A 72,089-nucleotide genomic window follows, 5' to 3' on the forward strand; every position below is an offset into this window, starting at 1 on the left:
CGACCCCAATGCGAGGCCAACACCCCCTCGAGGCCCGGACGAGCCCAGCGCCGCCACCGCCACCACCACCCTCCTCGAGGCTACCAAAGCCCCCAGCATCGGCATGGAGCGCTCGTCACCGAGCCCGAGCCCCCAGCACCGGCACGGAGTGCCCGTCACCAGCACCGACCCCCGGGCACGGCCGCCATCGCGGGCCCCTCACGGGCACTTCCGGCCGCGGGGCTGCCGGGGGCACTCCCCATTGGCTCCTCACACCCACCACGGGCGCGCGCCCGCCCCCCCCCCGCGCTCCCCATTGGCTCACCCCGCCCCCCCGGCGCTCCCCATTGGCTCACCCCGCCCGGCGCGCGCCCGCCCCGCCGCCTCTGATTGGCCGGCCGCTCGGGCTCCTTCGCCGCGAAAGCGTCGCGTTCCGAAGGCTTTTGGTGAGGGGAGGGGGGGCGGGGCCGCTTGTCTCCACGGCGACAGCGCCGAGAGAGAGAGAGAGACTGGTAGGAACGGGCGGGGCGGGCGCCCAATCGCGTCGCAGCCGGCGGCGTCACGTGACGCCGCGCCGCCCGCCGGTTGGCTGTCCGGCGGGGGGGGGGCGGGAACGCAGGAAGGAGGAAGCGGGGAGGGGGAGGGAGGGGGGTGAAAAACGCGGGTCGGCGCCACGTGACGAGGCGCCGCCCGCCCTCCCCGCTCTTTCTTCCTCCCCGGCGGCCCCGGTTGGCTGTTGCCGTGGCGACCGGGGGGGGAGGCGGGGCCGGAGCCGGCGCCGGCGCCCCACCCCGGCAGCGGCGCCGCCGCAGCCCGTGAGCGCGGCCCCGCGCCGCGGCCGGCAGCATCCGCCGGGCGGGAGCGCGGCGCGGCGGGGGCGGTGGCGGCCCATGGCGGGGGCGGGGGCGCCGCGGGCAGGTGCGGGGCGCTAGGGCGGGCGGGTCCGCGCTGGCGGCGGCGGGAGGATGCGCGAGTACAAGGTGGTGGTGCTGGGCTCGGGCGGGGTGGGGAAGTCGGCGCTCACGGTGCAGTTCGTGACCGGCACCTTCATTGAGAAGTACGACCCCACCATCGAGGACTTCTACCGCAAAGAGATCGAGGTGGACGCCTCCCCGTCCGTCCTGGAGATCCTGGACACGGCGGGCACCGAGCAGTTCGCCTCCATGCGGGACCTCTACATCAAGAACGGGCAGGGCTTCATCCTCGTCTACAGCCTGGTCAACCAGCAGAGCTTCCAGGACATCCGACCCATGCGGGACCAGATCATCCGCGTCAAGAGGTGACCTGCCCGCCGGGCCGCTCCTCCGGCGGCCGCGCCCGACGCCCACCTGCGGGCCGCCCGCTCGCCCCTGCGTCCCCTCCTCCTGCTCCTTCCTTCCTTCGGCCCCTCCCGCGCCCTCCTCCGACCGTCCGATCGCTCCCGTCCCACCCGTTCCCTTCTCCTCACTCCATCCCCTCCTCCTCCTCCCCCTTTCGCCCCGTTCTCCTGCCCCCCTCCTCTGTCCCATCGCTCCCATCCCCCGCCGTTCCCTTCTCTCTCCTCCATTCCCTCCTCCTCTCCCATTCGCCCCGTCCTCCTGCCCCCTTCCTTCTGCCCCTTCCGCCCCTTCCTCTGACTCATCAACCCCCCTCTCTCCCATCACTCCCACCCCCCCCCGGTTCTCCTCTACTCCCTCCATCCCCTCTTCCTGCTCCTTTTCTCCTGCCCCTTCCTATGCCCCATAACCCCCCTCTCTGTCCCATCCCTCCCATTTCCCCCGCTCCGTTCCCTTCTGCCCCTCTCTCTATCCCGTCACCACCCCTTCTCTTCTGCCCCTTCCGCACTCTCCTCTGTCCCATCAGCCCCCGTCCTATCACTCACAGCCCCCTGTTCCCTTCTTTCCCCTTCCGCCCCCTCCTCTTGCCCCCTTCCTTCTGCCCCTTTCACCCCACTCTGTCCCATTACCCCACTCTCTGTCCCGTCGCTCCCCTTCCCTCTGTCCCCTTCTCCCTCCTCCGTCCCATCACCCCCCACCCCGTTCCCTCAGTCCCCTCTCCGTCCCATCGCCCCCTCTTCCTCTCTGCCTTCTGTCCCCTGATTCCCCTCCTTCTGCCCCCCTCCCCCCCCCACTTTATCCCTCCGGTCCTCTCCTGACCCCTCCGGTCTCTCCCCAGGTCCCCTTCTCCTCCTCCATCCCTGCCCTTCTCCCCGGCTGTGCCCGGATCGCTGGCCCCGGGGGCTGCCCACGCCCTGCCCTCTTAGATCCCTTCTCCTTCCCCTTTCCCTTCCCTTTCCCGCCGTGGATGGCGGGGCCCAGGGCTCCAGCAATTCCCCCTGCTCTCCTTCACACCCCCACGCCCTGTTTGCTTTTGTGGGGCGATAAATTTGGGGTGGTGGCACTCTTCACCATGGCTGTTACCGGGGGTGGAAAAGCAGTTCCCAAATGTTGCATGGGGGTCAGTCCTCGAGTGCAGTTTCCCAATGGAGATGCCGTAAGCTGGTTTGGAAGGGAAGTGCCTCTGTTTTTGTGCAGCCCGCACGTCTTCAGAGGCAGATAGAGATCTGCCTTTTCAGGTACCTGTGTAGGCATTTCTGCCAACTTCCCACCTTTCTTAAAACTGTAGAAGGCAAAGCCTCTTTCTTGGTGAAGAGGTTATGGCTGTGAGTGTTAGGCCTTATGTTTGCTAGCATTTCTATTGAATTTCCCACGGTCGCGTTGCCAGCCCTTCTATGACAAGTGGATCCACAGTGGTGAAACACCGGTGTATAATGCCAGTTTGTTTTTATAACCACTAGGTTGTTTACATCTGCATCAATCAGTTAGATGTCAGCAGCTGAAATGCAGTCAGTCGTGCTGAAATTAAGGGTAGATGCACCATCTGAAATCATAACGACCGTTTTTGAACCATAGCATGGATGAGAAAAAGCCGCTGGCCAGATCATCGCAGGCAGAGATCTGTTATAGCCTGTGGAGAGAGGTGGTAATTATGTCGCAGAACTGGTTGTAGCTTTGTCTTGGACATCTGAAAGGGAAGCCCTAGTAAAATAACTTAGTTGGACCACAGTGGCTGGATTTGCATCTTAATGTAGAGTGGAGCATAAAAGGTGATAATGGCTAATCATAAGGTTGGGTATAGTCTGTTCACAGATCCTGCCATTCGAGACCAAGGCCCAGGGAAGATGTGTCTTGAAACTGGGGGAGGAGGGTGAACCCAGGGGGAAAGGAGGAGACAAAGCCCTGATATTTTTGGAAACTTGTGACTTTCTCATAGTAGGTGTTTCTTATATCCTCGTGATCTTTATCATTCAAGACTACCTTATGGAAGAACACTTTTTTCCTAGGTAGTTAAGGGTAGACTTTATTCATTAATAAATGCTTTTGGTTTTCCTGTATTTAGTCAGTGAGATAAATTCATTTAGTCTCTGAATGCCTAGCTGTGATTTTGCAGCTTGCATTGTGCCTTGCAGTGGAGTATCTGCATTCAGACCCCAGCTAACAATCTGTGGATAGGTGAAGCAGAACAGGAAGCAACTTCTACTTCCACAGTTACGTTGACTCAGCATTGCTCAAAGTGGGTCTAAATGCTGCTCTTATTTTTCTTCTGCCATCTCTTTTACTACAAGTCTTGGACATTTAGTGTTTCGTTAGGTACTTTGTGAAAGATGTCTTTCACGTTTTAATCCTGAATTTTGCTTCTACAAAATCTAAAAGCAGATGAAATCCTGAAAACTTAGCAAGTCCTGAAAATGTGAGTTGAGTTGTAGTTGAAAGGGATGTGCTATTGACTTGTAATATTAAAGATGTAGTTTCAGCAAGTGTACCAGATCCTCATCAACTTTTCTCATCTTACATTTGTGGATTTTAATGTTGCTATGTTTTGGAACTTAAGTTCTCAAGCTGTGTAAGAGCTAATGTGCCATTGACTTAAGCCTGCATCCTTTTTGCCAGTTAAACTAGAAGAATGCGTATTTACAGATATAATAATTTAGAAGTCTTGTACAGATACATATAATTTACAGTTGCACAAAAACATTTATTGTTGAGAGTCAAATAATCATAGTCCTGTTTACTTAACGATCTAAAAATCTCTGAACTTCCATTGTACCTGGAAAACCAATCAACCAGGTCTCTAACTGGTAGGTATCTCTGCATTTTATGTGTTGTCCTTGCTATTCTTTTCTGGATAAAAGAATCCCTGTGTTATTACATAATTGGAGAGTAATTTTAATTACTCTCCCAAGAAATAGAAAAGCCAGGTGAAATTCCCTCCTGAATTGAGATGCACGCTCGAGTCTTCTGATTCCCTGGCCTAACTGCCATGTACCAGGCTAAATTAAGCAAAGGGAGTCCTTCACCTGATGAAGCTGAGTTACTTAAGAGGCATCAAGGACATGTTCATGAATGAAAGAAAGGAAGCCTTTTTTTAACTCTGAAGATAGTGGTTAGAAGAGGTTGAGATGGCTCTTGCCAGTATAGTTTCTGCTCTCATTTAATGGCTGTTTAATATTAAAAATGCATAAATAAGCTTAGAAACAAGGCTGAAATCCAGGTCTCCCAGTTTGCAGAGAAGCCTTCTAATGGCAATATTATAAAGTCAAGCTTCCTTGTGTACTGTGAATCGTAGGAGCCTTGCATCCCTCTCGGGCAAGGTGCGCACCTTTAACCAGAGTAGAGGATGCCTCTATAGTTTTTAAAGAGGTAGTTAATGTTCTTTCCTGGGAAATGCTTTAAATGTAAAACTAATTATTTGTTTCGAAGTAAATAAAACATTTTTGTCTAGATCTTTGAGTCAAGGTGCTTTACCTTCAATAAGGGAGCCCTGTCAGTTCTGAGTAGGTGGATGCACCCCCAGCTATTTTGACTAGACGTAGGTTGAGGAGAAGAAGGTTTAAGAAGTGCTTTCTGTACTCTGGGCCAGCGTTTCCCATTGCACAGGCTGCTGCCAGCATTGGATAAAGGATCTAGGAAGTACAAAATCACAGCTAGCTGCCATTCTTACTCCTCCAGGTGCTGTGTCTTACAATAGTTTCTACCCACAGAGTGGCTTTGGCTATAGCTTTTGTTGTTCAAAGTAATCACTTCTGCAATCAGCTCTTCTTGCAGTGCTTGCAACAAGCCCTGCTTATCTGGAACGTGTGTTAATACAGGTAGGGGGGCAAGGAAACTGATGAAAAGGGGATGTGTTGTAGATGAGTGAAGCTGTGGACGCCTTGTTTTGCTGGATAAGGAGGTTAATCAGAAGGTAGGGGGTCAAGGGATTGTGTCCTAAGGTAGGGCAGGGGATTGTAAAGAAACAGGTCAAAGGTATAGGGTTGGTCTCTGGGTTTAGGAACTTATGAGTGCCTCCATACTTGTTTCAAGCTGTTATCACTGATAATAATAGCTAAGTAAACAGTTTAGAAGCTCCTAGTCACTGCTTGCCTGAAACACATTGTTCCAATCCCACAATCTTTCAGGCATCTAGTACCCATTCTTGAAGCCCTCTTGTGCCAAATATGTACATTAAGCCTAATTTGTTCTGATTCTGGCAAATCCTGAGGATTTGAACAGTTAGGAAGGCAGACTGTACGTAAGCGTAGCATTTTTTTATATCGTAGCTTTGAAGGTTACTCCTTACTTTGTGTATACAAAGAGGTATAAAGGGTTCCAAGTGCTGCTTTACTGCCTCCTGCTGAGATATTACACAAAACGTGCTATCTGTGCATTTGTAGGCACTGCAGCTCTGGAACCTTCTTTCTCTCCAAAATGGATTTGCAGGCTTGGCAGCAAAGAACTGTCTGTTACTTACACTGCAGACAGAACTAGTTTCAGAATGAACTGTTTTCTGGAGAAACCTTTTATTTGTTAAGAGCAAAGCTAAACTGGATGAGTGGGCCCATGCCATTGAAGGTCTGCAGTGAAGTAAGAACAGAAGTCATCAAATGAAATGGATTGGAGCGGTGCACCCTAGTTAGATTATTGAAGTTTAGAAAGAAGTAGTGAGTATGCAGATTAAGAAATTTAACTTGGTTTGTGGAAAAATCGGTTAGGTAATTTCTAACATTGTTGTGTTTATCTTGTGTGATTAGAAAGCTCTTTGAGAAGAATCTGCTGATATTTACAGTACACTGAGTTTTAATTTTGAATATGACTTTGACAGTATCTTTCTCCCATGGAAGTATGTTTAAACCTGATTGGGTATGTATCCTAGCTGCTTTTGTAGCCTTCAGTAAAATAATTTCTCAATCTGTTCCTCAGGCTAGAACATATATGTGTATTTATTAGAGCCTTATGACTTAGAAAAGTATTATTTCCATTCAAGCAGAAAATTAATGCACAGAAATAAATAACTCTTATAGTTAATTCACAATTCTTTGATATAGTTTCTCTAGATATCTGACCAGTACTTTAAAGACAGGACTCTTCTGTTGATGGTTTGGAGAATGTAACAGATCTACTTAAAGCAATTTTTTTAGAAATGTTTTATCTCAAGTAGTGAATAAAATATAAAGTTTTTATCATTATTCTGTTGCTTTTCTCTAGGAAATGAAGGCTAGAAAAAGTATTAATTTAGATCTTTAAGAATGCACACTAAATGATATAGGTATATTGCTGTGAAATATCATAGAAATGTGCCTGAGTTGCATGTGTTCTTGGTGGTGGTAGTTATCGTGAGAATGAAAGTCTGCCTCCTAGTCTAGGGATCATTTGTGGTGATATGAAACATACAGGAGAGGTAACTATTGGCGTTTATTAGTTATGAAATCAGCATCTTGAGTCAATGTTAATTGACATATTTAGTGACTTAATGGTGAGTAAGTCTGAAAAACTATACTTGAAATTACAAATTGCTTAAATGCCTAGTTTGAAAATGTTGCTTTCCAAGTACTATGAAAACTAAGTATGGTTTTCATTCAAAGATCATCTAGCACGTTGGCTCCAGATCCTGATTAAAATGAGATAATATGATCATACAAATGACTTTCAGTACATATTTTTGAAGAGTTGAATTAGTTTAGTTCTTCATCTCTTCTCTGTAATAAGTACCCTTTAAGCAAGTTTGACTTTAACAGTTTTCTGAAATTCCATGTATTTTTTTATTTTAAAGAAATATTTTTCTAATTTTGAGGACTATTTATAGAATTCATCATACATGGTGCTATGACACATTCAACCACAAACATGGCTTCAGCCTTCCAGGAAAAAATATCTAAGAGTTTGGAAGTGAAATTTGGAAAATACTATTCTTTCTGAAGTACTGTATACAAAAGGTTGACAAATGTCTAGGGACCTTCATAGGTGCTAGGTCTGTAGAGATGTTAGAAATAAGAACAGACTGAAGTCCTGATGTCTTTTTTTAGCAGATGTGTTTGGGGTTTTGTTTGTTTGTTTGTTTTTTTCCTTGTAATAATCTCAACTAATGTACTCATCTTTCAGTAAAAAAGGCAGGCAGGTAACAACTATGCCCTCCTTCTCTGCAGGATGCTTTGCTGAGCTGCCAGCCACTCCTGTGCACCCATCACATGAAACTTAGCACTTTATTGCAAGAGCAGATTAATAGATTTTAAATCCTGTCAAACACTTGTACGTGTTTCTGAGAAAACGTGGGAAGTAGAATGAGATTCTGACACAGTGCAGACATCGACTGTTGTGTTAAAATAGTTAAGTACAACAGAACAGCTATACTGGCCTCACTTGGTTTTTTTGGGGTGGTGGTGGATTTTTTACTGGGTTTTTTGTTTGTTTGTTTGTTTTTTAAGGTACGCCTATGGGTAGCTGTTTCTTGGATGAAAACCTTATCAGTTTACTAGAAGAAAATGCCAATGTTTTAAGCATCTGTAGAGCTCTGCAGAAGTGGTAAACACAAGTAGGCGTTCATATCAAATTGATGCTGTATATAACATCAGAGCCTTGAGCTGTATGGCCATCTCCTTTGTCTTGTTGCAGAACCAATACATAGACCATCCCCTAGAAAATGACTGTAACAGAATGAGTACAAGTCTGCAGGATACAGGACATTAAAGTAAAATTTATTAGGTTTTAATCTCAGAATTTTAGTTTCTCTTCATGCTTTTGTGCTTTTAAAATAAATTAACAGTGCTTCTTTCTGGCTTTATATACTTTAGATTTTAATTTGAGATTAATGAATTAATTCATTATTCTATCTTTGTTTTAATTTGAAATTAATAAATTAATGTCAGACAAAATTACAGGCTTCTTGGTTTAACTGGGGAACGTGTACTTAGTCCTCTAAAAAGTGTCTCTGATGATGTGCAATTTTAAGCTGTAGATTATATTCAAGTTGCTTTGCTTAGTATTAAACTTGCATGTTGAAGGTGCTCATGCATCTTCGGAACTTATTGCCTTTAATGTTTTCCTGTAGAAGCTTTTGAATTAAATTCCATACTTGCAGAGCTCTCTGGACTCTCCCCCCCCCCGCCATTACCCTCACTTTCTTAAGTAGCCTAAATATCTCAGATTAAGTTACTTGTGTGGAAATCATGAAAATTTGAGACAGTGCTTGTAACCAGAGTCTTCTAATAGATTTTTTCTTTTTTCTTCTTTTGGCTGCTGTCCTCACACCCCACCCCCAACTAATTCTATAGATGTTCCTTTCTAAGACTTATTTATTTTTCTTTGTAAGACAAAGTGACATGGTAGCTTCCGTATGTGGGCACTGAAAATAAATCTTTTTATCCCCTCCTGCTTTTTAGGTGTTCTTTGGACTTTTATTGAAAAAGCCAGGTAGGCAAGCTCCTTTCGTATGCGTGTTTAGTTTAGATTGTGCTAGTTTAGAGTATAGCATCTCTTTTTTTTATGATGCCTGTATCACTTAGCATCATTCTCTCTTTTCAGGTCTTAATTGCTGTGGTAGTTGATGTTGTTGTAGAGGTGTGTGAGTAAATATGGGTAGCTACAAATGTCAAATATTAGAATAGTATGTGGCAAGACTTCTTAAATTTGTTTCTGTTGTGCAGTGTTGCTTGATCGTGTCTGTATTGTAAAAATACTATTTAATGTATAAAAGATCAAGTGCTAGTGACTTTAATGGCTTCCGTAGTTTAGTGCAATAATACAGCATTAATGCTTGGGCTGAGTGTTTCCTATCTTGCTATTCATTGAGCTGCTTTGATACAGATTTTTGCAATGAATGTTTGGAAAAATGTGTCCAAAAAAATCATTTCTTATTAGAATTTCTTTTGCCTTTGAATTTGTTTTGCCTAGAGGACAACAATTCTTTAAATACTGTATTTTATAGCCAACACAGTTGGCAGTAACTTGCATCTTTTCTTTCAAAATAACCACGATTCTCTACGCTTTACTTGGATAGTGTGCATATAGAAACAAATTTTGTTGTTTGGTCATACATAAAACATTATGGGTAACATAATGTTTAGTTAAACCTCTTATGTTAGCAAGCAGACATACTTTTTGGACTGAAATTCCGAAAAAATACATTTTTTTGGCGATTGGAAGTTTTTGAATGAATAAAATTTGAAATGTCTGAGTGGAAAGTTCTCAAAAATCATTAAACCCATTCCTTTTTTTAGTTTTCCCCTTTAATTCAACATCAGATTTTTTTTTTTTTTGCACCTAAGAAGAAATCTGGGTTTACTGGTTATTTAATATCTCAAATATTACAAGTTTTTCTCAAATATCTCCCCTCCCCCTTTCTTTTTCTCCTTGTAAATTGTGTAGGTGGTACGTGATGATAACGTTTTGAGAGAGAATAGGGAAGCAATTGGGGAATGCAGTTCTAAATTATCCTGGCACGTAGAGACTTGCACAAAGATTTATGTGATTCTTAAGGTAACAAGAACTATAGCTATCTGCTTCTTCGTGTTCTCTTGTTCATTAGCTTCCTGCTGGTCTGTTTTTTGTTTATTTAGTTTTTCCCAGAGGTTTCCAATACAGGGCTAGTATTTAGTTTTTGCTGCACTAAGGCAAACGATATAGTGTAGGCACAGTTTACAATGATGAGTGCAACTCAAATGTTTTCTTTGTCAATGGTTTGCATTTTAGCAGCTGTGTTGTCTTAAATCCTAGTCTAGACAAGAGAATTAAAGGTGTGCTACGAGCACGTTATCCTTTCTCAACATTAATGTCATGGGGCTAGCTCAATTATTTGATGCTGTACTCTTTTAAAAACAAAAAAGGCAGTTGTGACAATATTTTAATTCTTGTCTTGATTGAACCTAAACCAAGTGAAAGATCAGGTGAAGGACAAAAAAAGGAGCAAATGTTTTTGGAGTTGATTAGCCTGTTTTGAAACATCACTTGCATCATGTAGATTGAGATTTAATGTCTTTTAAAATACTATCTTCTGCAATAAGTCAGGGTAATGAGGCAGACGTTAAAGCATTTTAAAATCCTAGAACGTAATAGCTTAGGGTGGTGGTCTGGGGTAAAATAAAATGTAAGTGTTTCTTTATAGAGTAGTTTGACTTTCTATTATTGCTCTAGTTAAGAGGTGGTCACCTTAACTAAAAGATTAATAGTGTTTGAGATTCCCATGTGAGGATCAACTCAACTGCAGTCTAATTGGAACTGGAAATGAATTGGATAAGGGTGCTGAACTTGAAGGGCTCCAAACCTTGTGAAGAAGAGCTTCAGTCCTGGCTTTCTGATTAATTGCAAGAAAAGAGGCTTTCAAGAAATAGCCACATAGATCGCCTCTGGGCTTTATGTGCGCTTGCTGTGATGAGCAAGTTTTAGTAGGAGAATGTTTGTGCTGTTTGCCCTCTTACTCCTAATATATTTTACTGAAAGAGCATAAGCCACGAGTGATCAACCTACTTTATCTGATTAGATCTGGTTGTAGTTTCCCACATTGCTGTAACATCATTTTAACTCCTGTATGAAGTCTCAGTTGAAACATTCTGTAAATAATTGGAATGCTTTTCTTTTTGAAAAGAGGTGAACTTTAGAAGACCTATCCAGAAATGTATAAATTAAATCTTTCATCAAAAAATTAGTTTCCTTACCATGATTTCAATTTAATTATTAAATTTTAGAAACTTGTCTGTTTTGTCCAAACAGAACAATTGACTAAGATGTTTACGTTTTATACCATTTTTTTCCAGAAGTTATAAATGAGTGGGGGAAAATATGGCCTTTTTTTTACCCACATCTGTATTTAATTGTATTTGGCCATGATGCAGAATCCCAAATGTGAATTTTTTTAACTAGGTGATAACAGTCCTTATTTCTGTATTGCTATTTGTACACCTCTTAAAGGTATTTTTTTCAATTTGTGGCTTACTTCCTACTGCCAGAAGGATTTAATGTTGTGTAAAGAGTTTTCCTAAGAGTAAGCGTCTATCTCCAGGTTCAAAATTTATCCCTCTTTTGCTGTAATAATTCTGCTGAAAACCAGTCAAATGGTGGGTTGAGTTTTTGTGGTTTAGTTTTTGGGGTTTTAATTTAGGAATTCATTTTCTTTTTGAAAATAATTTGAAGGGCTGAAGATGATCACCTTGAAATATTTCTTCTGGAGCATTTTGAGATGGGTTTCATAACCAGCCCTAACCCCTCCCCAGAACAAGCAAACTAATCTGAGTGCTTCTCATTCTCCAATCAAATCCAGGCTCTTTAAAGAAGGCATCTGCTCTGCTAGGCTCAGAAGCAGTTAGATTCTTGGTAGCTGACATGCAGGTTACTCCCTACAATGCCTGGAAGAGAGAAGCCTGAGTCACCTTCTTCTGTGTTAATGCTGCAGTCCACAAACAAAATCCAAATGGTAATTTGGATTGCTTTTACCAGTTTGGGTGTGGTGTTAGGTTTTGATGGGGAGGGATGGTGAGGGGATTCAGTGTAGTATTGCTTAAACCTGTTTGATCTGCTTGGGTTCTTTAGCAGATAACCTCCTCTGTATACAGTGGGAGTTTTGAGGGTAGGAGGGATTTGTTTCATTTTATACCAAGTGTCTATGGGATGTTGCCCAAAGCAGAATGGATGCGGGGAATACTAGCATTGATCTGACCATGCAGTGCACTGAGGAAATGCTTTTTCGTTTCTTTCTCCAGTGTCAACCTTCTCTTTTCTTATATTTCAATGAGAAATAAATGAGAAACAGGTCTTGCAAAGTAATGTAGTGTTTCTTTTCTGTGTCAGTCCTTTAGGAATGTGCTTTGCTCTGAGGTGTGTAGTCCTGTTGCAGCAAACCACCTAAATCATCTCCTTATGTTTGTAGTATCTCTCCTTTTCAGAGGCAGGCACTCTCACTGGTCAAAGCACTTAAATTCTGAAAAGGATTGGAGAAGAATGGAAGCCAGTATGTCATGATGAAGCAGCAACTGACCTTTCTTGAAATATTGCAGTCACCTGGACTAGGGGAGTCTTCTGGTGATCATTCACTGTATGAGATATTGACCTCGCAGTTTTGCAGTCACTTATTAATCTATAGTGAATAGGAGCCCTGAGAAATCCCTGGGTTTGAATATCTAGTATCTCTCTTCAGCTTCTACATCTGATCTTTTTCTGCTGTTGCCTCAGGATTTGTTTAGACCACATATTAGGAATATTCCTTCATGGAGAGGGTTGTCAAGCATTGGAACAGGCTGCCCAGGGAAGTAGTGGAATCGCCATCCCTGGAGGGATTTAAAAGCTGTGTGAATGTGGTGCTTGGGGAGACATGGTATAGAAGTGGGCAGTGTGAGGTTTATGGTTAGACTCAATGATCTTTAGCCTTTTCCAACCTAAATGATTCTTTCATTCAGTGAATTTGCCTTCATGTATTTGTCATGCCTTCATGGTGGTGCATCTTCAGCTGGAAGATTGAAGAGTATTTTCTCAACCTCACTTGTAGCTTAGTGGTTAGAGCGGTCTTCTGGGGAAAGCAGATCTGAAACTGCTGTGACTTAAGGAGGTCAATGGTGCACATCTTTCACCTCCTTGATCAGTGATGCAATCTCAAGAAAGCTTCAGTGTGTGACCATGTTGTGTTTCCAACGTATGGCTCAGCTGGACTTGTACAGATCTAGGCCTTCAGGCAGCTACTTTGTTTTGACCAAAACATCAGATGGATGTGGCCTGTCGAGAAATTAAGTGCATAGGCAGAAATTCTGTGGAATGGTCTCCTGGACACAGTTCTTTAAATTCTTCTGGAGTCCCAGTGTATTCATTTACCTCAGTTTTGTATTCAGGCCCAGAAATACTTGCCATTAGAATGTTTTCCTCTCTATACCTCCAGCTTTGTTCACATCAGTGTCATTCCGTATGTTTTAAACAGTGGATTCCTGAATGCCTCCATATGGATCTTGTTAGTATAGAATATTAGATAGAGCACATGCTTGATGATCATTTCATCCACAGCATGGGCTTGACACTTCTTGTACTTCAGATGCCTTCCTTCTCTAAAAAAGGAGCTGTATGCACAGGTTATGTTATATAGCTGATTGTCACATTGAATTTGGAGCAGAATCTGCTTAGGTGGCTATCCTCGTACGAATGATATCATCTGGGGCATGATAGACTCTTTCCTAGGAAGAAAATGGAAAAGGAAGCAGGAAGAAAAAGGTGATAGCCTGTCGAGCCCACAGAGTTCTAATATTAAATATCAAATGTGAGAAACTTGATTAATTAGTCTTTTCAGAACTCTCTTCTGTGTTTACAGTAGTTTGGATCTGCAACCTCACTTAACTTGCTGAGCATCCACAGCTTTCAGTGTTGCCTTCATGTAATCTGCTTCTCCAGTAGGTTTACGTTGGCAGTGTGAGAATAGATGGCCTTCTGCTCCTTGATCCTCAGTTTTGCATAAAATTTAGGCCTGACAGCATGTTCTGGAATTTCACTCAATCCAAATATTCCCATATCTCATTCAAGTTGTGGAGAAACTGCCTGTTGATCTGGTGAATGAGCATTTATGTTATGATGGGATTAGGTTTGAAGAACCCGCTGCTGCCTTTAAGGGTTAACGCTATGGATCAGATGATAATTTTGCCTGAACTGTGTGAATAGATATTCAATGGCCTTGCCTCTAGCCTGGCACTATATACGTTAAAGTTGTTCTGTCGGGGATTAGGTAGCCTCTTTTGCTTAACAAAGTATCGTTGTTTTATAGTGTAGTTGCTGCAATATCTGATGAGTCTGCTTACCATCTAGCAGCGTTTAGTCAAACCTCTTGTAACCTTTCATTTCTAGTGTTCTCTGTAACCAGATTTCATAGCAACCGAAGTCAGATGCTTGCTATCCATCAGATGATCAGTCTGTCAGCAACTGTTGGCAAGGAATGATGTTCTTATTACCACTCCAAGTACCAGTTTTCACTCAAAGGTCTGGTGTTATAGTGGAAATTGTCCTGCTGCCACCAGGCCCTGTGCCTCAGGTTCTGCACTGACCATGTAATTTGAGGATTGCTGGACTTGATCTGCATCTGTGCAAGGGTGGTTTTCAGGAACTACAGTGAGTAAATGCAGTCCTTGGACAGCCTCCTGATGGAGCAGAGCTACTGTTCTTTAAATCTTGTTGATTTATGCTGTCGTTTACATTTGTAATTGCCCAGAATTCAACTACTGGACAGCTGTAATGGTTTATAGATAGGACATATAACGTGAATGTTTAACTAAATGCAGGGGCCTTTCTCAAGGGGAGGAAATGACTGGCACTGTCATACTGCAGGCAGTATGAACCCTCAGTCACACTACAAATATATAGTGGGTATGTTCAAAATGCCATTATCTGTCTAAAAATTGTATCACGAGAAGCTCAAGATAAATGTCATGGTAGACTGATCTGATGATGGAAGGGTGGTTTCTCCTGACTGCTTCCTCTTACTACTCTTAGATTAAACAAATCCACATAATTCAGGTTTTACCTCCCAGAGTTTGATATAACTGTGTTTTGAAAAGGAAAATAAAGTATATGGATAGCTTGGGTCAGAGTACTTGAATGTAAAGGGTCCAGATTTCTCTACAACATAAAGAAAAGAGAAGGAGGTGACACGCATACCATGTATTGCAGGGTTAGCTGATGTATCTATAGGCCCGATAGGGAGGCAATGGGTGGGGGGGAAATGGTTACAACGTTTTAGCTGCTGAGAAGAATTGCTACCTTGTTGACTCATTGTAGGAAAGAAAGTAACTTGCCCTTAGTAAGTTTGGGGATGACACTAAGCTGGGAGGAAACGTGGATCTGCTTGAGGGTTGGAAGGCTCTGCAGAGGGATTGGAGGAGGGCGAGGCCAACAGGATGAGGTTTAATAATGCCAAGTGCTGAATCCTGCACTTGGGATGCAACAACCCCAGAAGAGTGGCTAGAAAGCTGCCTGACAGAGAAGGACCTGGGGATGTTGGTTGACAGCTCACTGAATAAGAGCCAGCAGTGTGCCCACGTGGCCAAGACGGCCAATGGCATCTTGACCTGATAACAGAAACGGTGTGGCCAGCAGGACCAGGGAAGTGATTCTGCCCCTGTACTTGGCATTGGTGAGGCTGCACCTCAAATACTATGTTCAGTTTTGGGCCCCTCGCTACAAGGCAGACATTGAGGTCCTGGAGTGTGTCCAGAGAAGAGTAATGAGGCTGGTGAAGGGTCTGGAGCACAAGTCTTATGAGGAGCGACTGAGGGAACTAGGGTTCTTTTAGTCTGGAGAAAAGGAGGCTGAGGGGAGGCCTTATTGTCCAAAACTGCCTGAAAGGAGGTTGTTGTGAGCTGGGTGTTGGTCTCTTCTACTAAGTAAGAAGTGGCAGGATGAAAGGAAATGGCCTCAAGTTGTACCAGGCAAGGTTCAGATTAGATATCGGGGGAAAAAAAATTCATTGAAAGTGTTATTAGGCACTGGCATAGGCAGCCCAGGGAGGTGGTTGAGTCACCATCCCTGGAGGTTATTTAAAAGACAGGTAGATGCGGCGCTCAGAGATGCGGTTTACTAGTGGATAGATGTGGCTGAACTCTGTCTCAAAGGTCTTTTCCAACCAAACGATTGTATGATTCTGTGAAAGTAGGATTTTGAAAATGAACAAAGTTCACCCTGTGTTCTTTCCACGGATTCTCAAGAACTTGGACATTAAGTGTGATTTGTTGTTTATTTGCAGGATATTGCTTTTTATTTTTTCTTTATCTTATTCTAGCCTTCAAACTGTATTCGGCTTAAATATACAAAAAAGCATCCTCTTTTAAGTTGAGATGAGTGTATTCAAGAAAGTAAAGGTATGAAATCACTGAACTTTGCATATGTTGAATTCTTCTCCAGATGGTTTTATTCAGAAATAGTGACTAGTGTCATGGTAGCCTCATCTGCCAGAGAGGGACAATGGAAAACTCAGTCTTGGATGACAGCTGAGAAGGCACGGCTTGAAAGTTCCTTATTACTCTAAAATTAAGAAATTGTATTGCCTTCCTAGCTGGGATAATTGGAGTGGTAATTGAAGTCTGCATTCTTCTCCCAGAGACGATCAAAACACCTTCCTTTGAAAGACTTTCTGTCTGTCAGCAAGAAATGTGGTTAGATTAAAAGGACTGGGAACAGTCTAGGCTTCGCACCCCTGAACAAACTTTCCTGTTAATTGAGGTGGCCTTTCTGCATTGGACAACTTAATGTAGAAAAAATAATTAGTGGACTATTTTCAGGAAATGCTGGTTACTAATTAGTGATTCAGTGGAAGTGTAATGGACACTGAGGTGTGTGGTACCTCTAAACATAGGCTGTTTCTTAAAAGAAATCCAACTTTCTCAAATATTTTCTTACCGTTATTACTGTCGCTTTTGAGGGTTAAATATAAAAATTATCATCCTTTCTGTACCTAGAATGTGACAAACATTTAAATATCGAGGTAGTATTTTGTTTCTCAAAATAAAACAAAGTGTGTTATACCTTAGCATCTTTTACAAACTGTTACCCACCTAAATGCTGCTACTTCAAAAATAAGTTTACTTGGAAAGAGACAGCTAGAATGTGCCTGTAGGGGTGTTTTGTTCTTCCAGCCTGTAGGGTCAGGAGCCAGGACAAAAAAACACCTGGTAGATTTCACCAGGTTCTGTGATTGTTTTCTGCTCAAAATGGTTTAAAGTAGGCTTTGTCCACATATGAGGATTTTGTCACTATATTACTATACTGAAAAGTTTGGTTAAACCAGTATAAAGCCACAATATTGAAATGGGTGTCCATATGGGAATTTACATCTTAAAGAAGTTTTGGTTGGTGTGGCTTGGGGAGGAAAAAAAAGTCAGTAAGAGTCAGACTCTTGTTATGAAGCTTTTATACCTTTTTATTTCTCCCTGCCTCTCTGACATGCATCTACGTGTTGCTTTTTGTGCTAGCTAGCAAAGGCCATCCTTTACGTCAGTTCAGTTGAATAAGTCTTTGGCTGACACAGGTCATCAACCAGCGTACAGGCACCGAGAAAGTGCCAGCACAGAGGTGCTCTAGTGCCCTAAGGATGCTGAGAGCAGAGAGCCCTGGGCTCTGACCCCGGGACGCTTGCTCCACTGCTGATGCAGCTTTGGCATTGGCTGAAGCAGCCAGGTGCCTAAAGCCCCAGAGGTGCAGAGGCTAACCTTGCTTGTGCAGACATGGCCTAATAGCTGATAGGGCTTAACATGTGCAAGATAAAAAGGTCTTCAAGGTGACCGCGTGCCACGACGTATCTTCATAGACAATAAAAAGGCTGTCAGACAGGTTAGTAAAACTCTGCTGGGAGAAGGGAGCTTTTTTTCTTAAGCCAGAAATTAATACTGATACAGTACTTAAAATACAAATGGCTCAACATCTGAGATGAGTGTCTGAGCTCCTCATTCCACCTGGCTTAATTTTAATAGCTACTCAAATATTAGATTTGAGATCTACATACACATGGAAGGAAGAATAAAATGTTTAGACCTTAGTGTTTAATGCACTAGATACCCTGTATCTGATGTCATTTTATAAACAAGTTCTTATTAGGAAAGTTCTAGGTACCGGAATGTACAAGCTTTAGTTTCAAATCTTCCAATGTATTTAGGATGCTGATTTGGTATGAAGTAGTCTGTTGGACTTTTTTTTTTTTCTGTAATTGGTACCTGTCTTATTGTAAAAAGAACAAAAAATGTCCCTAAGAAAATTATCTCTGAAGCTTTGCTCAGCATAGAAGAGAGATTATCAGTAAACCCTATTCTATATTCGCCTTATAGAAAGTATGCTGGAAGACAGTATTTTATACTTATTCATGTTTAGATGTGGAAACAGTTTCACTTAGCTAGCTGATATGCTCTGTTTGGATCAAATTTCTAGAGTTGGAAAACTGAATTGTTAAAGATGAAGGTCACTTTTGAAAACTGTGGAGAAAGCATTCTTGGTGCTCTGTTCATTCAAACATTCCGATTATCTAAACCAGGCTTATGGTAATTAGATAAATTACTTGGTAAGATAAGCACCACCAACTTTCTGAAGTCATGGCAGCATGTTTTTCATTCCCAAGTTGAGAGTCAAGTGCTCTGATAGAAACTCAGCAGGAACGGGCAGGCTTTCAGAGCATCTACTAATGAAACTAGTCAAGGCTTTCAGATTCATATCTGTTTTTTTTCTTTGGTGGTAACAAGTTGTAGTTTGACTATAGTCAAAAGAATATGAAGTCATAATTCTGCTGCTGAGGTAAAAGAAGAAAATTGTAGAACTTGCACTGTTTTTTCCTAAATTGTTTCTGTGTAGCAGGATGGCCACTGGCCTAGAGCTTGTGTAAAATAGTCTATCTTCTGAAAAATGCTCAGAGTTGTAACCTCATTGTACTGTTGTGAGGAAAATCTGTCTCAACAGAGCATTTTTCTGCAAAGTTGTCTTATAAGCATTGTAAGGTATTTTTATTAGCTTGAAGGACATCAAGCTGTATTCTTCTTTGGTTACTAGGGCAACAGAGAAGTCTCTGCTTCATACCAGACGCAAATTCTCTTCAGGTTGTGCAATATCCTATAAACTCTGGTATCTATCTGCCTTAGCTTCCGCACAGGGACCGATGATTGAGCAGAAATTTATGCCAGTTTGTTTGTTTCTTAATTCCATTAGGTTTATTTTACTTAAGTTTTATGTGAAGTGAAGGTGTGCTCAGTGCAAAAGGTCAAATTCTTTTAGAAGTAAATAAATAAAAGCTGCCATGGAAATGTGGTTCATATCCATATGCATACAATAATTCCACAGACCAGACAGTGGCAATTAAATTGTCAGAGGTGAATTCTGTGATCTAGGCTTTCATATTTTCAGAGGCTAAATCTGGATAATGCTGCAAGTCAGCAGATCTGGCTTCTTGAAGTTAGAAGGCTCTTGCCTTAACATAGAGAAGCTGTTACTTTTTATGTAGTTCTGACTGGACGGCATGACACGATCATTCCTGGACTCTAATCCTATGGAAGCAGGTGATGCTGCTAAGAAGATTTTGAATTAATTGTTAGACCTGTTCTTGAAGACTGTAAAAGTATAATTTTAATCAGCTGGAGAAAATCCTATTAGAATAGTTTAAGTTTGCTGTGGGATTTTTATCAGTGATTATGTATTGGTTAAAGGAATATAAGACAGCGTACACTTTGAAGAGTGAAATAATACCTTAGAGGGCTATAGACCTCTTAAAATGCATGTGTGTTTGACTGTTTTTGCTAGCCGAACTTTTTACTTTAGTACACAAAGTTTTGCTTTCTATAGTTTAAATAAACAAGGATAAAGAGATTGAAGTTGTCATTTACTTATGCTTGAGCTTTAGCTAATTCTGTGAAATCTGGTTAGTTCAGTTTGCTTTCATAATGCTAGGATATACGTCTGTCTTGAGACCTGTTAGTATAATTGTCAATTCCTTTACATAAACAAATACCTGTAAATTTGTATAGCTTTGACATTTGTTTCTCAGCCCATTTTCTGTCAAAACAAACCATTTACAACTCAGCTGTCTGCTTATCTCCTTTTCCTCCGTTACCTGTAAGTAATTTTTGAATTCTGTGGCAAAGTTAAACTAAATTATGTGGTGCGATAAGTTCCCAAAGAGGTTGTGGAAGATCTGTCCTTTGGGGTTTTCAAGGCTGAACTGTACATGGCCCTGAGCAATCTGGTTGAGAACTCCTGGCTGACCTTGCTCTGAGCAGGGTGTTAGACTACAGACCTCCCCCGTGGTTTTGTGGCTCAAAGTCTGGAATGAGTTAGAAATCTAAATAACAATTAAGTTCTATCTGAATTCGTGTTCAGAAAGAGACCCTGCCAGTGCTGTAGTTGTAGAAAACACTGTGGCATGTGCTCAGCCGTTATTATGGACTGGAGAATGGTGAGGGCAAGAGCTATAGTCAAAACTAGCATGTTAGATATCAGTACTGACCAAAACTGTAAGAAACTAGACCTGCCGTTGTCCTCTTAAATTACTTTCCAGGCTCTGTGCTTTATAGAAGGTCTGGATGCTGCTTCAGTTTTTCCAAACGGAATATTAACAATGTATTTGTCTCAAAGATTTTTCTTTAACGCAGCTACAGGCATAAACTTTACATCTGAATTGGTACTAGTCTGTTTGGTCACTTCCCTTCTCCTCCATCTTTGTTAATGCTTCCTTGTGCAGTAGGCTTGCAGGGTGTTTTAAAATATTAAAGTAAATCATCTAAAGGCTTGCGTGTCAAGAGGGATCCTTCTGAGCAAGTTTTCTTGTGACAAAGCATGTATTGATAAATAGTAATGCGTGTTAGAGTCAGCGTTAAGTTCCTTGAACACAGAAATGTAATAAATGAAAAATACAAAACAATTAGAATCTGTAGATTTGCTGAATTATGTGCAAGAGAGTTATATTGCATTTAATAGGCATCTGCATTTTTCATTGCCTTTGCAAAGGGACCTGTCCAATTCCACACTGTCAGACAAAGCAGGCAGCTTGACCTTGTAGAAGTTTTATGTGGAGAAGAAAGGAGTAGGAGAAATCTCTTAGTGTCAGCAAATGTTTTAAGACATTATGAGTCCTTGCAGTTTCTGCTCAAGCTGGTGGAGTTGAAGTGAGGTAACAACCTTGGGTTTGTCCCCCATGCTGGTGTTCTTGCTTCTGGTCTGAGGCACACCTAATCTAAAAGCTTTGTTGTTTCTGCTGGCAAACTTGATGTTGGTGTAGAATCTGGCCTAACATATCTTTTCTCAATACTTACAAAAAAAATCTGAAGGTCTGTGGTGTTACGTAGCCTACTGCTGAGAATAACGGGAATGCATGATGATCTTCTCTTGAAAAGTGAGCAGAACTGCTCATGTGTCTTTCAAGGTGTCCAGGTTGCCTCTGCCTCCATAACTAAGAATCGTAGAATCACTAGGTTGGAAAGAAAACTGAGATCATCAGGCCCAGCCCTACCTGTCCACTACCTTGTCGTAGATGGAGATCAGGTTAGTTTGACAGGACCTGCCTTTCACAAAACCTGTGTCGACTGGGCCTGATCATCTGGTTTTGTTGCATGTGCTGTGTGATAGCACTTAAAATTACCTGCTCCGTGACCTTCCCTGGCCCTGAGGTTAGACTGACAGGCCTGAAGTTCCCTGGATCCTCCCTCCGGCCCTTCTTGTAAAAGGTCATAACATTTGCCAACCTCCAGTTAAGTGGAAGTTCCCCAGTCAGCCAGGACCGCTGGTAGTATGGAAAGGGGTTTGGCAAGCACCTCTGCCAGCTCCCTTAATACCCTTGGGTAGAACCCATCCGTCCTGTAGTCTCATGGGTGTCTAATTGGCCAAGCAGGTCTCTAACCATTTCCTCTTGGATCATGGGAGCTTTGTTCTGCTCCCCCTCCCTGTCTTCTGGCTCAGGACACTAAATGCCCCGAGAACATCTTACCTTACTGAGATCTTATGGAAGATTTTGGAAGATCTCAGAAGTGTTTACATGCCATAGGCATTCAGAGGTTAAATCTAATGACTCATTTTCTTCATATGGAAAACAGAGGTACAGAATTCAAGGGACTGGCTAGAAATCATGCAGGAGGTCTGTAGCAGGGTATGGAACTGAACCCACATCTCTCTAATTATTTGTTAGACCTCCTCTCACTTTGTTTAATGTGTTTTCTGCAAGGTATTGGATGATAAAATTTAATTAAGTGGTTAAATCTGGGGGGGAAGATCATTTTAATGACTTTTTTTTTATGACTTCAAAATACAAATAAAAGATAGATGGTAGTCTCTAATATTAGTTTCTTCCATACGCTGTACATACAGTAGGTAATGCAAACCTTGACGTGGTGCAGTCATGCTCATTATATTGGAGTAGACATTAATATATTAGTATGGCATATGGCTTAAAAATATTTAAGATAGAAAAACTATTTTTTGAGAATAATTTTCAGTTATAGACACTTACAGGTAAGTACTTAAATATGAGGCCTAGTTTTCAGTACACTGAGCCATTCCTACAGCTAGTAGCAGCAATAGATACTCCACTTCAGTGTCTGGAAATCCTGAAGAATTTTATATTTAAGCAACCATACTGTGCCTTGTAATATGTTCATAATTTTGTAGATAGGTAGAGTTTTTTCAATGCAAACTGAGTATAGAGACAGCAACTAAATGAAATCAGTGTACTTTTGAGGATCTCAGATTTGTAGGACATTCTGATTTTCCTGTTGCTTTTAGGAACAAGAGAACAGGTCAGAATAGAAACTGTAAGGTATAACGCCTTGCATTTTATGTAGAATTGGAACTTTTAGTTATTGACTATTAACTGTAGCAAGGAATAGAAAGTTCTGATTTGTAAATTCCAGTGTTCCAAAATTGCTAAATGTGGCCACTGCTGCAGGATTTCAGCAGGATGATGTTGATGCTTGATTATATAAGATGAGAATTTTGATTGATGTAGAGAGGGAACTCAAGGATTAAAATATTGTTTGGATAGCCTAACAGCAAACCTGCTGCTAAGCAGAAAGATGCTATGGATCGCCTAGTCTTTTCAATCTTGATAGGCTTCAGTGCTAGATATGAATAGCAGTGATAGAAACTAGGGAGAGGTGTCCTGTTTAAGGTGAAAGCTAACCTCTTGTTTGTGAAGGCTTTCAAGCATCTGAAATGGCTGTGTTGAGAGCCGTTGCTACTCCTGTCATAGGCTCCTTGTTGTCATCCCCTGTGCTCAAAATGCCATTTGCCTCTCATTTCCTATGCCAGAGCCTTAGTGGGAAGGTAACCAGAAATGTCATTGGACATCGCTTAAGCATTTATGGAGTTCTGAAAACATGCTGAGAAAAGGCCTGCCCAAGATCTTGATGATCGTGGATTTTTCTTTAGGACTTCCCAATAGTGAACTCCTCTCCCGTAAGGCATGTTGGCAGGCTGTTGAATTTTCAGGTACACTTGCTGTTTTACCATTTAACCAGGTGACAGAGCTAAAGATAGGCTTTTTATCCACAGTGACTTGCAGAACCAGGCTGAACATTTGGAAGGCGTTTAGTTATTCTGTTATTCTATTTAGTTGCCCTGTGAGGTCATAGATGCGGAAAATCCTCTAAAGATGAGAATTTCTCTGAAGTGATTGGAAATAGCCTGGAAACTTCTTTTATGTCCTTCATGCAGAAATGACACGCATCATCCTTTTCCCTCTGTTGCAGCAAAGGAATGTGAGTTTACCAGATAGCCTTTGAGTATGTTACAGATAGTACCATCCACCATTCTTGTCCCTTGGATGTTCTCAGCAGTAAGCTGCCTAGAAATAATACGTTAAAGTGCTGTGGCTGGAAAGTGCTTATAGAAACAATAGGGAAGCAAATATACAGAGAGCTTCATTACATTGGTGTTTGTTGTTGTTGCTCCTTGGGCTTTTGCTTGGAAGAAAACCATTTCCTCTAATTACTTACAATCACAGTACCAAGGGTGAGTCTGCCAAACTGGCACTGGTTAAGACTTTTCCTAGACCTTGAAACCAAACTGGGAAGTATAAGCTGACTATAACCGCAGAACTGAATTGGTTTAGAAGTATTTTATTTAAGTTGAGCTGATTATTTCCAGAAAATTTTGTGTACAAGAACAAAGATAGTTTCTGAAACCTGTGTGGTGGTTATTTATTATTCTAATATTATTCTTCATGTTGTTTTATAGTTATTATTTAATTTGCTGTCTGATGACTAAGTACAATTATCTTGACTTTGTATGCCTCAGCCCTACCCATCTGAAAAGTTTTTTTCCCAAGGGCTATATAAGGAGTTTATGTCCAAGCGTAGAATAAAATGTTAGATCCCCAGCCTTGCAATTAGGGCATACACCGTTCTCTATGGCAAAATAATTCATGACTCAGCTACCTAATTGCAATTGGTTTTACAGCTGTTCTGTATAGATTTACCTGAGAAGCTGTAATAACTTTCATAGGAGAGCAAAGTGCTCAAACTTTTGAGAAACCTACTTCTCATTAGATCTACTTATCTAACTCCTGACACATTTTATTCATGAATACAGCTATAGGCACATCTTCACTGGTGTATATTTGCAGTACTTCTCTGCCTGAATGCCTTAAGACAAGGTAGTAATTGCTTTAGAAGTACATATGTATCTTTTCTGTTGCTTTAGTTCAAGAATGGGAAGCTTTCAAGACAGGGTTAAGATTGTTTGTTTTCCCTTGACAATTCTGTGCTCTTGCTTCCTCTCATCCTGGTGTTTGAGAGGCTAGGAGTCAGACTGGGGAACATTGGATGTCTTGTCTTATCCTCTGAAGCTGGTATAAGTTTTGACAATTAAAGATTCTGCACTGAATATTCAAGGAGTTGTGTGAAAGGGATAAGAAAAGGTCTTGACGGTTTTATTTGGAATATACTCTTTCTCTAAGTGGGGAAATTTGAAGTTATAACAGATTTTACTGCAGGCAATCAAAGTTTGAAAGTTATATTATGAAATAATGTTTAGTAATATTTATGTGTGAATTGGTGAACAAGCTAATAGATTTGACTGTTATTTAATTGTACTTTATATCATATCACCCAGAATTCTTCTGCTGTGTATTTTGGCAGGATTCTTACCACAAATATTTTGTAAGTCTATTTTTACTGACCTTATGATCTTATTTACATCATTGTCCCTAATGTCTTTATTCCTGAAATTACTTCCCTTTTTTGAAATACTAGAAAAAATGTCAGAAATACATTTAAAAAAAAATCCAAACAACAAAACCCCCCAAAAAAAACACGACAAAAAAAAAAGCACAAAGAGGGGAAGACAACCTGTATGTAGAAGGGTAATAAAGCTGGTTTTGTATTGGAGACTCTGTTTGACAGTTAGGAATAATTATCATTAATAGGTACCTCTTACATTTCAGTGGTCCCAGTATTTAATGTGTAAAACAAAAAATCATACGTCAACAGGACTTAAGCTATTTATAAGAAATGGTCTTTAAGAATACGGAATTTTTCCTCTTAATTTGTTTTTATTTTACAGGCAGTTTGTGTTTTGGTTGATCATATTTGTCTCTGATATGATGTTCAGGCAAAAATCCTAGAAAATATGCCACAGTCCCAGAATGTGAAATTAGAAATCAGGAACCTATTTGAAACTGTCTTCTACACTACTGATACTCCCCTGATCCACATTTTAGGGGTATGAAGCAATCTCTAGGATAGCTTAAGGCAATCAATCAGTTTTATTAGCCTTTGTGTACATATATTTTTTAATTCTTTCTTTTTATTCTTCATTTTACTGTATTTCCACTGTCCATCATCTTTGGTTTTGTCTTTACCCAATGACGGCTCTAACAAGAAATCTGAAAACTACCATGTAAAAGAGATTCAGATTTGATGTCAGGTACTGCTGATGTTTTTCTTCCCAAATAAGATTGAAGGCAGAAAAAATGGGAGGTAAAAGTCTCTGAAGATCATTTACATACCATTCATCTTGAGGCTTTCTAAATGTTTTGAGCTATTTTTCGAATGATGCATATTAATCTAAACAGAAATGTGGATGATATGTGCTGTGTGAGGTAAAATAAAATGGAAAAAACTGTATATTGCTGTGTGACATATAAGGCTGTATGGTCAGTGGTGCATAACTGAGCCACATAAAACATTTAAAGTCTGTGCATTTATTTATTCCATGTGGTTATAGTGTCCATCTTCAGGAAAACCAAGGGATTTACTGTGGCCAGTTGGTCCCAGAAGCTCATTAAATATGGCTAACAGGGTGGGGTTTAGCACTGAATAATTATCTGGGACTTGGAAATACATGCTGATTGTCTTTTTATGGAGCAACAGCTGTATCTTGCCAGTAGTGATAATCCTAGATATGATGATGTTTGACTCTGCATCAGCATCTCTCATGGAGTTATAAATGACTGCCATCCTGTTATTCAGGAGTTGCCACTGATCAGTATCTGTTGTGCTGGAGCCCAAGGTAGCGAGATCACTTCAACAGGGTGAAGTACCTTGTTCTTTAAACGCTATGTAGCTGGTCTTGCAAAAATTTCTTCCTGAAGGAGAAATTTTCTTTCTTCTTGAAAAGTCAAGCCTTCCTGCACCACGTTTGAGTGTATTTCTGACGTGCTCTGCTATGGTGTTTGTCCTAGAATACACATTGTGCTTCACTAATACAGAAGAAGCTGGCAATGATCCTCATTTTCAGGTGACCCTCATGCTTTTTATTAGGAATGATAAGCGCTGCTCAAAGTCCTAAGAAAATGGGTTTTTCCCGCTCCAGGAACTGTGCCACTTCTGTAGTGCTAAAGGATAGGCAGGGGAAGATGGGGCTGTGCTGAAAGGCAAGACCTTAGCTTCTATCCTGACCAGTGTGCATACTGCAAAGACAGCAGCTGTCTGGCGCGTCAGGGCTCTGGTATAGGTGACAGAGCTTTTGCCTTTCTTGCTCTCCAGAAATATTTGTGATTTGGTTAGATCTTATTTGAAGTTTTTGGAAGAATTTGTGAATTCCTGGGTTTGATGGAAGTCATTCTGCATTGCAAGGCAGCTTGGTGGTTTTTTTTTTTGTTTGGTTCCCTCCCCACCCCCACACCCCTTGTAAAGAAGCTATTTTCATAGAATCATAGAATAGTTTGGGTTGGAAGGGACATTAAAGATCATCCAGTTCCAAACTCCCTGCCATGGGCAGGGACATCCCACTAGATCAGGCTACCCAAAGCCTCATCCAACCTGACCTTGAACACCTCCAGGGACAGGGCACCCCCAGCTTCCCTGGGCAACCTGTGCCAGTGACTCACCAGTCCCACGGTGAAGAAATTCTTCCTTATGTCTAGTATAAATCTTTCCCTCTGCAGTTTATAGCCATTCCCCCTAGTCCTGTCACTACAAGCCTTTGTGAGGAGCCCCTCTCCACCTTTCTTGTAGGCCCCCTTCCAGGTACTGGAAGGTTGCTTTTTCCTGTTGGGTTATTGAAATTCAACAGGGTGTAAAGCCTGTGGGGAAGAGATATTCTTTTTCCCTTCGGATTTCATTAGGATTGTATAATTCCACCACATCTGAGAAATTGCCCTTTCCTACTGTGGGCCTGTGCTGCTGCTTAGCACCTCAGCGACAGGTGTGCCAACGTCTGGCCAAGTGCAAAGCTCTGCGAATAGTGAGTGGAGCTTCCAGAGGCAGGCAGAAGTTGCTTCCAGCAAGATCAGCAGCTGTGGTAAGGAGAGCATTGATCCGAGGTCTCCCCAATACTTGTCAGAAAGAAATTTGCCCGGCATACTAAATGGGGCAGAAAATTCTGGCAGGATTGTGAGGTAATGGATAGAGAGCCAGCCTGAACTTCAGAGCTTGTAGAGCTTGATTTAGTCAAGAGCTAGGGTTTCTATGGTGTTTCCAGAATCTAAAAGCTGGAAAGTACAGTGTGGAGACATTTAGAGGCTCTGAATAAAAACAAGCAGGAGCTGATGTGAAGACACATAGTTTCTGTAGAGACCTATTGGTCTGTATGTATGTATGTCTGTATGTATGGCACTGTCCAACATCATCATCTTGGTATGTGGAGAATACAATGCACAGACATTAGGTCTGGCTCACCCATATTCCACCTGGAATTGACTGGACTGATACTGAACTAGAGTTCATAAGCCTATACCTGAGCTAGTCTTCTGCTCAATATCCGTGGTCTGATTTCCCTTTATTTGCCATATTCCAGCCTCCGTTTTTCTAGGTTATGGATGTTGAGTTTTGTATGTGGAAAAACAAATTGTATGATTATATATGTGTGTATGAATATCATAGACATTTTTATATGTATTGTAGACTGGCATAAGTATATATTTGTATCTCTATAAATACAAAGTATCAAAGCCACACAGAATATACATATAGAAAATATTTTCTCTGTAAAGTTGACTACTCAAAAATTAGGTAATACAGGGATGTATTTTACACAAGCAACTTTAGTTTTGCCCTTTGAGGAGGTATTTGATGACAAAACGAGAGTTTTGCAGAAACATCTTTTTACCTAATTTAATGCCGTGATGTGGTTGTTGGAGGAATCTGAATTATAAGGTGACTAAGGCTATTGACTGCAGGATTCCTATCTCATTTTGAGTGGTAAAGGTAGGTACTGAATAGGGCTAATGCAAGAGGCAAAAGCAGGAAAAATCGATACAGAAAAGTGCTTCTATCTGTTCTACCTGATAGATCATAGATGATCCTGTGCAAATACATTAAATTAGCCTTTTCACATCTAGCCTGTCAGCTTCTTGTTCCACTTTTTGTTCTCTAGAATGAAACTTCAGCATTTTGACTGCTCTGTTTGCCAGGTGCTGAGTACTCATAGTAAAGAGATTTTCAGATACTTAGTTACCTAGTTTTACCAGGGTTGCTAAACCTTTTCTAAGCACTTAAATATTACAGTGGAACTGGCTATAAATCTGCAACAAATGTATGGGGAGGTTCCTTATATGTTTCTCAACAAATTGCAGTGATCTTGCAGAAGAAGGAGAGGTGTTCTCGTGTTCTGGCTCATCTACTTTACTGAATGCTTCTCAAGTGGCTTCTTTGAATTACTCAGGTTTTCCCACTGCTAAAATTGGGAAGATACAAAATACCTGGAGGAGCTGGGGGTAGGGCTAGGTTTGAGGCCCTCAGATATCAAGAAATGCAGTGAAGGTATCCCCGATTCCACCTTCATTGAAGGGTTTTTAATGCTGTATGGCAAATATCATAAGATACGCAGGCATCTAAGCAGTAACGGTAAAAAGAAATGTTGAATTGCTGTCTTATCTGTTGAGTGTCATCCATCTTATGTAATTAAAGACTATACTACCGTGTTTAAATGCAGGAGGACAGATTTCAAGATGCTTGTGTTCATTTTGGAACTTAATTAATGGCAGCCTAGCTCTTGCACGAGTTTCAAAGGTATTATTGTCCTAAATACATCCAAAGAGTGAGAAATGGATTGTGTCTCTTCAGATGGTAAACAAGGATAGGATAAATGGTGGAAATTCTCTACAATTATTGACTACAGCCCTAGACTCTGGATTAAATGACATTTCGGTAGTTAGATAAAAGACTATTTCAGCTTCATCTTGGACCAATTTTTGATACTGCTGTGATGGTGTGAGGGTTGTTGAGGTGATCTGAAAAATTACTGCCCTCTCTATCCTTTCTGACTCTGTATGAACCCACCATCCCTGCAGTAGAGCTGGCAGGAATGCATAGGTTCCCCTGTTCTGGTCCAGGGTCTTGACAGCTGAGTTTTATCATGTCTGGTAGGTTAGGCCAAGCTGCTGGATGTTTCCCTTAACCAGCTGAGGCACGTGGACCAGCTCTGCTCTGCTGCCCTGCCTGGAAGGTGAGCAGGAGGTATGGAGGAGTAATAGATCGCTTAAGGACAGTGATGTCTTCAACTCTTGCAGGTGTCAGCTACGACTGGTCTGTCCACATCTTGGTCTTACTCAAATGATTTACCTCGAAGTAGTACTACTAAGCTAATACAAAGTAGAAAATCAGGTTTAAATTAAGGGAGGCCCATCTTGTTTCTCTTTGCATTTAAGCCAGATGAAGATCTAAAAGGCATAGTCAGTTTTTCACTTGGTTCTTGTTTCTTGCGTGAGAAAACCAGTGTTAAGAGCATTTTGGAAATAGGCCCAGTGTTTTTTTTCTCTGTTACAGCAAATATGGAAATTTAAAACCTGACTGAACACTCGTTTAGTTCCATGCCCTCGTGCATGTGAGGATGAAAAAAAAAAAAGTAATGCAGGCATTTTAACGTAAAAAGAATTTGTCAAGGCTCCCCCCCTCGCAAGGAGTTGCAAAATAATAAATTCCTTCAGAGCTTATATGATCTATTGTGCTGTCCAAGTTGATTATGAAGCAGAACTATGATAGCATTGCCTAGAACTTTTTTTCTTTTCAGCTTGTTTAACTGGCATAATGATGTGAATACTGCAACGGACAGTTATATATTCTGTATTGGCTAATACACGTTCTTATATAATAGTGTTTTGTGTGTGTACGGTACTTGAAGTGGGCTGCAGTTCCTGAGATTTCAGATGAATTTACTGGCACTTTGATTTTTCTCCCTTTATTGTTAATCTGAGGTTTCTATATATATTACCCAAAGGTAAATAAATGTACTTTTTGAAATGGAGGGGAATGCATCCTCCTTATCACAGGCAGGGAATACAACATGATTCCTGACTCTGTGCTTCCTCTCCTGTTCAGGGAGAAAGAGGACGATGTTGAAGGAAGGGCTGAACATACATTCTGTTCTTGTACCTTAACTGAGACTGTCCACGTAGAAAATATTATATTCCTAGTTTTTGTAGCATGGAAGCATGCTTGGCAGATTTCCTGGTGGGAAAGAAATTTCAGAGGATGAAACATTCTCTAGGATTCCAAGAAATCTCTGGGAGGAAGGAGATGTGCATCAGATTGCTAGAATGCAAAATACACAAAGCATTTTATCAGCATAAAATTTTAAGATCATCCAAATGTCCTGTTAGGTCTGTAATTTTTGCAAATAGCTGCTTACATTTAAAATGCCAGTTTTAAAATACAATTAATGCTGCCATTTTTGTTTTTGTTTTAAACTGTAGGTATGAGAAGGTGCCAGTAATTCTGGTCGGTAATAAAGTGGACCTGGAAAGTGAGAGAGAAGTATCATTGAGTGAAGGCAGAGCCTTAGCTGAAGAATGGGGCTGCCCCTTTATGGAGACCTCTGCGAAAAGTAAAACAATGGTGGATGAGCTCTTTGCGGAAATTGTTAGACAAATGAACTATGCAGCACAGCCAGACAAAGATGATCCTTGTTGTTCTGCATGTAATATACAATAGCATTAAAAATTACCTGACCTGGACTTCATTTGCAGAAATTTTGTAAGGTGGTAAAACTGTCTACTTCACTTCCTGGTTTGTCAGTCACTTGAAATACATCTGTAGTGAAGTAGCAACATTAACTCAGAGCTGAGCATTGAAAGTCTATCACTGACTCTGAATATAATTGGGTTAAATGACCACATCTCACCTGTTTTTCCCTTTGAGCACCTGCAATTTTATGGCATAGCCAGTTGATCTACAGGGTCGTTCGAGTTGAGCATACTCATGTTTGTCATGTCAGACAGCAACAACAGCAACTATTTCCGAAGAAGATGGAAAACTTTTGGAAATGGGAAACAAAAGCAGTGGAGAGAATATCTCTGAAGACCATTCACAACTAGCATAAGTGCGAAAGGAGAGCCAAGTCTTTCAGTGTCTAATTACCGTGCTTCAGGATGTGCGCTATCACTTGTGGCCAAGTTTGTTCAGTCAAATATGTTGATTTCACCAGAACTTCTGACAGTGTTAGAGGAAGAGGCTACCAGAGACCTATATAGTTTGAATTTCTTTTTCCAAAATTGATGCTTTTATTTCAACACTTAATCCCACATCTTGAAAAAGAAAACATTGAATCAGTGTGTGAAATGAGAGGCAAGATCTGAAAACAAATGGCAGGTGAAGAAATAGTTGGCATTGGAATGTTTTAAATCTTTCATTTTGCTGCTCAAAAATGGAGGATCGCTTCAGGTTTTGGTCTGCAAAAAGCCAAACAAACCCTCTGTTTACAAAGCAGGAAGCATCTTTATCACTTTACTGAACCAGGAGGAAGCAACTGTGATGAAAAAAAATTGCTGAGCCTTACTAACAAGGAACACTTTAATAGATTAACTAGTACCATCTTGTAAGGAAAATTAAGCCATGTTGCATCCATATGTTCCCTTCTGCAGAAACCTCGTGGGACAGTATGAACATCCTGCATTTTTAAGTTTGTTAAAGACAACAGTTTTTCTTGCCTTTAAGGGCTACATTCTCTGGTGTGATCCCTAACTAACCTTTGAAAAATCAAGTTTGCTATTTGATAGCTTTAATGTTGAAAATTTAAATTGAATAACAATGTGAAATCATTTAGTTCAGAGGTGAAATGGTTATGGTTGTAATTCCTTAGGTGAGTGTGGAAATGGCTCTTTAATTGCCTGACACACTATTCAAAGGTTGCCCCAATTATTGGAGTGTTAGATGGTGGGAGCCAATATTTTATTTTGAAAGGATGCTCAAGCTCTGACTTGCTAGTTTCATAGCAGTGAAGTATTTATCATTTGCATGACTAATGGCACAGAAATACCTATTCCGAAGTCTTACAATCAAAGTATAGAAAAGTTTTCAATCACAATGTTTAGATTTTAAATGCTGAAGAGATTGTCTTGAGCTGGATCTTTTATAGGTAAAATTGGCCGTAAAAATACAGAGTCACTGAGCCTGTGGTCTAAATAACACCATGTGTTTATTAGTTTTTCAATCTTGTGCAGTAACAGTGTAGTTCCTTGTGTTTAAATGAGTGAAAACTGGGGTGCTGGGATGTGTGTGCGTGTTGAGTGTGTGTGTGTGTGTATATGGCCCTTAGAAATGCTGTAATTGGAGTTACGTTTGAGAGTTTTGCCTCCATCTGCAGAACTTCCTGAAAATGCACTCATCTGCTACAAAGGAAACTTGAGTACAAAATGCTTTGCAGATTTTCATACGTAAATGTCATTAACATTTTGAATTACACGTCAGTGGATGATAACTAAAGGTAATCCTAATAATGAAAGAGAACTGGCCATCTCTGCCCTTAATCTTTCAAGATCTTTCCACAACCAGTGTGTCAAAGGGCATTAGATGTCGCAAAACATTAAGCCTTACTAGAATATATATGTAGCCCATTTCCCATCTACCTTGTGAAGCTTTCGTTACTGTACTTTGTTCTCTTAGGGAGATAGGCACACCATTTATTTCTGGCATCTGAATGCCCATTTTGGGTGCTCTGAATTGCCCTCCTAGAGGCACCTACCTCTTTCCATTGACTACATAGCAAACTTAGGCTCTTAACTTTGGTCCTCCAAGTCACAGAACTTATATGCCTAAACTAGATGGTATGAATGTTCTCTTCCCCCCCGCCTGCCCGTCGTGGTAGCTGCCATGCTTGGGTAAGATGTGAGATGTTGAGTTAATTATACTTCAATTTTAAAATATCTGTATTGTTAATACAGTAAAACATTTCCTGACAGGTACTGCTCAGCTTGTCAGTGTGAAATCCACTGCCTAAATGCTCAAAGAAACAACCCAAATCTTAAACTCAGTTGGAATTATATTTTATGCAATGTTATTTACAGAAATATTAAAAATCTTACCTCACAGATTGTTTATCAACCAAGAAAATGGCATACAAGTACAATATAAACTGCCTAACATGAGGTTCATGCTATAAAACAGACAGGCTTTTAATACAGGGAAGAAACGCACAGTAAAACATTTAACAGAAGGTATTTACAGAAGTATCTCCCAGTCTTGTTTCTTCAGTACACTCCTACATTTTCAGAAACGTAGGCCATAAATAAGCTACCGCACAATGTGGCAGGGGGGAAAGCGTAAGTTTTGGTTTTCATTGTATAGGTCTGAGGAAGTAGTTATGCACTATTTGTATTTCCACTAATGTGAAGATAGTGGAGCTTGAATCAATGACAGTTGCACTCGACAGATTTTTTTCAAATTCTAGGGGTAGCCGAAAGGGAGGTGAGTGAGCCGCACAGCACCTGTGTGGCCACCCTGTGGGAGTCCTTGGTCTTGGGTCACTGTTTCATTTCTACCCTGATAGGATTTCCAGTTATATAGTATTTGAAAGTTTCTTATAACATGCCTTAAAATATTATTTGTTCCAAAGACCCACTTTTGCTTTGGCTGTTCTTGTAGAGTTTTATATTTTTCTACGAAGACAGCATTTCTCCAGTTTTGTTGGGTTTTTTTGTTTGGTTTTTTTAAATGTTGCAACTTTTATTCTTTTAAGCTATGATAGTGAGAGCAACTGTTTCCTCTTTCCCTTAAAAATACACACAAAAACTAGTCAAGGCAAACAAACCAGAATCAGATCAAGAATATTTAACATAACTGCATTGGGTTTTGTTTTTCTTTTGTTTTTATCCTGTTGTGTCTGCCCCTTCAGAGCATCAAAAAAAGTTTTGGAGACATTTTCTGTTCTGGTTCTAGCCTCTCCCTAACCTCAGTGCTACAGTTGCCATTATTTTTCTGTGGGAAAACTACTGGTATTTGCTTTCCTGTATAGAATGTTGCCTAAAGATGTCAACAATTTGGTTGGGGGGTTTTGTGCATGTTTGGTTTTTATTTTTATTTTTTTTTTACCAGTGTGCCATCAAAGCACTGGTTAGGCTTTAATTGTGAAACTCCACAACAAAAACAAATGTTTGACAACTGCAGGAGGCTTTTATCTGCATTGTTGTGTGCATCTGTTAATTCTTGATCAGGGTTTGAAGAGAGACTGAAGTGGGTTCTGGAATCAGGCTTAATGCTGTTGATTTGGAGTTTCCTAGGGTGAATTAATGTATTTCACAGTTAATTGTTGAGCTCTAATACAACTGGCAACTTAAAATGGGGCAACAGTTTGTTTTGTAACAATGTCAGTTGTTTAAACCTTGATGTTTCAAATAAAACAAGAATTGTACATAGAACTCAATGCAAACTCAGCAGTTGTATTTGGAGTTAAATTATTTTAACAAATAAATTTATTTAATGAAACCTCCCTTGCATTTCCTTTATTGTCCATTTTGATTTCATCAAAAAGTTCATCCAAAGCTGAGGACAGCTGCCCAGTAATTTCAAACAACACTGTCAACTATTTCCAGCTCAGCATTTCTTGCCAAAGTACTCCTCTGGTACAAATTAAATAGCAATAAGTAAAAAGCAAATATACTTTCGTTTTTATGGATGTAAGACTCAGTATTTGATAAGATTCTTTGCTAGGCAAGAGAATAAGCATCACAGTAAAATATAACAAAATTATGTATGAACTTGGTCAATATATGATAGAGTTAATGCGCCAAAGTACTTTTATAACATTGGGATTGCAAAGGGTTAAAAAAGGATTGTTTGTTATATCAGCTGTTCAATTGATGAGTGTTTTGCCGGCTTTCAGCACTATACAAAAGGCGTTAGTGTTAGAAAGAACTTCAAATACAGTTATGGTTGCAGAGATTTATAAATGAACAGACGAGCTAATGCTAACAGGATTATTCTAGCTAATTGGCACTGATCAGCAGTTACATTTTAGTCATGCCAGTATCACTAAAATACCCTGTTTTCAGTAATGATGGGTGCTTGCTGGTCTCTTACATGTCATGCATGCCATAAGCAACAAAAAAGCCCAAGGCTGGCACATCTTAAAAGCTCCTAATTCTATGAATAATATGGAAGGTTGACACATACTGCTGATTTTATGGTTTTGATTTGCCCACTCATTCTGTAGAACAGTTCCAGGGGAACTTTTGTTGCTGTGTTATTGCAGTCCCATTAATTTCGTTGCATTCCCTTGTTTTACCCAAGAAGATACCTATACAAGGAAAACAGGAGTTCTTTGGGCTGTCTGAACATTTCAACCAAAACGCCAGTGTGCAATGTGCTGTTTTCAAACAACTAGAAAACTTTGAATACTGTACTCTTAACAAATGTTTTCTCTAGGCTCTTTTTTTTGGAGGGGGGTGATGTTTGTGGGGCCTTTTGTAGCTACTGTGGGAAACCTGTTGACTTTCTCAGAAAGCTTTGTAAAAGATTTTGATTGGAAATAAATGTCTTGTTATCCATCCTCCACAGGTACCAGTCTTACTGGATCACCAGTCTTCAGTCACTTCTTTTGTTGCTTGACCAGAGAGTCACTGGATTATGTCTTCTATCCTGAGCTACCTGCAGTAACATTCTCTGCTATGCTGCTTGCCTGCTGCATTGTGCTTTCTCCTCCATTGACACAGCATCCTCTTTCCAAGAGCAGGAAGAATTGTTCTGGAACTGCTGACAACTCTCTTTATTGGTCTGTCTGTCTCACGTGAGCGTACTCAGTATGTAGTCATGTCTTCCTCATGCAGGCACCGACTTCATCATTCTCTTACCAAACATAAATTTCTGGTTAGTTGTGTCTTTATACATAATTCCCATTTTGCCATAAAACCTGCAGAAAAACCTTTTCTGTTTATCCATGCTAGTTGCAGTCATTGAACGTGTAGCCACTTCGAGCAGCAAATTTTCCATCTTTCTTCATGGGGAGGTCAGTTAATACCTGTGTGAATATATCTGGATTTTGAGTCTTGTTCTTACTTGGGCTTTATTTGCCTGATGGTTGACACATGATTTTCTTACCTTCTTTTTTTAACCTCCAATGAGGTAAAAAGTTAGTGCAACAGTTAAATTTTCTTTATTACCTGAGCTTTTGTAATTGCACTCATCATGTCGTCCTGCAATACTTTCAGATGGCACCTTTGCTTGAAAAGTGGCCATAAAAGCACTATCTCAATGGTTGGGCTCCTTCACTGTATTCAGAGTTATATCTGTGTGAGCTTTACTAGATTTTGTGCCTATTTGCCTAGCAAACCCAACCCAGCTTGGAAGCAGGAATTGGCTCTAGCTCTTTCTCTGAGCCCACACCAGTGTTCAGGCAGTGGGTTGCAATTACAGGCTGGATTGCAAGTGGGTAGAAGGAAAAGCAATGTTGCTGTGAACCAGGCACCATGTGATAGTGGAATTGCTAACAGCAGATCTTCATCCCACTCTGCTGGAACTGTTTTTCTGCCTACTTGAAAGCTCACACATTTGGGGTTGACTTGAATATGAAATAGTTTGGGGAGCATTGAGAATTTATTTTGGTTTTTTTCACAGTGCAATGACCACATACATGGGCAACTGGATAACTTACCTACCTGCTGCTCTTAAAACCTTTTGCAAGGTCAAACAGCCATGTAGGATCTCACTGAAGAATGGACAAGTGAGGTGGTTAGCTGGCAGGAGTGAAGGGGAATAGGGATGGATCTAGGTAAAGAGGTGAAAATATAAATCTGAAAGATTGTTCAAGAAAAATATGTAGGTAGACTGAGACTGTTCTGTTGAGTGGGGAAAAATACAGCATTTTCTCACAGACCAAGATTAAGAGTATTCCTACACAATAATGCTTATTTGCTAAAGGTAGATAAATCAGACAACTGAATCTTAAGAGCAGCTTTCTACAAGATGTTTCTTTTAGTTGAAAGTAGTATAAAATTTCTTTTTGAGATGTTGAAGGGAAAGATTCTGAATACTTGGGGTTTTTTCTTCATTCAGAATCCTTGTACAGACAATATGCAAAAGATGTTATCCCCAAATGTCATCCCTGCTTACTTGAGATGCAGCACCTTAGCTTTGCAGTTGTGCAACACAGTTTAGAAAAACAAAACATGCTTTTATCCCACATCTGAAAATATACTCCAGATTACAGCTTTCTTGCTTATTATATTGGTTTCTTTGTACTATTCACTCTTTGTTATGGCAGATAAAGTAGATAATTACATTAAATAAGAGTTGTCTGCACTTTTCAATATGAGACAAGATGATCAGGGTTTTTTTATTGCTTTCTAAAATATTTAGTATATTTCCAGTTTTCTCAGGGTGATGTATCTGTCCTAGATTTGGGGATGGTTGATTGGTGTTTGTTTTTGGGGGTTTCTAAGGATAAAACAAAGGAAAATGGATCATTTGGCATATAGTAAATTATTGAAAACATTCTGTTAAGACCTGGCACCTTTCTGGTTCGAACCATTGAGAAATTGCCCTAAAAAAGCACTGTCTCAGGACATGGGTCAAAACTTGGCCCAGTTACAAGCCTCTGAAACAAATGGTTTACCTGGTTCAAAGAGGGATGGAAGTTTGCATCCAAACTCTTCAACTGCCACTGGCTATGCTTTCAGCCCTTTGCAGCTGATATACAGTAACTGCTGGGTACAAGGCACAGTCCTTGTGCTTATATACGTGTGTGTGTGTGTGTGTGAAAAAAAAATATATATTCACACCTGTGTACACACTGGATGGGAGCTGAGAAACAGATTGGGAAAGAGTAGGATGAGACTGTTCAGAAGGGAGGCTTTCCAACTGTAGATCTTAATGCATCTTGTTCAAGAAATAGAAATTAGCTTTGCTGATGGTGAAGTCCTTTAGGAGCAGATTCAGAGGTGGGTTTCATAAACACCAGTGGTGGAAAACTAGTCTGAATGCATGAACATCACAACCTGCCTGATGGTTCATGACCGACAGTGACGCAAGAAAAGCTTTCCAGAAGTGTTAGCATAATTTTACTTTCAAGTCTTGCTGCCTTTAAGTAGGGCAATAATAAGTTAACCTTTACAGTATTTGCTGTGTCTGATTTTAATTACAGGAACACAAGTAATTGATTAATCCAAAGCAGATGGGATTCTGAAAAACAAAATGGATGACATGTAAGTGTCCTATTGATAGAAAGTAAACTCACGAGGACTCTCAATGCAGTATGCAATAACGCACTTCTCAAATTCTATTTGAAGCCACAAGAGATGTATCTGGTGCTGCTGTTACAAGATAGGATTCTTTCCAAAGCTGTTTTTCTCTAACTGTTTTTTAGCTAAAGTTTAAATTTTCTCCTGTCTAGATCTGTTGTAAATTTGTTTTGGGGAAGGCAACGCTTTAAAGAGAGTCAGATGCAGTATTGATTTCATATTAGGTTTGTGTTTTAAGATGGAGGAGATAATAAAAAACCCTTCCACTTCTGCCTAATTTTACAGAGGAAAATACGGCTGTGAAAATTCAAGGCTTTCCAGAAGTAGCTTGGCACCTCTTTATTAAGTGAACTCAAGCACCCTTTCTTGATGAAGGTGGTATTTGTGGTTATTTCTGGGAACATCCTTACTGAAACAGTCAGAGACCATGAAGTGTGGGTGTGTGATTACAGCGTATTGTGTCCTGGTTCCCGTTCTCAACAGGGGAATGCTGTGTGTGATGTGCTTGGTAGTTTACTCAAATAATCCCTAATCTCTGCGTTTGAGGTGAGAGTTAACCTGTCAGATGGACATTGTTAATCTAGGAAGACAACATTCACCTGGAGACAAGTTGTATGAGATGACAGTGGGGAGATGACTCTGGTTTCTGCTTGGCATATAAAGATAAATGCATTTTTCACTGTTACCAGAAATCTAAAGAGCAATAAGCATTGTTTTCTCTCAGTCAGGAGAAGGCAGCCCTAGTTTCAGAGATCTTTGGTTTGTCCAGAAACATACATTGGTGAAAACTTGATGTTTGACAGTATGGAGGAAGTATAGTGACAGCAAAGACTTAATGCTCATCAAGGTACATGGCTTCTCACTCTAGATGAGTCACCTCTGCCAGTGGGTGAGCATCCCATTCTCACGTTCAGCTTCTTTTGACATGGAAAACACCTTGTTTCACACAGGAAAATATCTCCAACTCTGTGTTCTTGAATTAATACATTGTGGCAGAAGTCACTTATCTCCTGTTCTTGGGCCATGTTCTGACACAGAAATGTACAGAGTCTGTGTATCACAAAAATGATAAGACTATTTTGCTTGTTTATAAAGTTTTCCAAGAAACTGAGGGCCACATCTTTTGAAAGTTTTTAATACTGCCTTGTCATTCACATTTTTCACTTGTTCTAAGTTTTGGCATGTTTGTCTAAAGTGTAAAAAAAGCCGAACAAATAACAGACAGTAGAAATCAAGCAAACAAGATGGAAAATAATCCAAGCCCAATTTGGGTTTCCTCATCTTTTTGAATGAAAAATGTTTCAGCTACTATTTCATAACTATATGTGTCCAGAAACTGTAGCGGTGAGGTGATCATTCTGAGTTTGATGGTAGTAATAATAAAAGTTGAAAAGAAATGGAAGTTCACCATTCTATAAGTCTCCCTGTAAGAAAATGCTCACATAAGCACTTCTGCATTGTGTGCTTGCTGGGTGATGAACAGCAATGATGCTTGGACACTGAGAAAGCTGGATTAACATTGCAGCAGCTGCTAGATTCACCTTCTTTAGCAAAGCTTCCCTGCAGACCACAGCTGGGACTTGGTGTGTTTAGAAACACACAGCTGATCGCTTAATTACTTCCAAACCTACATTTTCTTTTAAAAAAACCAGCCTTCAGATTGATGCTATCCATCACAGAGGAAGGATGAGGTGCCATCATTGTCTTCAAGGTGTTGGTTGGGAGCTGCAGAACCAGAGCACACGGAATACTTGCTCTGCCTTGAGAAGCCACCACAGACAGTGTTTCTGGATAAGCTGGACTAATTTTAGAGGTTGCTGCTCTGCCGCTTTGTGAGAGGGGCATGACATGCTCTTCCTCCTGACCAGCTAGCTGCGTGTCGGTATGGTCCCAAATACCTCTGCTACTGGATTTCTTCAGGATTGAAAGTCTTAACAGGTGCTGTTTTCAGTCACATTGCCTGATAAGTGCAGTAGCTGGCTGACCCAAAGATCACTTGGTAGCTCTTTTTGCTCTATATGAGAAATAATCTTTGAGATCAGTCCTCTTAGACTAATTAAGCAGCGATCCCCTGTAATCCTCTCAGAGCAGACCTGCCATTGCCCTGGCTTTGTGTGGACAGATTCCATAAAAGCTCTGGCCATTGACTGATTGATGAAGCAACTGGGTACTGGCAGAGATAAACATGCTGCCTAAGATGTACTGGCGGGGTAATTCAGCATCTGTGCTCTCAGATTTGTTGGGATGCTTGGATGCATTCATTTCAATGAGTTGCACCAAGAGCAAAGTGGCCTGATGGCCCAGAGTGCAGTGGCCTGTTTGTGTTGGTTTCTAGCACTATGTAACGCCTGCAGTGCTGTTCTGTGGGCTCATTTCTAGCTGGCTTTCTCCAAGATGTGCCTCCTGCACAACAGCCTCAACAGAACCTGTATGCTGCTGCCTGTGGTCGAGCTGCAGGACATGACAGTTTGCAGGGTGGCTCGGGCTCTGGCCCTTAGTGTGCCTGCCCTGCCTCTAAGCCAGGACTAAGGTGTCCTGTTGCTGGAAATGAATTGTTGCAGTTCTGAGGGACCCTCTCCAGAGAGACGCATCAAGTGAGACCTGATCACACAGCTCACACAAGAAAACCATGTGATTGACATGGTTTTGTGACAGGCAGGTCCTCCAAAATCACCTGATCTCCATCTATGACAAGGTTACCCACATAATGTATGAGGGAAAGGATGTGGATAGAGTGTACTTGGACTTCAGTAAAGCATTTGACACCTTATCTCACAGGATTTTGCTTGAGAAACTGGATTCCACTGGCCTGGAAAGGCGCACCCTCTACTGGGTAAGATTCGCTTGAGGGCCAGGCCCAAAGAGTGGTGGTAAATGGACTTAAATCCAGTTGGAGGTGGTCACAAGTGGTCTCCCCAGGGCTCAGTGCTGGGTCCAGTTCTGTTCAATATCTTTATCAATGATCTGGATAAAGGGATTGAACATATCCTTAGTACAATCGTGGATGACAAGAAGCTGGGTGGAAGTGTGGATCTGCTGGAGGATTGGGAGGCTCTACAGAGGGATCTGAACAGGCAGGATTGATGGGCTGAGACCAATGGGATGAGGTTTAACAAGGCCAAAGGCTGAGCCCTGCACTTGGGACACAACAACCCAGTGCAACAGGCTTGGGTAAGAGTGGCTGGAAAGTTGCCAGGCAGAGAAGGACCTGGGGGTGTTGGTTGACAGTGACTGAACATGAACCAGCAGTGTGCCCAGGTGGCCAAGAAGGCCAATGGCATCTTGGCTTGTATCAGAAACGGCGTGACCGTCAGGATCAGGGAAATGATTCTCCCTCTGTACTCTGCACTGCTGAGGCCTCACCTCAATCCTGTGTTCAGTTTTGAGGCCCTCACTACAAGAAAAGCACTGAGGTCCTGGAGCGAGTCCAGAGAAGGGCAATGAAGCTGGTGAAGGGTCTGGAGCACAAGTCTTATAAGGAGCGACTGAGGGAACTGGAGCAGTTTAGCCTCCAGAAGAGGAGGCTGCAGGAAGACCTTATCACTGTCTACAACTACCTGAAAGGAAGTTGTAGAGAGGTGGGTGTTTGTCTCTTCTCTCAGATGATAGGAGATAAGACAAGAGGGAACGGCCTCAAGTTGCACCAGGGGAGGTTTGAATTAAACATTAGGAAAAATTTCTTCACTCGAAGTATCATCAGTCACTGGCACAGGCTGCCCAGGGAGGTGGTTAAATTGCTATCCCTAGAGGTATTTAAAAAACAGGTAAATGAAGTGCTTAGGGATATGGTTTAGTAGTGTACAGGTACAGTTGGACTCTATGATCTCTTAAGTTTTTTCTAACCTAGCGATTCTATGATTCTACAACATGCAGAAGTCAGTTCCCTACTCAGAGATGTTCATGCTGTGCAAAGACGACTTGGCCCCCTGCAAGTCCCTGAGAGTGCAGGAGGTGATAGGACACCTTGCATCTGGATAGCACATAGGACGTTTTCTTTCTCTTTGAATGTCTCTACTACCACATCTGAGGTTTTTGGAAGTACAGGCTATTTCTCATCATCCCCATCTCTCAATAGGCACAACTTAACTGCTGTCTGGCAAAACACTCAGGCTATTCTAATAATGATTGAAGCAACTGGCTGAGACCATGAGCAGGCGTTTTTCCTTTAGTTAACTGAACAGTCATGGAGACCCGAGGATTTCTGAGGCTCCTACAGGAGAGCCAAATTAAAATTTAGTGAAACTTGGCAAGGCTCCTCATCTAGTGATTACAGTACAACAACATTTTAAATGTTCTGCCAGGACCACTCCTATGCTGATGGTAAAAGCAGGCTTTTGAAGGCCTATCTTAAAAGTCTGTAAAAAATAAAATGTTCTGGTAATATAGAATCATAGAATTGTTTGAGCTGGAAGGGATCTTAGAGATCAATCAGTTCTAACCCCCCTGCCACTAGATCAGGCTGCCCAAGGCCCCATCCAACCTGGCCTTGAACACCTCCAGGGATGGGGCAGCCACACCTTCCCTGGGCAACCTGTGCTAGTGTCTCACCACTCTCATGATGAAGAAATTCCTCTTTACATCTAGCCTAAATCTGCCCCTCTCCAGTTTTTACCCATTGCCCTTGTCCTGTCACTACAAGCCTCTGTGAACAGTCCCTCCCCAGACTTAAAACTTGTAGCCCCTTCAGGTACTGGAAGGTTGCTACGAGGTCTCCTCGGAGCCTGCTCTTCTCCAGGCTGAACAATCTCTCTCAGCCTATCATCATATAGAGGTGCTCCAGCCCTCTGATCATCTTTGTAGCCCTCCTCTGGACCTGTTCCAACAGTTCCATCTCCTTCTTATGTTGAGGATTCCAGAACTGCACACAGTGTTCTTGATGAGGTCTCACAAGAGAGAAATAGAGGGGCAGAATCCCCTCCGTTGACCTGCTGACCACGCTTCTTTTGAAGCAGCCCAGGATGCAGTTGGCCTTCTGGGCTGCAAGGACACACTGCTGACTCATGTCAGGCTTCTCATTGACCAGCACCCCCATGTCCTTCTCTGCAGGGCAGCTCTCAATCACATCATCCCCTAGCCTGTACTGAAATCACGGATTGCCCTGACCCAGGCGCAGGACCTTGCACTTGTCCTCGTTGAACCTCATGAGGTTCTCACAGACCCACTTCTCCACCCTCTCCAGGTCCCTCTGGATAACATCCTGTCCTTTTGGTGTGGCAACTGCACCACTCAGCTTGTTGTCATCCCCTGAATATTTCTAAGAAGTTAATAGTTGATCCTCAGTTAAAGCAAAGTTAGTTTCCAGATAAAACTGTTTTTCTGACTTCTTTCTTTCATACACCTATTGTAAAAAGGCTTTAGAAAAGGTGAGCACTTGCTTTTCTGTTAGCTGAGTGCTTTAAAGGTGAGTTGAACTCGGGACCCTAGGGGCAAAGGACCTCAAGTGACTTGTCCTTCCCAGGTTTCTCCTGTTGCAGCAGAGGGACACCTTTGGGCGCGTATCATGTTCAAGTCAGGAAATAAGAAATATTTTCTTCTGCTGATACTTGACAGATCCTTTTCTGGTCGCGCTTATAAACTTTATCATCAGCTTCTTGTTTTAATGTGCTAACAAGCTTGTGTGGTGACATTTGTTTAAAAAAACATAATTTTTTTGGCTTCCCTTTGTTTAGTTTATAGTCTACAGTTAATATTTATATCATCCTCTCAATCAGCGATCTTTAAAATCTGAAGTAAAAGGGATGTGTTACATCCTCATCTCATACTTTTGGAAAGGAAGTCATAGGGACAGTTATTCGTCTGAAGGAGACTTCTATGGCAAAATGGATTCACAAACTCATGTCTTTGAGTGACATTCCCTCCTGTAGTAACAGTAAATGACAATAAAGAAAAAAACTCTGAAACTAAAGGAACTTGAAAAACTATTGAGTTTGGAACTACTCTGCTTTTAAGTGCATCAGAATCATAGAATCACCCGGTTGGAAGAGACCCACTGGATCATCGAGTCCAACCATTCCCACCAATCTCTAAACCATGCCCCTCAGTACCTCATCCACCCGCACCTTAAGCACCTCCAGGGAAGGCAAGTCAACCACTTCCCTGGGCAGACGGTTCCATTGCCTAATGACCCTTTCAGTGAAGAACTTTTTCCTTATGTCTAGCCTGAACCTCCCCTGGCGGAGCTTGAGGCCATTCCTTCTTGTCCTGTCCCCTGTCACTTGGGTGAAGACACCAGCTCCCTCCTCTCCACAACCTCCCTTCAGGTAGTTGTAGAGAGCAATGAGGTCTCCCCTCAGCCTCCTCTTCTCCAGGCTAAACAACCCCAGCTCTCTCAGTCGCTCCTCATAAGACTTGTGCTCCAGCCCCTTCACCAGCTTCGTTGCTCTTCTCTGGACTCTCTCCAGAGCCTCAACATCCTTCTTGTGGTGAGGGGCCCAGAACTGAACACAGTATTCGAGGAGCGGTCTCACCAGTGCCGAGTACAGAGGGAGGATAACCTCCCTGGACCTGCTGGTCACGCCGTTTCTGATACAAGCCAAGATGCCATTGGCCTTCTTGGCCACCTGGGCACACTGCTGGCTCATGTTCAGTCGCTGTCAACCAACACCCCCAGGTCCCTCTCCTCCAGGCAGCTTTCCAGCCAGACTTCTCCTAGTCTGTAGCACTGCATAGGGTTGTTGTGCCCCAAGTGCAGGACCTGGCATTTGGCCTTGTTAAACCTCATGCCATTGGTCTCAGCCCAGCGGTCCAGCCTGTTCAGATCCCTTTGCAGAGCCTCCCTACCCTCCAGCAGATCGACACTTCCACCCAGCTTAGTGTCGTCTGCAAACTTGCTAAGGGTGCACTCAATGCCTTCATCCAGGTCATTGATAAAGACATTGAGCAGGGCTGGACCCAGCACTGAGCCCTGGGGAACCCCACTTGTCACTGGCCTCCAGCTGGATTTCACACCATTTCCCACCACTCTCTGGGCCCGGCCAGCCAACCAGTTTTCCACCCAGGAGAGTGTGCGCCTGTCCAGCCCAGAGGCTGACAGTTTCCACAGCAGAATGCTGTGAGAAACTGTGTCAAAGGCTTTACTAAAGTCCAAGAATGTCCATATTCAGAATGTAAGGCAACAGGGGAGGAAAAGAAGGTTATATTGTTTCCATTTGTTATAAAAACTCAAGGCTTTGATTTTTCTTCTTCCCTTGCCTGAAAAATCCCAGTGAAATAAGAAGTAACTCTGTAAGTCTAGTACTTATAAAAATAGAGCGGGTAAATATAAACTCTGCTGCAGCCCTTTTAGTGCTGTGTGTGGCAAAAGAGACAAAAAGCATTTCAAGCACTCAGATGGGGAATCTCCTGGAAAGGGACAGCCTGAATAGAGCTGGGCTTTGTGATGCCAGGGAAACAGGAGGTCAGGCTTAGTAAATTGGCTAGAATTATTTTTAAAGGACTGCTATAAACAGCAAAGGGTGCATTTCTGTGTAACTGCACATTTCTGCTCGCAACGGTAGTGATTAGAGGGAATATAAGATGCTTTTTGGGGAGGGAGAGTCTTCACATTCTGGCTGGGTAGATGGGAAACAGGGAAGCAAGGAGGGAACTAGTCTCTGACACACATCTTGGATCTACATGCTGAGTGTTTTTCCTGATCCTTAAGTAGTGGGGGAGAAGGAAAAAACAGCAATCTTTTGTGAACTTGCTCTTGGAGGCTACATACATAAAAGCAACCTCACCAGTCTGTTTGGGAGAATGGTGATGAATAGCGAGCCCCTCTGGAGACTCTCCAGCCCTTAGCCAGGGAGGCAGATCTTCCTACAGCCAATTATTTTAGTGACAAGCATGGTGTGCTCCACCTTATGAGCGCAAGGGATAGCCTGAATGGACTGAGGAAAGAGTGATTCCACAGACAGATTTTGGTTGTCATGCAAAACCCAGCAGAAATATGAAAAAAAAACCTTTTTAATAATATTAACTGCTTTTACTCATGGAGAAATTTGCTGCTGGAGAGGGAGCAACAAGAAAATGGCCGCAGGAGAGAAGTCAACGTGTGAACTTCCCCCAGAGAAATGATGGCAATCCAATGAAATCCACAAAAAAAAAAACCCAAAAACCCAAACCTCTAAATGATTTTTGTTTCCTAAGGAGGAAAGAAAAAACAATAGCTGAAATACCAGTTCTCACCATCAAAATTGCCTGCATCTGAGAGCTGCTCTGAAGGGTCCTTGTGAGGTGATTCAAGCAGACAGTTTCCACAGGTGTGTACTGTAGGGAAATGCTTTCTTACAGCTACTAGGAACAATTTTTAAAAAAAACCCTAACATTTTCAGGTTGTGGCCAGCTGAATCAGTTGCCTGAAATGGCCTTCAAGAGGAAAAAAAAAAAAAGATAAAAGAAACTTAACCTTGTTTCAGACTCATGCGCCTTTGAATTGGGCAAGGAGGAAGAAGGTACACGCAGAATTATCTTCGCAGATGAGGCTATGAAAGATTTTTGATGTTCTCAAGCCAGGCCTGGTGATACACGGCTGACCCTGCCAAGGGAGGGTTTGACCCTAGACTGAACAGAGAAGGTAAAGAGATAAAGAGGAAGAAACACCAGAGGAGCTACAAGGTCCAGGTGGGAGAGCACCATGGCAGAGCCAGTGTGGATATCATAGAATCATAGAATCACCAGGTTGGAAAAGACCCACCGGATCATCGAGTCCAACCATTCCCATCAATCACTAAACCATGCCCCTCAGCACCTCATCCACCCGTCCCTTAAACACCTCCAGGGAAGGGGACTCAACCACCTCCCTGGGCAGCCTGTTGGAGGTCCCTGTCAGTCTCCTGCCTGGGGCTGCCCACTCACTGGGCAATAAATGCGAGAGCCTGTTCTCCTTGCTGATGGAAAACCACCAGCAGTCAGGGCTCTGGTCCTCTGTCTGTACCAGTGTGTGGCTGTGTCGTGGGATGCACTCTGATGTGCCACCTTGTGATGAAAGACTTGTGTGACAAATACATTATAGTTTTGTTTGTAACCTATTAAGTGAAGGTTGTGGTCAGAGAGACTCTTGTGCCTGCAGCCTGAGCAAGGGACCCAGTCATTTTGCAAAAGGTGCCAGTATGTCCTTGCTTTCTTCTTCTTTGTTAAAGCAGGATCTTTGCTTTTCATAGCGGAGAGAGTGGGTACGAGCTCCACTGAGCCCAAATGTAAAACCTGCACTCACCAACTATCACACAGGCAATAATTATTAAAAACTAGAAGCAGCAAAGCATGACTTCCCTGTTTGACCTCCTCCAAACAGAGTCAGCAGGGGTGTCCTTAAGTGGGTGACAGGAGCTGGGCTTTCTATTTCATTGTGCTTTCTCCTTATATATATTCAAGCTAAAAGCAGCTTTCATCAAAGCACTCACAGACACTGCACTTTCTCCCTTTTACATGAGCGCTAAGTTTTAGTGACAACGTGCTGCCTCCTTTCCCCACTCAACGCCTTTTGAATGAATCCTTCCAGCCCAGAAGATGCTCGTTTAATGTTTGCTGTGAGTGTTGCTGGTGCTAATTAAGATTCACAGCACCGAGGCAGTGTTGATGGGATGCAAGGTCACAGGGTGTATCTATTCCCTGATTGAGCATGGCTTTTGGAAGAAACTTCCTTTTGCCAGCACTTGACATGAATTTGAAATTCACTTCTAATGCCTGTTCTGTAGGCGTTTGAAATCCACTGTTTTGCAATCCCTCCTGCTGGTTGTCTTTCTGGGTAGCAAATGTGCCATATGCCTTTGCAGGCTGCCCTTCTCTCTGCAAGCCTCTTCCATGGCCACAGGATGGGAAATATCGAGCTTCTCCCACCTGGAGCTACCCTGGACATTCATGAACATGGATCAAGTGAGTGCTGAGTCTTCAAGGCTGGCTGTTCGACTGACTGTCACCATGGAAAATAGTACAGCTAGTGTTGAACAGGGGATACACCCAAGTGCTCCCAGTGGTCCAGCCCTGTTCAATGTCTGTATCAGTGACCTGGATGAAGGCATTAAGTGCACCCTTAGCAAGTTTGCAGACAACACTAAGCTGGGTGGAAGTGTTGATCTGCTGGAGGGTCGGGAGGCTCTGCAAAGGGATCTGAACAGGCTGGACCACTGGGCTGTGTCCAATGGCATAGTGTTTGATAGGAATGGTTGGACTCGATGATCTCGTCGGTCTTTTCCAACCTAGTGATTCTATGAGTCTATGAAATGCCGATCCTATTTACACCACAGAAACCTGCTAAGGAGTTTATTTTCCCATTACTCCCGCTGTGCTGTGCTGGGCCCTCTTCAGCGCTAACAGCTCTGGGACTTGGTCAGCAAAAACACACCTGGCAGAAGAGCTTGCTGGCGCTGTTGAAGTTGTCATTCCCATTTGCTCAGTAAAGGTACTCAAGGCACAGAAATGGCAAGAGCGGACAAAAGATGTTTCTAATTATCAACTGAAACAGGCAAGAGACAAAGCAGGAGGAAAAAATCATTCACTTTAATGCAGAGAGAGGTGAGGAATAGGGTATGCTCTCCTTCTGAACGGACAACAGTGATTAATAGAGCTGTTAATGGCCTAGAATTGCAGTACAGGGGCAGGATTGACTGGTCACAAAATATATAGCTAGCTTCATAAATACTGGGGAAGACTGTGGGTCCCTGGGGCTAACTGGGAAAACTAGATACACAGCATAACAGCGGGTGGAAATCCTTTTCGAGGTGCACAGGAAAAGTATGATTTAAAAGTTTTCATCACATGCATAGTGTATGTCCTAGACTAATTCAAGTTACTTTGCACTGTATTACGTTCAATAACTTGGCTTCAAAAAAGGCTGCAGATCTGAAAACTGTGAAACCATTGAGCCTCTTTATAAATTTGTCGTACCCCTACTTGAAATGCTGCAGAGCATTACTCGCATGCCATTTCATGGTGTACATCAGAAACAGAAAAATGAGCCAGAGGCAAAAACGAGAAAGATTACACAAAACTTCTGCAGTCAGCAGTGAAAAGATGAGAATTGTTTGAGTTAGATATTAAACTAATATGATGACATGAAGAGCTGAAGATGTGACAAACGGTGAGTTGTATAGCAAATGCAGATCCACCGGAGTCTTATAGCAACACCAAAAGGGAAAATGTCTGAAAACAGCATAAATATAAGGCAGTGGAGTTTATTGCACGTGATAACCACAATCAAGAAATTGATAGCACTGAAATGGGCACATCACTTAAATGCATAGTGATGGAGAGGGATAAAAGCACCCATAATACTCCAGAGCTGCCCAAACCAATGTCTTGAAATTGCAGTAGCCACTGCTGGAAACAGGGGAAAAGAAAAAGTGTGTCAGGTGCTCTGCCTCTGGCGGGATGGTCCAGTGGAAACAGTCCAAAGTAGCTTATATGTTGATGCCAGGAAGAGCACCTGACCCTTCCTGGTGACCTCCTACCCCAGTGACAGTGACAGCACATGTATGGCACGAATGTGATGAACAGAACCTGAAGGAGATTTAAAGTCCTTCCAGGACTGCTAAGTATGCTGGATCTGATTCTGGATAATAAACAAGGAAAACCAGCTTGTTTATAGAAGCAGTAATGCTGAGACCCCAGCTCATTCTGGAAACACAGATGCTGCTTTGTATTTACTCCTCCTATTATTAATGATCAAAATACTCCGCTAGCTGTTGGGTATCTGGCAACCTGCACTTCTGAGTCAGATCCGTTCAGCACCTGCTCTGAGCTGGCTCCAGCCTCAGAGCCATCTCCTTGCTGGAAACCTCCACTGAGGAGCCAGCCAGAGGACAAACTGCAGGTCTGCTGATTAAAAGAGAAGTTTCTCACAAGCAGGTTGGTGCAGTGCTGGCTGTGTGTGCTGTGCCTGTCACTGCACAGCCCTCACAGCTGGGCAGTGCTGTTGGTGATACACTCAGCAGCAGCTGAGCCAGAAGGCAGAGGTTTCATGGGCATCCCTGGCACAGATGCCCCACTGCTAGCCAAGTTTTGTGTAATGCTGCATCACCAATGGCCTGAGATGTTCACGCCCTGGCAGCTGCATTGCTGCCTGTGTGTCCTGCCTGCAGCACCTCCCTCCTGCTGCTGCATTTCCCAGGGTGTCATGGAATCATAGAATCACCAGGTTGGAAGAGACCCACTAGATCATCGAGTCCAACCATTCCTATCAAACACTAAACCATGCCCCTCAGCACCTCATCCATCCGTGTCTTAAACACCTCCAGGGAAGTGAGTCAACCACCTCCCTGAGCAGCCTGTTCCAGTGCCCAATGACCCTTTCCATGAAAAATTTTTTCCTAATGTCCAGCCTAAACCTCCCCTGGCGGAGCTTGAGGCCATTCCCTCTTGTCCTGTCCCCTGTCACTTGGGAGAAGAGACCAGCTCCCTCCTCTCTACAACCTCCTTTCAGGTAGCTGTAGAGAGTAATAAGGTCTCCCCTCAGCCTCCTCTTCTCCAGGCTAAACAACCCCAGCTCTCTCAGTCACTCCTCGTAAGACTTGTTCTCCAGCCCCTTCACCAGCTTTGTTGCTCTTCTCTGGACTCGCTCCAGAGCCTCAACATCCTTCTTGTGGTGAGGAGCCCAGAACTGAACACAGGATTCGAGGAGTGGTCTCACCAGTGCCGAGTACAGAGGGAGAATAACCTCCTTGGACCTGCTGGTCACGCTGTTTCTGATACAAGCCAAGATGCCATTGGCCTTCTTGGCCACCTGGGCACACTGCTGGCTCATGTTCAGTCGGCTGTCAACCAACACCCCCAGGTCCCTCTCCTCCAGGCAGCTTTCTAGACAGACTTCTCCTAGTCTGTAGCACTGCACAGGGTTGTTGTGCCCCAAGTGCAGGACCCGGCACTTGGCCTTGTTAAGCCTCATGCCATTGGTCTCAGCCCAGCGGTCCAGCCTGTTCAGATCCCTTTGCAGAGCCTCCCTACCCTCCCGCAGATCAACACTTCCACCCAGCTTAGTGTCGTCTGCAAACTTGCTAAGGGTGCCCTCAATGCCTTCATCCAGGTCATTGATAAAGACATTGAGCAGGGCTGGACCCAGCACTGGGCCCTGGGGAACCCCACTTGTCACTGGCCTCCAGTGTTAGTCAAAGGAAAATAGGACAGCACGGGACACACCCATGCAAAGAAAGACACAGAAAGACAACGGCAAACCCTTAAATTATAGAGACCTTTGGAGTCCATGGGTCTTGCTTGCTCAACAAGAGTCATATTTTTCACTACAAGAAACCACCATGTAACATTAGCTGTATAAGGGGGGAAGGGAGAGGGAATGGCATGTACAGCATCATGAAAATTAAGTTTTTTTTTCTAGGGTGCATATCCCTCATCACGTACTGTTAAAGCTAATGAGAAATTGGCAACAATCTCCTGTGTGCATCAAGAAGTCTTAGAGCAAAAAAAGTAAAATAATATATTCTTAAAACTCATCTAAAAGTATTCAAGTATTTGCACACATGAGACTGGAAAGCTCGTTGCCAGCCTATTCTGTAAGAAGCTAATTTCTGACAACAGCATCAAAACTTATCTAAGTTTTAAATGCATCTTCTTGGTAAAGAGATGTTGTTCCTGGCTTAGACTTATTCTGATGTATACCATATGCAAAAGGCAGCGCTGACCTTGTGTGCCAAAAAAAGAGGCTCATTGGGAGCCTTGAGTTATGATGCTGTGCTTACAGGCAAATAAAGATAATTTCTCTGGATTGTTGCTATTTGCTTTACTAGGTGCCTCTCAAAGCACTGGAGCATATAATCTGAATGGCCTGGTAGCAGTTCTATAGCAAAATAATTGCTACCCAGTTGGCTGCGATTAATAGCGAGCAAGCATCAGCCTTGCTGGATGGAGCTGGGCTGAGCATCATCTCAAAAGTCCCCCCAGACAGTTGTCCATGGCTGTGCAAGGGAGAAAGGCTTTATGGTGGGAGCAATGAGTGGTGTGAGGAGCTTGTGTCTCTGCAGGGAACGAGTTGGCAGCAGCTGACCTGTTTCCAGTGGTCCCACCAGTGCCAAATGGTGGGAAAATACAGGCAGGCACGGCCTTCTCTGCAGGATGGGGAGCTTTGTGGTGAAATCCTGGTATCAATAATTTAAGCACTGCCACCTTAAGTGTTGCTACAGGAGGTTTAGGCTGAACATTAGGAAAAAATTTTTCACAGAAAGGGTCATTGGGCACTGGAACAGACTGCCCAGGGAGGTGGTTGAGTCACGTTCCCTGGAGGTGTTTAAGGCACGGGTGGATGAGGCGCTGAGGAGCATGGTTTAGTGTTTGATAGGAACGGTTGGACTCGATGATCCAGTGGGTCTCTTCCAACCTGGTGATTCTATGATTCTATGACGCTGCCTAGGATGGCAGCTAATGCTGACTGGCTGCTAGGGGCAAAAGCATTCCAGAGAACTATTTCAGCCTAAACAGTAAATCGGGAGCCGATACTGCCTCCGTGTTCGCTGTGGGGCTATATGAGTCCTTCAGTGTGTTTCGCTGGCAGAGGACGAGCAGGCGGTCAAGGAAGGCACCCTGACTCAACTTCAACATGTCACCAAAATAACCTGTGAATTTACTGCTTCCCCCTGCTGCATGTGGTGGCATTTGCTGAGCTGTGGGGAGAGGACCGGCTGTACCCAGCACCATACGGTCTCATACAAGCCGGAACGAAGAGGAGGCAGCATGGCAGTGCCATCACGAAGCAGCAGCTTTGCTGCCTGCTTGTTTTTTTAACTCCAGTTCCCGCCACGTTCCACTCAATGCTGGACGAGATGATACATTAAAAATAGCACCGTGTACAAAACCAGGCGAAACAGCAGGGTTAGCTGCACACATTGCTTGTGCTCCTGCAAGGACAGAATTGTCATATTCAGTGAAAAGCTAGGTTTAACTCAAACACCCTGACCTCCTCCCTTTCGATCCATTCTGTCTCTTTCCATTCTGATCCCCAAAATATACTTAAGAAGTCATTTTTCAAGAAGAGGAAATTAATTCTGAATGAAAAAAACCACACTGTCGCTTCTGCTATTCAAGCACAACAGGGTGACTTAACCACTGTTCCAGCAACTTGTGTAGTTAAAGCAAAGCCTAATTATTTCTTTCTACCTCTAACACTAGCTTCGTGTCTTAGAGTTAAAACAGACAAAATGAGCTGCTTTTCAGGAGAGAGCTTTGCACCACTGGAAAAATGTGCCTGGCAGTCTCCCCAAAATCCTCATCATTTTTATTACAATGTTCATGTTTGTTTTCACTTTTCCCTTTGTTAAACGCTTTAGGCAACTCAAATGAAGCCCTCACCATCAAACCAGCCTTTCAGCAGTAATGACATAAATTACATTCTTCTCCTGGGCTTGTAGCACCCAGCTATTAAATCTAACCATGGGAGCCTGGCAAATCTTTTCATTTGCAAGGCAGCTGTTTCCATTCTCTCCTACCACTGTTCTCCGTCCAAACCCCCTCTTTTTTTCTTCCCTTGCATGAGCATGATGAGCACTCTGAGGGACATACTGCACCCAAACCCCTTTGCCTAAAGTGCTCTTCATAGAGCCATGGGTCTTCCTGACATAGTTGTTGTCCACATGGGACGTGGAGGAACCCTTGGTTCCAGCCCACCACAGCCCTCCAGGAGCGTAAGCTCAGGCACCCGAAGCTGTTTCATAGAATCATAGAATAACCAGGTTGGAAGAGACCCACCAGATCATCGAGTCCAACCATTCCTATCAAACACTAAACCATGCCCCTCAGCACCTCGTCCACCCGTGCCTTAAACACCTCCAGGGAAGGTGACTCAACCACCTCCCCAGGCAGCCTGTTCCCATGCCCGATGACCCTTTCTGTGAAAATTTTTTTCCTAATGGCACGGAGCTGGCTGAAGCACTGTGACTTATGTGGCTGCCTCCATCACCCAGGGGCAAATCCTGGCTCCTGCCATCAGGGCTCCTTCTCTTGCCGTGGTGTGGCTCTGGGACCAGCTGTGCAAGTACTTGGACCACACCAAGTGTCAGTGCTCAGTTAAACAATCCTGAGCATTTCCCCAGCATCTGCCCAAAACATTTTGACTTACATTCACTTGGCGAGGTTATCTGCCCAGGTTTGGCTACCCCGGGAAAGCAATCAGCTTGATCCCGCTTCAAAGGGCACTTATTTTCATCCTTAAATTACCCTTCCATCAACAGCAATTTTCATGCTGTGCGCAGTTATTCAATGACAATATTCTAATGCAGGCTAAAAGATTGATAATTTGCAGTCCGTGCTGTTTAACGTACACATGAATATGGTAACATGCCAGTCACATATTTCCCCTTGGGATGGATGTCTCCCATGGGGATGCATGGCATGTGGCCCTGGTCAGCACCCAGTGGAGCAGCATGAGCTGGCCAGTGCACGGGCCACTCCTGACTATCCTTGTCCCCACACAGCCTCAGGACAATCTACTGGCTGGATGAATGTGCCCAAGGACACCAACCTGCTTTCCACCGCTATCCTTCACTGGTTCTGCTGCTGCATTGCTGCCAGGTGTGTCAGGAATTGGATGGTTTGCATCAGTCATGGGAAGCCCTGTGCTCCCAGTCAGCATCACCTGGAGGGCATCATCTGCAGGCTCAGTGACAGAAATGAGGAGCTCTGTGGCTGGATTGGGCCCCTTTGTAATGAAAAAGACAGCACCCAACCCCCAAGCCTATTTATCTTCAGTAAGCTCTGGCACAAGCAGAAAGTCTTTTCTTCTGATTAACTTTCTTTTTCTGTGCAACAGCAACCAAAATAAAAAAGAACAGGACTTAAATTGGATTTGTTAGTAGACAAACAAGGTTAGACAGGTTAAGTTGTGGGAAGAAAAGTCTCTGTGTTCATAACCTGGAAAAAATAGACGTCTGAATATCCGTATCAGGGATAAATGTTTCTGTGAGACATATTTGCCAGCACTGCAGAGAGACAGGCACTGCAACCTTTCACCTCAACAAGCCTGGAGAAGAGGAGGCTGAGGGGGGACCTCATTGCTCTCTTCAACTACCTGAAATGAGGTTCTGGAGAGGAGGGTGCTGGCCTCTTCTCCCAAGTGACAGGGGACAGGACAAGAGGGAATGGCCTCAAGCTCCACCACAGGAGGTTTAGGCTGGACATTAGGAAAAAATTTTTCACAAAAAGGGTCATTGGGCACTGGCACAGGCTGCCCAGGGAGGTGGTTGAGTCACCTTCCCTGGAGGTGTTTAAGGAATGGGTGGACGAGGTGCTGAGGGGCATGGTTTAGTGTTTGATAGGAACGGTTGGACTCGATGATCTAGTGGGTCTTTTCCAACCTGGTGATTCTATGATTCTATGATTGTAAAACCTACCTGTGCTCAGAAGGGAGGGAAATGTTTTTCCTCTCAAGTTTCAAAAAGCTGGTTCTGAAACAGAGTTCAGAGGTGGCAGTAATGGCAAGGAAAATGCACATCCTTTGTTGTTTAGCTTGACAAAAGGAGAAGCAGCACTAAACCGTTCTATCCTGGTAACAGAGGGAGGGACAAGATGACACATTTACACAGATTCCGTCCCCAACTCAACACATGCTCTTTCCCCAAATACTGAACAGCACAAGAAACAGAAAGGAAACAGTGAATATTTCCAGCCACACCACCATGTGCTGACCTGCCCCAGCTGTGGCACAACATGTGGTGGACGAGAGGAGCTGTTGCTGGTCTCCCTCCAGCTCTAGCACAAGAGACATGGTATGGGGAGTGGGGTTGGGAAGTGGTATCTTCTCTGGCCCAAGAAAGGATGGATAAAGTGTGTGGTGGGGTAACCCTTAGCTTGGGCTAGGCCTACGATGGACCTTGCAGAAAAGCTTCCACCTGTTTACTAAGTGCTGGGGTTTGCAGGCACCGCCATTTAGAAAGCCCTTAGAAATTATGAAGGTTTTATCAGCCATCCAAGGCAGCATTTCAGCCTAGTTATTGGGCTCCTAAATTTATTCCTCTCATCTTCCAGTGGACATCTAAATCTGGTAATCTGAATGATTCTTCAGGCTCCCTCAACTTCATTGGGATCTAGACACCTGGTTTGTTTTTCATCACCTATATTTAGATGTGCATATTTAGGTAGCCACTTTTGAGGTGGAATCCCTGTCCAGATGTTCATTATTGCCCTCTGATGGGCAACCACATGGGCACCCTCGTAAAGGATTGTGTGACCACACCCACTCTGATTCAGTGCAGTATTCCCAGGGATTTTAGTGTAATTAAAGGATGCCACAGAGAGATGATGAATGTTCAGTTGCCTAGCGGTGGAGTCCCACTGCAATGATGTCAACCCCAGCAAGTGGAAGAAGGACTCAGCTAATGGGGGCTAAGTCTCCTCAACTAGGTCAATCTATGTCTGCAGAAGCCCTTTGGCCCAAAGCCTTGTTTTTACATCATCATGCCAATTGGGTTTTCTTCTCCTTTCCTGCATCACTTCTTCCCTGCCAGGGTTATTTCTGGCCAACCCAACAGACACAACTGTCCGTGCAATCCCAACAAGAGTTAGTGGCGCTGCTGTCTCAATACTTCCAGCTGCAGCCAGTAGCAAGGGCAGATGAGTTAATATGCTGTCTCTTGTATATCTACACCTACCTTGACAGCCTTAAACCAGAAAAATAAAAACAGGCACCTGCGGTGGTGGATAATACACAATGGTTTGCTCACAGGATGAAGTAAGCAATTATCAAATTCAGCAAATAACTGCTGAAGAAGTAAACTCCAAAAAAAGCTAAATTAATGTGAATTAATGCAATTAATCTACTTTGCAGCTTCATTATCTTACATCAAATAACCAGCAAATCCTTAGAAGATGCTGATAATAATGCTGAAAAGGAATAGTTGCACTTCCTCAGGAATCCAGGACAAAGAAAACTCATGGGTCATTCCTCATGGCAGCAGGGCATGAACCACGTTCTTTCTTATGTAGTAGATATTTCCAGGAACAGAACTCCTCTTGCCAAAGGGACTTCACCTTCCTGCCTAAGCTATTCGTCTGGTGGGATAAATGCTGGCAAGTCTAGAAACAGAAGTGTTTAAAAAAAAATTTATCGGAGGAGGAGGTTGTGTGAGATTAGGGAAGCCCTGTGCTTGGTTTTACTACAGAGACAGAGAAAAGTAATTTAAAAGCAGAGGTATCCATGGACAGCAGCATGAGAAAAGGAAGGATAGAGGGGAAATGAAAAAGCTTTTTTGTAGCCAGAAATGCAGAGGGTGAAGGACTGGACCTGCTACAGGTAGAAACGTGCCAAGATCAGGAAGACACAACTGCAGCATTTGCACACTTGTTAGGGGCCTGGTCAGTAAGTGAGCAGATAGAAGAAAAAGTGCATATTGTGCTGCTGGAGCAACAGCAACAACCACGACAGATAGATGGAAGATAATAGTGGCATAGGTAAATAGACAGACAGACAGATAGATAGACAAAAGAACAAGAGACCAATTTGTGAGCTGTTAAGGAAGCAGAGAAACAGAATTTAAAATGGGAGTGTGGTATTATCTTCTAATTTTGCAGGAGATGACTAAGGAACTAGGGATTGTGTGCTCTGCCACACTCCTAGTACTGGATTTAGAAGTGGGAGAAAGCTTTGCAGTTTCATTGGAAAAAAGTTGTTCCTGGAAATCACATAATTGCAAAGACTAAAAGTTTTAAGTGGAACTAACTGGAAAATAGTCCTATTAATAGTCAGCACCCCCAGGTGTTCTTGGATACAGCAGCTCACTTACTAAACCAATCAAATATGACATTACCTTAACCTGTTCTGTTAACCAGACAAGTGGTTATAGAACAACTCATTGTAGAAGTTAGAAGTTGACCTTTGACCAAGTGGACATGAGCAGATTCGGTTTAAGTGAATGGAAAGATAAAAAAACCTAATCTGTAACAAGATAATGTGAAAAAGGAGGCTTTGACTTTCTGTGGTCATGGCTGTTGTACCCTGCCACAGCTCTTACTCCTGCTGTGTGCCACCTCCCATCATATTGATGAAGGTGTTTGGACAGTCACATCATGGCCCTGGACCAGGGATACATCATGGTGAAGAAGAGCGCTCAGCAGAAGGTGAGAGGCTACTGAGGTTGGGTCAGCTGTGGCAGGCAGAAGAGGTTGAGGAATGGCACATGGTGGCTGGGAAAGGCGTCACTGCCACCACTTCTGTCCCTCTGTGCTCTGTCCTGGCCAACCCCCCAGAGGCCGCCGGGATATGGTATCCTAGACAGGGACGGAAAGGGCCATGGAAAGACTCCAGGCTTAGCACGACACATCATAAATGCCTCATAAATGCTCTTGTGTGTGGAGGCCAAGAAGGAAAAAAGAAAAGGGAAAGAAAGAAACCACATATTTGAGGTCTCACTGTCTATGACTACTGTGAGAAATAACCCCAGTCGGGTCTGGTTAGAACTTGCAAAGAAACAAAAAGAAATAGCAGAGACCTCTGAAACTGTTGCATCTTCCTGGAAGTGTTTAAGATTGTGAAAATACTGCATACAATTGAGGGCATCGGACAAAAATGAAGGTTGTCTGTTTGCTTAACTATGTTGAAATGAGCAGCTTAATCTTTCAGTTAAGGGATTTGAAAGAAGATGCTGATAATCAAATTTTCTCAAAGAAGGACAAAATATTTTTTGGGATCTTGAGTTCTTGGGACCAGAGGCATTGCTGCTGGCTGCTGATGGGGTTGGGTGGCCACAGTGACAGCGGCCCTTGGCTCTGTTGGAAGACCTGCCTGGGCTTGGCAGCTCCAGCACTGTCCATCTGGGCCTGGGCCAGGAAAAGGCCATCAGAGGCTTTTGTTCTGGACATTGTACATCCCTGCAAGCAAGCAAATAAACCTGCTTCAGTGCCACGGGATTCCTTCTGTTGATTTACTCTCCTAAATGAAATTATCTGTGAGATCCTAACATTCAGTTTCCTGCTCAGGTTAAGAGGAGTAACAATTTATTTAGGTCTTAAAAAATAAAAGACTAGCTTCTCTCTGCAATTCAATAAGAATAATTATCTAGACTGCAGGGTCAGAGCCAGGATGACTAATGGAAATGTTCAGAGAAATGGAAATTACCCCACTACAGAGTGAAGCTAAACTCAGAGTTTAATATATTCCAGTGAGAAAGACCAGATAATCTCCATCCCCAGCACTGAGGGAACTGGCCCACGAAATTGTCAGTCTGATAGTAAGGATTTCTGATCTATCAAATTAGATAGATAACATAACACGGGAATTCGGCTAGTGTGAGAAATGGGAGGGAGGGTGTGATCCAAGCTGTTTACACACTCATTAATCCAATCTCAATGGTTTACAAGCCTGTAAAACAAATTTTGAATCAACGAATAATTAAAGACATGGCAGAAAGTGGGGCTAAAATGTGGCATAGGCACAGGCCAGCCAGGTGACAGCCTAGTGTCCGTAGACCTGTAGACTAATTATAAGTTACTTGTTGTAAATGTGGTGTTTAAGTTGTTACCTGCCCCTGGAGTCCTAAACCTTAGTGCCAAGGCAGGAGGGCAGTGATGGCACACATTTTGCTCTATTTAACCAGTCCAGCATTGCTGGAAACAGGTAACTAAGGGCCATGAGTGAGCCCACTTTGACCACCGTTACTGTGGTTCAAATACATCGCTTGTGCAAATGAGCACCACCCATGCTCAAGTAAATTTGGGCTTGGAGAAAACAGCATCCAAATGAAGCAATTTGGTCAGAAAGCCAAAGGGTATTTTGAACTAGTGAGTGAACACAAAAGCACTACCTCAAACTTTTTAAAAACACCAATCTCAAAGGTAATTTGTTTTTTTTTTAGATAGCAAAGTTACTCAAAACCTGTACCCTTATTTGTAGCAAACAGGCAGCTGTACAGCCTCAAGATCATGGAGGAAGGGCTGGGCCCTACTCTACAATCAGGGACAGACTTTTATTTTTAGTGCTCAATACCTCAGCTTTGAAGACTTGTTGATATAGTGAGTCTTAGTGTTTGCCAGCATGAAGAATCTATAGATTTTATACGCAAGCCTAGCATAAATTTTAGCAATTCTTTCCTTCTTTCCACTGTAAAGAGTGATTTTTCTTTTTTCTTTTTTAGAGGCCACTGGCAGACAACATTTAAGGAGACATATTGTTCTAACATGGAAATTTTGCTTAACTCAAGTTTTGTAGCTTTACAAATGCTTCCTTTGGATGGTCTCCTGCGAGACTGATGGCACTGCAAGGCCACTCAGATGTCCGTGCTGGGAGGTGGCAGGCAGGAGTGACAACGGGAGGGGAGGAGGTGAAATGCTCTCAGCCTGCAATGTCCCTGTGAGGCGTCCTCTGCCCAGACCACCAGCTCCCACATGCCACTGTGCTGAGTGCCAGGAGGCATTTTGTAGGGGTTTATTTGTCATTGCCCAAGACAGATTCAGTTTAAATGGAAGATTTTCCAAGTCTTATGACTCTTCAGAAGAAAACCCTGGCTGAAAATAGTACTGACAGCCTGAAGCAGATGAACAGAAACTATTGGTATGTCACAGCACTGCTGTGGGGCTGATCCCCCTGACTGTCCCTCATCTCATTGTGCATTACTGATGAAACACTTTGGCCCTCATTCAACAAAGTGCAGACTGAAATGAACTGTGCAATCTTCTACTGCTGCATTTGAGAATTATTTCTGAGCTCCACGGTTCCCTCCTAGCCCTGCTATAATTCCGTCATGGACAGCAGTACTGTAGCCAATAGGCATGCAGAGGAATAGGGGTTTAGTCCTCCATTAATTCTAATAATAAGTTAGAGCAAGATCAAGGAAAAAGAAATAGAAAATCTAGAAAGTATTGCTGTGGCTTTTTCCCCAGAACTCCTTTTTCTGAGCTGACCCATGATCATGGAACAAAAAAAACCTCCAACCCTGTGCAGACGTCTCCATAAATACACACAACTGCTCCTCACATACATCTGGACAGCTGGAAGGAGCATCTCAAAGGGATTACTCTCCCGTATCTCCTCACTTCCTTTCCTTGCTCCAGATGTAGCATTTCTCAGGCTCATTGTCCTCCTTCTTCAAGTCCTTTTGTGATTTGCTGCTTTGATTTAACAGCAGAGCCCAAGCTCAAGTTCCTTGGGAGAGTATGTGTGTGCTTGTCAAGATGCCTGTATTGTAAAGGACATTTTTATTAGCTTTTGACCTGCAAAAGCTGTCTTCCAACTCCATACCTTTCAGCATCCCAGAGACCAGCAAGACCAGCACTTGTTTCCCCTGCAGCCGCAAGAGCAGCCGTGGCTTGAGGTGGCACTTGGCAGAGTCACTTCTTCCTTGCTGATGCTCCTGCAGCTGCCAGCTCTGCCCAGAGCTGCAGGAGGAGGCAGTGCTTGCTGCCACAAGGGTCATTGGAGGTGTCCCATGGGAGCAAGCACCTAGGGAGGCCTCTAAGAAATGAAACCAAACAAGGGTCATTCCAGCTGCGTATTTAATGCCTGAAAGTAATTTTATGAATCCAGAATATCCTGTTAGAACACACTGATTTTTATTTTATTTTTCTTTTAAAAGGTGAAGAAAAAGGAAACTAAATTTTTGGTTCTTATTGAGATGCTACCTCCTAACTTTTTTTTTTTTCATATATGGATATGTAGAGAAACATATTTTCTGATACGGATATTTTCTAAAACAATGTTCCAAAATAATTTTCCAATAGAAAAGATCTCAGCTCTGAATTAAGACAAATTTTTTTCTGACCCTGAAGAGATTTTTTTCTTCTGAGGAATGTGGTCTACGGGGAAACTTCAGGCTCTCTTTAATCTGGAATGAAAACAATGTCCAAAATCGTGGAATCTGTCACAAGCTGGAAATTTGGACTCCCACCAGAAGAGTTTGGAGACTTCTGTGTCCTATGACCAGGCTGGGCAAAAGAGAGTTGCTCTGGCCCACAGCAGATTCCTTCACCCTGTGAGGTGGAAAAAGCTGAAAACCAGACCTCAGCACCAGTTCTGCAGGATCTGTGCCAACCACCATCTTCTGAGGCCAAGAGCCCTTCTTAACCTGCTAGATGCTCTAGCTGAAACTTCTGAATTGCTTGAGGTTTCCCGTCTTCCCTTCCCACCACATAACCCTAGTCATTGCTGGAGAGGGCTGTCTCCTTCTCTTTTTGCCACCTCTGTGGCTCCAAGGGAGATGAAAAAGCAGACCTGAGTTCTCCAGGGAGCTTGTCAGTCCTTCAGAAATGACAATTTCCAGTGAAGAAGACTGAATGTAACTGATGCAGATGCCTTGGGTACCAGGTCTTCTGTGCAAGGTCGTTAGAGCATCCTCCATTATGTATTTTTTGCTTATATTTTTATGCAAGGAAAACAGCGTTTTTCTGAAAAAATGTCTAACATCTAGCCAGACTACTTACAATACCAGCAGACAGCAACGTGTACTTTCGCAGCGAAGTTATAATCTGTTTGACTGTGGTGCTATCAAATTCCAACTTCGTATACATTTGTTTTAGTTCTGAATATATTTATTTTATGTAAATACAGATATACAAACTTTTTATATGTGTGCATATACACGAACACACAAGAATACATATGAACATGCTTTTATGTAGCTATGGATAGATACATTGCATGGTACCTGGAGTTTTAAGCACAGCCACATCCTTAGCAAGGGCTGTACCCTGACTGATCAGGGTGAGTCATAGGCTTCAAGGCATGTGAATATATTCGTATTTCACCTGATCTCATTTAATACCTATTCTCTATATGATTTTACAAATGATGATGCAAAGATAAAGAAATCATCTTCCTTACAGTGTTCATCAGAAATACAGGACTCTGAATGAAACCAGAGGAAGAAGAATAGCACAAGGAACCAGATAATACTTGGTGAATATTTCCAGCCACTGATAAATAGCCCAGATTTTGGTCCCACAGGTATGGTGTCTGCCCAGCAGCCTCTGACTGCCCTGGGATGATGTCCAGCCCATCCAAGCAGCATCCTCAGCACCCAACTGTCCCCACACTATCCAAGGGGGCAATGTCATCCTGTGAACATGCAGTCCTGATGGAAAACCCTTACACGAGAGCCTTCACCTTCCCCTTCCCCCAGCTGCTATGTATCCCTTGGGTGGCAATTTGGCAGCAGTGCTGTGCGGTGAGCCGACTCACAGGCACGGTTCAGCGGTTCCTGCAGCCAGGCGCCAAAAGGCACAGCTGTGCAGATGTTTAAAGTGCCCAGGAGCAAGCTGGGCTCTCAGCCTTGACGGTGATGCTAAAGCACTTGCCTATCATCTGGATCTGCTTCTTCCCTTGCAAAGAGGGCAGCGGCACATGCTGCCCATTTAAACGGGGACCAGCACACAGTCTTTGGGCATTTCTCTTCCACTCCTGGACGAAGTCCGAGAAGCAGGAAAACAATTTAGTGACCAAGCAAGTGGCTCACAGGAGGAGGAAGTCATTAAAATCCTATGATTTTTAAGCCCAGTGAGGTCGATGAGAGACTCTTGCACATGTTTACCGTCTCTTTGACCTTAAAGTAATATGCTTGTAATGTACTCATCGCTGGTGAAGTGGGAGCTCCAAGTGTGCACCAGCGTATTGCTTTTTTTTTTTATGCACTGTCACATTTCCTGAAGAAGTCACTGGGATAGGGGGAGGTTAGATAAAATAGAAATATATCTTGTTTTTTAACCCCTTATTGTCTTTGTATTTGCTAAACAACTGAGGGCTCTTTTGCCTATGAATGTGCTGTGCTTTGAGGTGCCCTTGCTGTTTTAGCTCCGCTGGTCAGAAGACAGTTGGAGTAAGGCAGAATTTGACTATTTTATCTTGCCTGATCCCATTCCAGACCAGTGGCAATTTGTTTCACCCTCCATAGGGATTTTATTGGAATCATAGAATCATAGAATCACCAGGTTGGAAAAGACCCACCAGATCATCGAGTCCAACCATTATTAGTGAAGTGTAAGTCTATACCCATTAATTATCAAGAATTTTCAGATATTGTCATACTTTTTTATGTTCTTAAGCCTGCAAAAACACACACTTGCATTTAGCTGGATGCAGAGAATTCCCTCTGGCTTCAATGAAACTAGTGACAGTGCCAGATAGTTAACAACAGCGACAGGCAGCGCATCAGAGTGGGTTTAGCCTCTCTTTGTGGGGAAAGGTAGAAATAAATAATAAAAAATAAAGCCCAAATGATGACAATGCTGATAATCAACAGAAGGATTTTTGTACTCAGAAACTCAGGTTTGGGATGCTGTGAAGAGAAATGATCTCACCTATTAAAAGCAGATCTGGAAAACAGTTGGTTTCCAAGATGATGAACTAGTGATAAATAATTCAAGGAGGAAGGGGCTGCTGTAAATGGATGGGAGACAGATACTCTGGAAAAAAATATGGATATGATGAGCAAAGGAAGGAGTGCAAAAAAAGACAGGGAAGATGCCCTGGGAAAACCATTAAACATCGCAATGGGGTTTTTAAAGCTCTTGTTAAACTGCAGGCTGACCTCATGAAGCAAAAGGGGAAAAAATGTAAGCTCTAAAGGAAAACAGCAACTGAATTGGAGTGGCAGAGGAGCATTTCCATAAGCCAAGCACAGAGTTTTTCTGAGTATTGGCAGAAAATGGATCTGCATTTTTTTCATTGTCTTTCCCAAAAGTAATTTCAAGATTAACCATCCCTGCCAGAAATTTTCCTGCAGCTGGGCTGGTGCCCACTCTCCTCAAGAGCCAGGCCTTTGCGGAGGAGGTAGCCATGGATCTGCAGCCTCTCTGCCACCTCCTGGGACCTGCAGACCGATCTACTATCTTTTCACCCTTCTGGCACCCTTGAGGAGGAAATGGTTTGCATGGCAGGGCTTGTCCCTCCAAGGGGTGGTGGCATTGGCATTGATGTGGCACGAGAAAGGCTGTAAGGCTCCTCAAGCACCATGCTTACTCCATCTTCTCCATCATCCTTGCTTAGCTTGTGAGTCCCTCCACTGCAAGCCCAGCAACACAACACAGGAGGAAGGAATCTTCTGTGCTTTTCCATTCCTTCTGCTGAACCTCTGATGGAAGGACATGGGAAGGAGGATTCTGGATAGGGTAGCTATGGAAAAGCAATCTTCATAAAGCCCATAAGTAACAGTAATGAGGTTGGTTTCTTTGCAGTCAATGCTGACAGTAGTGAGGCCATGAGATGGTATGAACCTTGTACATTCATCAAAACCCAAGGGCCGGGGGAGGAAGGAGCAGTGAGTGTGTCTCTGCAGAGCCTTTCCAAACCCGCAGGTTCCCAAGTCACAGCTGGTGATGCTCTTCCAGGCGTGGTGTGACGAGTGGGAGTGCTGGCTGGAGACATTGATCCATTCATCCATCTGTAAAGCCCAGCCTGGTTCTCTCGAAGAAGAGGGTGAGAGTGACAACAGCAGATGCCCAAAGGCTGCAGAAATTAGATGGCTGCCTAAATGCCTTAGTTCTTACCTGAATACAAGCTCCATGCCTGGGGGCCAAGAACAGTAGGAGAGTGAGGGTCTGGGTTGCGTGGACACAAGGTACAAATTTGGGATGGGGCCTCAGGGCAGTTCTGCTCTGGCAACACTTCATTCTTCTCACAGGTAGGGGTGGTTTTGTTTTTTTTTTAATTACAAGTGCTGGCATTAGCAACAGGTAAAACAAGGAGTTCAGCTGGTGAGCCCACTGGGCCAGTTCACTGGGTGAGCCACTGTGCCTAGCATCTCGCACCAGTGCTGAGCCCCAGGGCACCTCTCCGATTAAAAGAGCTGCCAATTACAGAAAAATCCCATGCTCCATCTGTTTTTATCTGGGGAGCAGACTGGGCAGACATGGCAAGTGTTTTGCAAGCATATGCCTCTGCTTCAGGCTGGGAAACACCTGCTGAGTTTCCCAACCTCAACAAGCTTTCCTTTCCCCAAACCTGCCTGATTTTAACCATGGGATCATCAGCATCGACCTGCTGGCTGTCACCATGGGAGCTGAGGCAGCAGGTTCACAAGTGAGCAGTCACAAAGCCACTAACCTTTCTGTTACTAAAGCAGCTACAAAAGAGGATACCAACACTATAGGGGGTGCTTGTTTATACATATATGCGTGCATATATATGTACATAGGGGTCAGCAAGGTGCTGATGACAGGTTTATAGCAGACACAAAGCCAGGGAGCTTTGCTGTGTGGACAGGAGCCAGGCAGTCCCAGCAACCCTTGGGTTTCTCTCCTCTCTCTCCTTTTTTAGAGGCTGTGTTTACAAAACCAGGTGAGGATCCCCGCAAGGATCAGCCTCACTGACAGTTGAAGATAGGGGCATACGAATCAGCAAATACACAGGCTCAGCAAACACCAACAGCTTGTGTAAGGGCTGGTCATTTTCCAGAAACACATGGAGAGAAGTCATTTCTTTGCTTCAGTCTCATTCCTGTAATTGAACTTCAGAAATGTTGGCATTATCATTTTGCCCTCTGTTCACTGGGGCTGACTGACACCCCTTGCTTAGGCATGCTAGGATTCGTGCCACTGAAGCATTTCTTTCCAGGGTTCTGCAGGAAGCTTTACCAACTTGTTTGGGCTGAGTGGCACTGGAGCAGGGCAGGACAAACCTGGCCAGACTTGCCCTCTTCCTGTTGCAAAGTGCCCGCATTGAGACTGTAAGGAAAAGGAGTGGTTGGACTCGATGATCCAATGGGTCTTTTCCAACCTAGTGATTCTGTGATTCTGTGAAGAGGCTTTTGTAACCAAAAGTGAAAGAAAACACTTCCCTGAACCTACTAACATTTTTCATGAGGGGGGCATTGCGGTAGCCTGCTGCACCTCTAAATTAACCCTTACAAATCATAGAATCATGGAATCATAGAATCACCAGGTTGGAAGAGACCCACCGGATCATTGAGTCCAACCATTCCTATCAAACACTAAACCATGCCCCTCAGCACCTCGTCCACCCATCCCTTAAACACCTCCAGGGAAGATGACTGAACCACCTCCCTGGGCAGCCTGTGCCAGTGCCCAAGGACTCTTTCTGTGAAAACTTTTTTCCTAATGTCCAGCCTAAACCTCCCCTGGTGGAGCTTGAGGCCATTTCCTCATGGATGACTCCATTCCCCTTTCAGTTTCAACTCATACAATTCTGTTGTTAAATACACAATAATACGTTGCATACCACATTATTTTTGAGCAAAAAACATAGCTGCAAAGGAGGCAATTTCTTCCCCAGCGGGGAAGAAGTCCCTTTTGCCCAGCTGCCATGGGGCCTTCCCCCCTCCCCTGCCATCCTTTCAAGATGACAGTGGGCACACCTGGGGCTGGGGCCAGCCTCTGCCCTGGGGAAAGGGCACCCTGTGCCCTGGCTTTCTCAACTTCTTTGGGGAGGAGAGGATGTTCTCTGATGCTTGGGTTCATAAAAAAAAAAAAATAAAAGATACCTCCAGGCAAAGCCCAGAAGCTACACAGGGTTTGAGGACAGGCAGTTCCGTCTGACTGAGGACAGGCAGTCTTTCTTAAGGTACTTGATTTTACTGCTGTTTAAAAAATATTTGCAATGTTTTCAGCATTCGGTTGCCTTTCATTAGCCGGAATATAAAGGTATGTAAATAGGCAAGGGCGGGGGGCATCTCTCCAGGGCCTTGTGCAATGATGCCCAGGCAACAGCAATTTGGAGTAATATGAAAATGTGTATAGGAAAGTGTTTTGTTTTCATAGTGGGTTTTTTCTTTTTCTTTTTCCTTTTTTTTTTTTTTTGTGCGTGTGTGGCTAATACATTTGTTGCTGAAGGTTTATTTTTAGCTAAAAGTGAAATAATCATTGTTATGCCATGGCAACAAGAATTGGGAGGTAAGTTAGAACAAGCTGGTCTGACTAAAATTTTTCTGAAAGCAACCAAATTGATTAAATGACCTAAAAATAAAGATGATATCTGTTAGTATAATGCAATTCTGATGTTTGTGATTTAGAAATACAAACTGCTTCTATTATGGCATAATTTTTTTCTCCTAGTTACCAGGTGTGAAGGGAGATGTGAAAAAGCATTGCTGACATCATAAATGACCAGGACCACCAGAGGACTTGCAAAATGGGTGGGATGTTCCGCTAGAGATGAGAGGAAATTGGACTTTCTCTTCTGAGATGCAATTAAACCTTCCCCTGGACCCACACTTGAGTAAACAGCAGCAGCTCTGAGCGGAGTGTTTGACAGGCAGCAGGATAGGCTGTGAGTTGGGGTTTTCCCCTTTGTTGATGAGGGAATTGTTTAATTGTACTGAGCCAAGTCCTGGCTGCATCAGTGCTGGTGTCCGTTCAGATGTCAGTGGTCATCCCTGTCATGGACTCAGCAGCCTTTGAGTCTGGATACCCCTCACGCCCTGCGGTTTTTCATCAGTATCAAAGAGAAGAATTGCTGCACAGAGCCCCTTCCAACCTCATCCCCAGCAGCTACCTCAGGATGCTGAGAAGATGGAAGCCAGCAGTGGTCCCCGAATGACTTCCCTGTGACTGATGATTTCAGACACCTCCAAACCATGGATATGTCTTTGCATTCACATGCTGGCGCATGAAGACACCATCTCTTTGGGGTGAGAAAGACAGAGGGCCTTGGGCATTCAACCAGAAATCCATCCAGCCTGGCATCTGCTGCATGAGCTCCTCTGTGCCAATAAATCTTTGCGGAAACCCCAGCCATGCTGGATCATAAAAGCAAACTAAGGCAAGAAAAATGGCTTGAGCCAAGATAAGAGGCTCCACACCCAGGGCTGGGTCCTCTGTCCAAGAAAGGTGGCTCCCAGGGAGATGCAAACATCAGGACAGCCTTGTCAGCCCTATTCTCTTCTTCGGTCTCTCCTGGAGGCTCTTCTCTACCACTGGCAGGAAGGAAATGGCCTCCTTCAGGATCAACCCCTTTGGTTACCAGGTCAATTCTATGATCGGACTCATTTTATGGAGGGAGACAGGAGTGATGGAGCTCGTAGATACTGCAGATAGGTAACTTGTGCTCCTCTTGCCATGCACAGAACCTGACATAGTGAGGCATGAAGCTCCTCTGACCTGGACGAGAGCTCCAAGTTGTTCTGAGGCAGTTGGTCTTAGCAAACTCTGTCAGGTGTTTAGAATATAAGGTTTCACTATAAGGTCACTCCCAGTTTAGACTGTGGCAGACTCATCCAGACTAAAGAAATAAGCCACACAGGTGAGAAGGGGCCTCAGGACATCTCTAGTCCAACCTTCTGCTCAGAGCAAGGTCAGTACTGACTTCTGATCAGGTTGCTTTGTCCTTTGGGTGTTGAAAACCTGAAGGCTGCACATCCTGGCAGGGAAACCTGTCCCATTATCTAATTATCCTCACAGCACATTTTTTTCTCTTACACCCAGTCAGCCCCAGCCTCCAGCTCTTTCACCCAAAAGTATCTCCAATGTCAGATGCGTTTAAACTCTTCATTTTTATACTCTCTTCTAATCCATTAATTGAGCTCTGAGAGTCCTCCTTCCTTGTTGGCCCTGATCCTAGAGCTGAAAGCATTCAGCCAAAATTACAGTAAAGACCCTGGAATTAAACCTTCTTTCCCAGTACTTCATAACTTGGTACTGCATAATTTTTACCACTCAGATGCTACTTGTTAAAAGCAAAAATTCTTGGAGAATATTGTCATGTTCCAGAAAATGATTTAGTCCATAATTTTTTCCCCTACATGCAGCAGACTGTCTAGTCAGGTACAAAATTTTGATACACTGTCAGTATTTCTGAATAACTTAATCATTTTCAAAGACCATCTGACATGTTTTAAATGATTTGCACAGCACAACCCTTATATTTTCAACTATGAAACCTTAACTTATCCTTAGTCTTAATTAACACAGAATCAATAAGACCTTTGGGGTTTTTTTTTTAGTTTAAACATACATCTCCAAGTTATAAATGGATCTCTTTCAGAATATACCAGAGAATTAGATTCTTCATGACCTGTTCTTTATGGATATTTTTGCACCTTTTATGCATATTGGTTTGATTGACTCTCTGTTCTGATATCTATTTGGAGTTGTTGCTTTGCTTTGACACTGTGCGAACATACTCTTAATGAATATATTAATAATCATGAACATACTTAGAAAATCAAGCCTGAGCACAAAGGAAAGCATCAAGACTGATCCAACAAAATTTCCACATGAATCTTTCAGTGGGCTGGAATCATTTTCTTTGACTGCAACAGCTACAGCAATGTGAAGCATTTTATAAAAAGAGACCACCTTTGGTCCAAACAAGCTACAAAAAAAGGCCTTGATCTTGTAAGTGGCTTTGACCAGATTTCTGAGGTGTGCAGACAGTCATGGTGGCATGAATGACGAGCCCCCCAGCCACAGCTTTGTACCTCAACATTTTCCTACTCTGAGGGCTGGAAATGTAGATGTGAACCTCCACCTGTGTGCCAGGGAAGCCATCCACTTCTGTGTTCCAGGTGCATGTCCTTGCCTCTCCAGCCACCCTAGACACTCTGGTGTCCATGTGTTGCTCAACATCACATCTGGGAAATCCTGCTGCAAGGGATGATGATGTTTCTCCCCAGCCCCAGCTTCTGTTTCTCACCCTGGCCCAGGCTCAGCCTTGACCCTTCCCCAATATCCAGTGAGCACAAGGGGAGTTTTCTGCCAATTTAGGGGTACAAGGGCATCAGCAGGAGATTGAGGGGAGGGTGAGAACGGCTTTTGGTGGCTGGTAGTCATTAGCTGGGGTTTGATTTAGTGTAACTGCACTCTTGTTGCACCCAAGATATGAACTACACCATGCACTAGACCTAGGTTGGATGTCCAGGCTCTGAGGGTATAGGCATGCTCTCAAAAGGTAGATATGGACACAGTTAAACTCAGGGTGAGCCGTTATCTTGGGGGTTTTGCTGCTTAACATTTCTATGACATGTTTTTCTCAGGGCTGTGAACAAATGGGGGACAGCGTAACTGGATAGGGGGAGGGGAAGCATCTATGGGGTGTCCTTCGGGCAGAGCTGCTGGCAAGTGGGTCCAGGTTGGCACCTGCATCAAGGTAAACATCAAAACCCAGAACCTTCAGCACTCTGCTACGTCTGTTATGCCCATCCTACATCTCCCACTACTCATCACCTTCTTAGCTTGGGGTGAAGCTCTGACAGGACCATGGAGGCAAAACCCCCTCCCTGGCCTGGGGCTTAGTGAGATGGCTGTCTTTGCTCTCCATTTTTAAAGCTCTCGTCACCACCCGGACTCTTAGATGCTGTGATAATGAAAATAAGATGAAATAGCACTCGGTTCATTTGGTGAATTTCTATATGGTGAGTCTAAAATTGATTTTTAATTTTTAATAGGTTGACTCACTACTCGTGGGCATTGCAGACAGTAGTTAAAAACTACTTTGCACTGGAGTCAGAAAGTCAGAACTAATTAAAGAAAATGTCCACAAAAGCACTGCTAATATACTAAAGGGAAGACCTTAATTAGAAATTTGGGAGGTAGTAGCCCTCTCGTTAATAATGCTTAAATGACATTTGGGAGCCATGTAAAATAAGTAAACATCTCCTCTCTGCATAACTACAGTCACAGATGGAGAGTGGAAGAAAAATCTAAATAGGTTCTGGAAGCTGCCC

The 72,089-nt window shown here is 43.0% G+C and overlaps 1 protein-coding gene across 1 annotated transcript; it reads left to right on the plus strand.

Annotated features, from left to right (window-relative positions):
* Window positions 1–911: 911 nt before the first annotated feature.
* Window positions 912–34,828, plus strand: RAP2A (RAP2A, member of RAS oncogene family). The gene is made up of 2 exons (XM_069879156.1): window positions 912–1,258; window positions 30,823–34,828. Exons 1-2 carry the CDS (start codon window positions 945–947, stop codon window positions 31,058–31,060), a joined length of 552 nt encoding a protein of 183 aa, XP_069735257.1. The 5' UTR covers window positions 912–944; the 3' UTR covers window positions 31,061–34,828.
* Window positions 34,829–72,089: the final 37,261 nt, after the last annotated feature.

The sequence above is a fragment of the Phaenicophaeus curvirostris genome, chromosome 1 (assembly GCF_032191515.1).
Source record: "Phaenicophaeus curvirostris isolate KB17595 chromosome 1, BPBGC_Pcur_1.0, whole genome shotgun sequence".
NCBI classification, from domain to species: Eukaryota; Metazoa; Chordata; class Aves; order Cuculiformes; family Cuculidae; genus Phaenicophaeus; species Phaenicophaeus curvirostris.

Coding starts and splice junctions, on each gene's coding strand:
- RAP2A (XM_069879156.1), top strand. CDS start 945: ATGCGCGAGTACAAGGTGGTGGTGCTGGGCTCGGGCGGGGTGGGGAAG. Junction 1,259..30,822: donor CAGATCATCCGCGTCAAGAG/GTGACCTGCCCG, acceptor TTTAAACTGTAG/GTATGAGAAGGTGCCAGTAA.